This window comes from Micrasema longulum, unplaced genomic scaffold (assembly GCF_059751315.1).
Source record: "Micrasema longulum isolate JH-2025_06_02 unplaced genomic scaffold, ASM5975131v1 h1tg000422l, whole genome shotgun sequence".
Lineage (NCBI taxonomy): Eukaryota > Metazoa > Arthropoda > Insecta > Trichoptera > Brachycentridae > Micrasema > Micrasema longulum.
Genome location: NW_028277622.1, coordinates 1 through 72,089, shown reverse-complemented (window position 1 = coordinate 72,089; position 72,089 = coordinate 1). Strand labels below are relative to the sequence as shown.

Below are 72,089 nucleotides of genomic sequence, written 5' to 3'. Positions count from 1 at the left end.
TTGTCACCGTGCACTCAGCATTATCCATTGAGCTTGCAAAGCACATTAGAAATCCCACAATCAGCCATTTACACACAGCATTTATTTAGTTTAAATAAATAGCGGCATTCTACTAATGTAAGTAGAAATTTGGTTATCACCCATTTCATTGTAAGCAAATTTATAAGTCCTATTTCCTCATACGCTAAAATAGATTAATCCACATTTTTGCTTCATAACTAGCAATTTAGCTATTAATAAATTAATGAAAAAATAACAATTTCAGAACTTAATTAATTCATGTGGGTATAAAAAAAAACTTCATTTAATGTATACTAGAAGAAAACTGATGTTTTTTTTAAAATTTATACTTTTGAAATTATTTCAGGTTTATTTTTATAAACGCTGAGTATTACTGATGTCAAAATTAATCGACAATGTTCATGAAACATGTTCAAAAAGAGTTGTTCCTCTTTTTTTAAATATGAGTATCTCAGTAACTCCTGCATAGGAGATTCGTAATTTTGCATATAATGCTCTTAATTGATTATTGTGAGATCATCTTTGTTAATCTTTTTTTTTTTCTTATTGTTTTGTTGTTTTTTTGCCACACTATTCCTTGTGCTCTAATTTTGCTGCAATTTTTCAAAGGATTTTTCCTTTTATATAATGTATCCGTTATGTACATATTTTTGTTGTTTTTAAAAACGATTTTTTTTTTTTAATATTTTATTTTGAAATTGATCCTTTACCATTTTTACTGAAATAAATGTATTATTATTATTCTTTTCTTTACAGCTTAACATGTTATGGTTATAATATTCACGACAATTCATTAAACAGTTTTTTAAAATTTCCTCAAAAACCATAGTGATAATTTTCGTATATATTTTTCTAGCGTACAGGTTATTAAGATTTAAAACTGATATTTCTGATCAAGAATATTCTTAAAAATGGCTTTTTGACAGGAAGACTACGCCTCTTGAAATTTAAACGAAACTTAGATACATTGGTACTAATATAAAAACAAAGTATTCTAGTTTTTAAAAATCTGATGATTAAATGATAATGAATTTAACGGGAAACCTATTGATAAAAACTTTATTTTTTAATGGCACGATTTAGATAGAACGGCGCGGCGTTTGAAAACGGCAAAATCGTATTTTTTCCCTACTTTTTATCAGACTTTTATCAGCCCTAATATATTTTTATGTACCATATAATTACACGGAGATTTCTTCTAACGCTGGAAAACCGTAATAAAAAACAGTATGTTATATTAACCTCGCCATAATATCCACACATACAATTTAATTAGCCCGGTTTACATGTCCACACATATAGAACAAAAAATGAAATACGCGCCATTACTAAAAAGGTTTAATTTAATACATGAGATACGCTATGTTAGGGGATGTTTTTTCCATGAAGTTTCCCTTTTCTCTTTGGGAACTTTACTTTTGGATACAGGCCTCACACTCCGCAAGGATAATACAACAGCAGTACGGAGTAATAAGCCGCGCCATGTTACCATTAAATTTTATGGCTCGTAATTTCCAATTTGTCGTCCATTTTCGATTATTATAATCATATTTAATGAGTGCGGATAGTCCCCGAACATGTGGACTTTGTGCACAGTATTGATGTATTATGGGCTCATGCGTAATGCGTTACTAAAGCTAGGGTTTCCTAGGACAGCGGTGCCCGCATCTTAACGGCCGTAGTGAACGGTGATGCGGTGGACAGCCGTCGTAACAGTGACTAGAGTGCGGTTTTCTGGGAAAACGGTGTTACCAATACCATTTAACTCCGTTTCCCTAGGAAACCGCTCTCAAGTCACTGTTACGACGGCTGTCCACCGCATCACCGTTCACTACGGCCGTTAAGATGCGGGCACCGCTGTCCTAGGAAACCCTAGCTTAACCGTTTACAGTTCACTTTTCGTATGTAGTATTATAGGAATCGGCATCACTGAAGAACTTCGGTAAAATGATACAAGCAAATCATTCCTTTTAGTAAAATAAGGACAAAGAAATATACTATTCAACGTTTGTTACCATTTTTCTCAAGTATCTACCATTTATTATCTTCAGAATTAAAAAAAATCTATTTAAATATATGTTATACTTATCCACATACTCGTACAATACACTCATATATTTTTCTAGTAAAGTGATATTATAAGCTGTTGGTATATAATTTATAATTAAATGTAATGATGATATTATCATCATGTTTCCACCAGCACCTAATGGTGTATGGACTCTAAAAGGGTCTTTTCACGTTTTTTTTTTATTATTTTTAAATTCGCAAAAAAAAACGATAGTAACGGTATTATTATTTTTACCCTGCGACGCTGGATAAATTTTACTACAATGGTTTAAAATAATCAGAAAACGAGACGTTTTGTGCCCTACGGGACAAACGGAACGTATTACGTTACAGCGCCAAACGTACGCAAGGTGATCAATCGTGCACATCTGGTGACAGTCCAGAAAAAAAAATATTTCGGTGAAAAACTATATTCGAAACCAATATTTTACGTCCACCCTGCCAGAATCGAACCTAGCACCTCGAGCATGGTAATCAAATGCGCCAACTAATACTCTACGAGGCAGACTTATCTTCATTTGATTACGTTTTACAGGATTTTTACCTGAGAGAAGCCATCGATTCAAAAACACTCTGCCAGTGTATTTATTTTCTTTCACACACAGAACTGTATTCTTTATCCGCCCGGAGACATAAATTAATAAATGATGCACAAAATCATATAAAACAAAAATAACTTATAAAACAAAAATAAGTATAATTTGGATAAGAGCTAGATCCCACCAAGGCTCTTTGGCATAAAATAATAAGGTAGGTACTAAACATTGATATCTTTTTTTTTACTTCCTAAGTTTTTTTTTTTAGTTAGGTACAACACTTTAGAGTTACGCAAATAATAAATTGTGATTTTCACAAATTTCATAGACAAAATTCAAATTCAAAGTTTCCATAAACTAGCGTTTAAAAAAACATGTCGTGTCACCTGATAAAATATTGTTCAGTGATGAAAGTGAGATAAAAGCAACAAGTTGGTGATAATACTCTTCATCAATCTAAGCTGGAAAGAGAGCAAATTATGCTTGAGGTAATATATTACACACCATTTGACCATGAACATATTGTCCTTATACGTTTTCGAGTAATTAGCATTTGATAAATTGATCGTATCCATGTAATTGAAGCAAACAAGTAGAAGTGTTCATGGGTTATTAATGATTTAGAATTACGTGTATACCTAAATAAAATTGTATGCTGTCTTTTTTATGTGAGCCTGTTTTTCAGTATCTAAACTACAAAACGCGATAGTAACAATATTAAAAAGGTAGCCATATAATTTTAATTGTTGAAATCATAAATTTACCAAACCGCACATTTTTTTCTCTCATATTTTAAGTAAGGTTCAGTTTTAGGCGATTACAATTAAAATATGATGGGAAAGTTATAAATTCTCCCGGGTGATTTCGAAGATACTGTATCTACCCTGTATCTTCGAGTTTTGAGGTATACATCGATAGTTGTTAACGTGGGCACCCGTACCAACGCTACACTTATCTTAGCACTAGAAAAGGCAAAAATCATGTTTAAACCAGCACTATTTGCTTCAAATTGTTTTGGGGTTTGCTACTTTTTATCATTAAAGCCTATTTTAAATACGAAATGGAAAACTGATAATTTTAATTTGACATAGACAGGGCAGAGTAAAATTTTACATTTAAGACGGCACCATCTAGAATCTAGAGGTTAAGATTTAAAAATTCGAGGTAGTTACAGCGCATGCATTAGATTGTTTGACATTTGAGATGACATATTGGCATGCGCAGTAAGCTGTAATGACAACACTTCAGAAGAAATGTTGCCACTATTCAAAATAAATATTACCATTTTTTTTTTCATCCACAAAAATTGATAATAATGTTTTTTTTCCTGAGAACATCGTCCTGGCAGAGTAAAGTTATAGTTTTGTGTGCTAAATATAACCAGAATCCTGGACGAGCGTTATCGACTTTCAAGTAAAAATCTTGAAAAAGAAAATCGAGTAGAAACCTCTACGCTAACCACACCGCTTTGTAGTCTACTGATTAGTGCTTAGCATTCCCGAGATCCCAAGTCGGATTCCCGGCAAGGTCGACGTGAATTATTTATTTGATAGATGATTACTTCAATATTACATAGTACCTACTGATTGCTGATAGGCTGGAGTTCGAGTCCTAAATTCCACTAGGTACGGATAATGGAATGACAATGATGATTATTTTACCTGTATCTGTAGGTATGAGAGAAAGATTTTATTTGTTTTACATTAAACGCCCATAGGGCTTTTATAATACAAATTTGCTTATGTAATACATAATAAAGTTTACAAAAGGTAATAAAAATATATTTGAAATGATACAGTAGAAGTTACGAGTATATAAAAGTACGCAATTTACTTTTTACAAAGTGAAATTTAATATCAGAAAAAAAAATACTGAGAGACGACAAATATAGAAAGGTTCTTTCATCAATACAATAACTTATTTAAGTACACTTTTATTAAATCACACATTGATACAAAAGTTGCTTTGACTGTCTAACCAGAATTATTTACCCCGTTCTAAGACAGACCAAAAAAGTATATAAAAAATATTTTTAGACAATAACTGAAAAGAATCGTATTATTCATTGCCTAGGCGCAGAAAAAATATTGTACTACTATTGTGATGTTTATTTATAAACAAAAACAATAATTAAGACTTTTGTATGTTCTTATCCTTCTCTCTTTATTTTTTTTTTTTAATGTACTTCCCTAGTCCGCGTCCGGTGCGTGTAGTTTTGTTGTTCAAATCCGTTTTTAATATTTATTTTTTTAATTGAAAAATGAGATTTTGTAAAAATTAAGGATGTTTTTAAAAGTAGACCATAAAAAATGTTCCTCTGAAGTTTCGCGGTATGGCCCTGAAATGCTGTATACATATAACCATTTTCATTCACATATATGATTGTGTCAATCGTTTATTTATTCCGATTTTAGGCACTCGTGCCAATTGACACTCGTCCACAGGAAACCATTTACTTGTATATTCATCAGATTTATCACTTCTCGATCTAAAACTCCTTATAAATATATCGCGCGTACCGATTCCTTTTACCACGTCCGCGTTCTATCAAAATCAAAATCCCAGCCGCATCAATAAAGGTTGTAGCTTGTTTAGTTTTCAAAAAAGAAGAGTTAGAAGGAATGAATATGAATATTCATACTTAGGGCAAAATAGTGAATTTCACCCCGCTTAAAATGGTCACTCAAATGAGACAGATCACATTCACGTAAATGTCTTGACTTCTTAATTTACATTTATTTGTCTACCAGTTTCGAGGTGACTACCTCATCATCGGGACTTAAACTTAATCCTAACATAAGACCGGTTGACATATTATAACTATAAATTATTGCGGTTTTTACAAATTGTAGTATCAAAATGAGTAATATTTTTGGTATAAGCCAACATATATAGGGGACTCACAGATCAGAGATCCGAGGTTCGAACCTCACTCTACCCCAACTTCATTACATTTTTTAATAGTGAGTTTTTTATAACTCGTTAAAAATGACCCTCAAAACTAAAACACTTGGGTAAAAAAAAACAAAATATTTATTTGTTCAAAAATATTTTTCTCACATTTACTGAGGTATAATTACATCAATGCTTACATTGCGTTTTTGATAGATTAATATATTATTTATTTATACATCAACGGTTCGAAGAACCTTTTACAAAAATTATAATTTACCGAAATAATCACAACAGTGCACAAACTTAATCAAAATATAAAATACTTGCGATGTGATGTTTGAATTATTTATTATAAGTTTAGTTAAGAATCCTAAACTAACATCTTAACTGGCAGATAAATATGAATATGTATTGATTCACGTTTAACGCACAAATTATTTATTACGTGTCTATAAAGAGACACTGAGTCTGTTAGGGGTGTATTCTGTTGCCATCGCCATTAAACCTATACGTGGAGAAGAGAACTAGAAGGCTGGAAAAAAGGATTCCAAATTCGTGGTTGCCAAATCAACAACCTAAATTTGGAGACGATGCCACGCTACTTGCTGAAGACGAGCAGAAAACGGCGGAATATACATATCGGCTCTGATATAGGAAAGTTGCAAATTTGGATTGGAAAAAAACAGAATCAAAACAAAGCTCGTGATTGTTGACAGAGACATTAAATAGATTTCAAGACATTCAAAGAGTGTAATTTTTTTTAGCTTATCGATCTCTGTGGGGCTATAAATTTATTTATTTATTCATATAAAAATACATATTACCGAAAAAAAACTCACGTATCCCTTACTCTATAAAGCCAAGAGTCCTGTGTTGAGTTAGGATACAACATAAAATTATTAAAAAATAGGCATGAATAAGCATGAATATTATTAAAGAATAATAAAAATTATACATATTACACAAACAAAATTTTAAGAAACATCTGGACAACACGCTTAATAATACTATATATAAATTTCTCGCAGCAGTCTCCTGGAATGGTCCAAACTTGTACACTTCTCCTTAAAATTGCTTTCGTTTCGGAGAACTAAATATGTTCATCCAGGCATTGAGCACTCTTGGGGCTACAAAAGAGAAATTTCTCTGAGCGAAAGTCCTTCGTGTATTTGGTATTAAATAATTAAGACTACAGGTAAACCTGGTACGAGCATTCTGCTGGGACCTCCTGCGCAACATAAATCGAAAGGCACATCCAAATTGCAATAAAAGCCATAACTTGACAGATCAAAATTTGGTAAGTCCGTCTCTCAAAGGAAACAAATATACATATAGTTCGTACGCTTGTGTTTATAATATTCTCATATGGCGCAGAAACGTGGACAATTGGAGCACGTGGGCAGAAGAAAATAGATGCCGTCGAGATGTGGTATTATCGAATGTTTAAGATCCCATGATCGGCCAGTAGAATCTATATTGGAGGAACAAAACGTGAATGTTCGCCTGTCGGCTAATGAAGCCAATGTGTTCTGCAATTCTTCGGACACATAGTCAGACTTAACAAAATAAGCATCTTAGGCAGTGTGCCGAACGAAGAAGCTGAGGCAGAGCAACAGCTCGCTGGAACGATCAGGTGAAGGCAATGTCACAGGCGACCCTGCATGTACCTTTGGAAAGGGCGCAGAGCCGTGAAAGGTAGAGGCGTATTTTAAATAAAATAAAATAAGAGGAAAAACAGTACCAATGATCGCGACTATTAGAACTTAGGAACGACAAAGAAGAAAAAGTCTATAAATAAATTAAGAACAAATTGTGTCGTCAAATAAGGGTTAACTTCATTTTTTTCAGCATTGTTTTTTAACGTGGTTTAATTTTGTTTTTATACTAGCCATATGTATGTAAATGCATAAAACATGTTATTTCTAGAAGCTTTAGAAGCTGTGTATTCAATACATAATTTTCAGATTACTTAAAGCGCAAATAACGAAAATATGAATGTATTCATGCATCAAGCTGCATTTCAACTCATGTTTCTTCATCCACGAGGAATATTTTAACCTTTTTTAGCATTTTTCAAGCGTAGGCACAAGGTACAACGATTTAAATAAAATCAGAATAGTAAAATATTCTAAATGGTAGAACAGGTATCTTGAATGCATTTTAGTGTAGGTAATATATTATTATCATTGTGATACAGGTATTTTGTCATTTTCCTGACAATGTCCCATCATCCAAATTGTGAAGATAAATAAAAACAAATTTTGAAACAAAATTAAATGAAAACATCACGAATTCTATGCAATAGGAATTTTGTTGATTTTTTCGATCAAAATTTCTCATTTTGATTACAAATCTCCCAATTTTACTATTTATATTAATATTTTTTGTTAAAAGCCTGAAAAATATTATAGACTGTACGTTATAAGCTCAGTTGGCAGAAGCACCTCTTATTTACACAATATTTTGAAAATGTCCAAATGTTAGTAGACAATGTTCGATTTGGTTGGAATCTCGAAGATTTCAATATCAGTAACTCTTTAGAAAGTGAAAACCAACATTTTCTAGAAATATTTGGGCAGATTAATCGTCGATTCAATTACTTGGTTTAAAAAGAAGTATAAAAATCAAAAAGCGTTTTCGGACGTTGCCTGGTAGGTGGAATAATTCAGCCAGATAAATCTCATTCACATCAAGAAAGGTTTCAGCTCTTTTACTGCACAAAAGTAAAGAGATATAAAAGTTAAGAAAATGTGGATGTTTAAACATAGTCAGGATAATGAATGTCACACAGTGTGTGAATTGGCCACTTAAGCCAGCCAATCACAAGTCATATACCCTGAAAATACTGTTACTTCCATATTCCACTACCAGAAATCTTTTCCCTTTTGCTGCAATAGATTTCTTCCTTGAAACGATAATGATTGTTGACGTTATACAGTTTTTATTCAATAGAAAACGTTTTTATTCAATAGAAAACGTTTTTATTCAATAGAAAACGTTTTTATTTATATTTTTAAGCGTAGGCTCATTGAATTTTTAAAATTTTTAAATAAAATGCTGTTTTTAAAAATGCTGATGAGGTGGATAATTTAGTTAGTACTTAATAATAATGGCACAATCGTCAGAAAGAAGAACTTCCTTAGTAATAACATCATAAGATTATATAATAATTGTGTGATCTATAAACAGTTTCACATTCATTCTTATTTATTGTTGATGGAAGCAGAGACTACCAAACGATAATATTATTGTGTTTTTAGGACCAAAAAAATTAAGAAGCTTCGGTCATTACTGTAACCAGTGGCGGCTGCGCAAACAATTTGGTGACAGAAACACACGTACATTTACTAGGTTTCATTTTAATATACTTTTTAAGTATAAAGATTTAAGTGTATTTGACGACACATTTTTATCGATTGTCGCGTGGTATGATCGATAATTCTGAGATTATGATGAGCATTGGTTTGTATGTTCCCGATTACCTAAGACAGCGTCAGCATAGATTGTCTCATATTCCGATATACAGGACCAACTTGCCGATGGTTATGCCTGTTAGAAGGGCTACCGGTATGCTGAACACCATTGCTCTGGATGTTGATCTGTTCCATGTATCCAAAAAGATTTTCTGAAGCAGGATTCTCATACTATTTTGACAAGCTTTTCGTTATGTAATTTTTGTCTTTTCATAATATGTACGTCTGAAATTTTTAGTTTGTAATGTATGTTTTATTTCAAATAAATTTATTGAATTGAAATTGGATATGACGTTTTATTAGTTGAAGTAACAGGTTAAATACTTAAATCTGATAAAAATCTTGCCGTTCGTAGGATCTCAATATAAGTAAAAGTTAAACCTTTTTATTCTTATAAATTATTCTCAATAAATATTTTATTTTATTCAATTGCCAAGCTGCTATATTTAAAACGTTTAAAAAAATATATTAAGGAAAATACCAACGATTCTCAAATTGTTGTATCGGGTTGTGGTCCTGTGGCTAGTGTCTCGGACTCACGGACCAAAGGTCCGTGGTTCGAATCCCACTCTACCCCAACTCGATTCCATTTTCTAATAGTGAGTTATTTACAACTCGTTGAAAATGGCCCTCAAAATTAAATATTTGGGTAAATCATAAGAACGCAAATATTTCTTTTTTAACAAAAAAAAAAAAAAAAAAATATGCATACAGAATATAATAATAATAGAAACTTTAGTAAAAAAACTGCTTTGTACATTTTCTAGTGTGTATGATATCAATTATTTATTATTAACGTAATGAATAATACACCAAGCAATAAAATAAAATTAATAATGATAAATTATGTTAATATACGTATGAATATTTATTTAAACATTCATATTATACATATTATACAAAAACATCATTATCATCATCATTTTCCTTTTCACATCCAGTGATGCATAGAGCACTGCATCATTAAACTAAATGCGGCTTATTTTGATCATCTGTAACATAATGGTAAAGTGATTAGTCTTACGCTTCAGAACAAAGAAATATTGTTGTTTGAATAACCTTTGAAACCAGTATTTTACGTCTACTCTGCCAGAAATCAAACCCAAGACCTCAAAAATGATTTGCGAACGAGACAACAATTTCACAATGAGGCGAAATTATCTGTATTCGATTTATTTTCTTTAATTATTCATAATAACAATTGCAATATTAAAAAGTTAAATTAAATAAACATTTATGAGATTTTCGTTAAGTCAATAAATAGTTAAAAAATCAAATGAAAGAAGAGCAATAATTAACAAATTTAAATCGTTAAGACATATTATAAATTATAAAATTGAAAGTAATAAAAAAATAATCAAAACAGTCAATATTTTAAGTATATTGTTCATTATATTGGTAATATGTCGCTCTCTAGGTGAAGCATATGGTTTTTACAAATTGTCTCCAGATCTTTCTGTCGGCGGCAAACTCCTAGACTTTTTTTGTCTTTTAATCGTCCATAATTAATTCGTAACAAGTTCGAAGGAGACACCATGTGGAAAAGTGTACGATCAACCGCCGCCACTGGCTTGGAATAGCGGCGGAGAAGGGGGGTGCGGGTACAGGTAACCCATTTGGCAGAGTTCACTGTATAATCCATCCGTTTCCCAATGCCGCAGTTGTCAACCTGCCGCGAAAAAAACCTCTCCGAAAACCGCATAAATAAAGCTGATTTATTGTCGGTTGTCAATGAAAAAAGAACGTTCCGCGATATAAATCTTGAGCATGAAAATTATTTTTCGTTTCTGTTTTTCAAACGAGCTTGGTACCGATACATTATGTACAATTGATCTTTTTTTGTCTTTTTCATATGACAAGTTCATCTTAAAGAAATTTTCAATCAATGCTTCAAATGGATATTGGCAGTTTGAAAATAATTTATCGATCAAGAAAGAGTAACATCGTTTTTCTGCATTACTTGAAATAATAATAATATAATTAAACGGGTGACAAAGCCCGAAAAATTCTAAAGCAGCATAAGGGGCTTTGAAGTTCACATGCGATTTGACTCCCTATTTTCATTTTTCATTTACAAGCGTGTTAGATTTTTTTGTTAAATCGCACGCCGTTTCAAACAAAAATATTTTACAAACGATCAAAATCTAAAAAATAACACTGGATCCTTTGAGAATCCATCACTTTAATTCAAAACCTTTGTCAATTAATTTGTCATTATAAGATTGTAAAACACCGTTGATATGTAAATTCAGTTTTACTTAAACTAGTGCAGTTAAAAAAAAGACAAATTTTAAAGTCTTCTTCAGATATAATATAAACTGGCAAAATACAAAATAAGATTTGGTTTTATGTATCGTTTATGTTTGATGTAGCGTGTATGATTCAGTTTAAATGCAATAATATCTATTGATATAATATTAACTTTAATGACGTTTCTCGATCAGAAGGACAATAAAAGGTTAACCACCTTAAATTCCGGGAATCGCGAACCACCTCCCAGATACAGTCACCGGAGCTTTGGGAGGCCAAATCGTTCTCAGGGCTTTTGGGAGAAAATCGAAGCAAAAAGATCGCATCGACAAAACAGTAGACTACGGGTGGGCCTACTGCTCCGGAGAGCTGTCAATCACAATTGGAAACTTTGGTAATTTTATGTCGAGGATGATGTAAAGCCCCGACATTACACGAGACGCAGAGACAAGAAACAAGATTCATTTAGCTACCACACAACATTTTCTCATTTAAAACAGTCGACGTTTCGAGTGGTTTTGATGTAGCGAAGATTTCATCTTACGGTGTTTCACTTCCGGGACGATATAACGAAACACTTCTAACGGAAAATTTCTACCCTCTCTTATTCGTTTTATATTTTAATCCTTTTGTATTAAAACTGTCATAAATAACTGAATAAGTTAAAATGTTAACAAAAACTAATATTAGTTTGAGTTAACGGATCTCAATCCAGGCCTGAATATTTTAGTACACAGGAAAGAAGCCACTTTCATAACACCAGGAATAAAAATATTTTAAAAATTCAACTGATGAAACAATCATTTAAACGAATATGCATGGCGGTCAAAAGCTTTTCAAAAAAATTAAAGAAATAAATTGTATTGAAAAAAAATAATAGCGTTAAAAGTGTTTCTAATAAATAAATATTTCTTTAGCATAAATGAATATTTAGAAGATTCAATTGAATAAATTCAAATGAATTAACTGTAAACAACGTAAGCAATAGACACCATAACTAATATATTTTTTTTACTCTTTGTATTTTCTTAACTTTTTATTTATTTATCCTATTATTTTAGACATTTGTTATGACAGTCGCCGTAGCGCATTTGGTTGGACGGCCAACTGTGAAACTGGCGTCGCGAGTTCGATTCCCGCCAGTTGCAAAACAAAAAATCTAAGAAAGATTTTTTCTCAACTGATCTGGGCGCTGTGGTGTATTTTTTATTACCTCCTTTCATATCCCCTCTATTTCACCTGCTGACAAGCCTAAATAGAGGCTAAGCGGGTTATTCCTTTAAAAAAGTACATATTTAAAAAATATACATGTATTTTTTTTAACACTTTTTACTAGGGTACTTCTTTGATTAGACTAAGAAATTGCTAGTGGCAAAAAGTCCGCTACTTAGCCGTTTATTGTTTTATTTAAGAAAAAACTTTATTATTATTTGTAATATACTCCTAAGTAGGTTCCTATCCTATAGGAAGAGGCAAAAAAGATTGAAAAGAAAAAAGACGAGCTGGCGTTGCACTTTGGCCACAGAGCTGAAATAAATTGACTTTTTAAACCGCTTTTTACGAACGGCGACATAAAGGCATCATCCAAAATCGATCTTATAGTTCTCAGAAAAATAATACGCCAAACCGACAGAGAAATAAATATATTTAATAATGTCGGATGCAGGTAGCAGCTGATGATCGTACAATTCGTAAGGGACACAGAGTTACAAATAAACATATTGTACTCATTTTTTATTCAAACGTTTTACCCAAATATTCTTCAAAATAATGAACATGTTATAGCATGAGAATATCGTCAGAATAACTTGTTTAATTAAAAAACATTACTCTGGCAGGTGTCCTGTGATGATATATTTAGTTATTACATTGGCCTTAAAATAATATTTTTTATCACATCGTTTGGAAAATCTACACATATAAGAGTAGTTTTGATTTTGGGAAACAATACACATTGTAAACAAAAAACGAATACAGCACACCATAAAATTATTATCAGATGTCTAACCTTATATTCCCAAGATAGAAAAGGTTTATTGATATGTACATTTATGATGCAAAAAAATATTGGCCGAAAGATTATAATTTATTAAATTACTTTCTTTTAATACACTCACACACCCTCGTGCAAAAGAAATATTGTTTACTTTTATTATGATACTTGTTCTATCATGATTTTATGGGTGTTAAGAAAATTGTTGGAAAGATTGGCGGCCTCCGTGGTGTAGTGGTCAAGACGCTTGACTCACGCGCGGAAGGTTCCGGGTTCGATTCCCGGTGAGAACACAAAAATTAAAATGTGATTTTTCTCAAGCCTGGTTGTTCTATAATGTAATTGGGCCTCCTGGCCTGTTGTGGTGCAAAAAAAAACAAAAAAATAGAAATCAAGGCTTTGCAGACTAAATAAACATCTTGCTGAATGAACCCTTTAAAACTTCTAGATGTAGGTTCTGCAGTGCAAATGATGACACACCTTTACATGCATTATGTAAATGTGATGTTTTATATCACAAAATAAGCCGCATCGCTCGCGTCTTATCTAATAGCCCGATATTTTAAGGACCTGGGCTTGGAGAAAGATATTTAGCTCTCTAAGATCTATGATTTAAGAGCGTAAATAAATTTACGGGGACCCGTCATAATAGATCAAGATAGGTTGCAGAGACGTCGGGAGCCTATTAAGCACTGACCCCCATTATTCAGAGTACAGAATAACGTTTAGATTAAAACCAAACTACACTACTTTTTTTGCTACGTTTTTTTTACTACATTTTTTACTATGTTTTTACTACATTTTTACTGTTTTTACTACAATTTTACTATGTTTTAACTACAATTTTACTATGTTTTTACTACATTTTTTACCAAGTTTTTACTCCATTTTTTACTTTGTCCTGTATCTTTATAACTGTTTCTATAAATTGATTACTGTTTTTTATATTTTTTTGACTGTTTTAGAACGGGGTAAATAGCCCTAGTTAGACAGTCAAAGCAACTTTACATAAATTATAATTTTGTGTATGTAATATAATGATAATAAATAAATAAAAAAATAAAATAAATAATCTCCGCTCTAGCTCCGGTGCAATAAAGGCATTTTATTTTATTACACGAGTATCTGTGTTGGCCAATTGAGGTAAGTTGGCGTGATGGCAAACAGGTACTTTTTTTAATAAACAGACAACGCTTTACCGGAGCTGAATGATCCATATACACGATAATCGATCAACCAAACAGTAAAAAAGACACGTAAAAAATATACATTGGTCAAATTACCTTAATTTGCGTGTCCCTCGCCCTTGTATAATAGGACAACGGCCCTTCTTACGGCCTCTGCAACAGCCACTATGGACCTGCAACGATACCTCGGTGCAAGGGGGTCGTCTACAAAAGTTTGGGTTCCATATAAATAACTTATATTTTGTTCACGAGCAGTTGGAAAACAAACTTAAATAAATAAATTAATTAACACTCTGTATATATATTATCAAAAATACTTATATGTGAACACAGCATGCCATTGGACTAAAAAAAATTGTTTAAATAATATACCATGCACTTATTTAAGAACATTGTCAAATGAAAAGTGTTGAATGAATAAAAATAAAGAAAAAAATGGCGTTTTGTAAAAATAAAACAACATATCAGAGAAAAAAGATTATTCCTTTAATATACATACCTGCACTTATAATAGGGAAACATCACGTTTTTTTTACATTTTTAAAGTAATAAAGGTCTGTAAATTTTGGCAGTAAAAAAAAAATTTTGGTATTTACTAAAAAAATATTAGTAGCGAAAGAAATATTCTTAAATTTGTAATTTTGGATTCCCGGAAAAACGGTTATTCCATTGGTCATGCCCTTAATACGTCGCGATTCATGTTTATTTGTTAGTGGCCGTTGAAATTTGTTTAGAACAATATCACGAATCTTGACATCACAACAACCGAGGCCAAACACGTTGCGTTTTTCTACGAACGTAATTTTATTGAATTTCTTTTTTATGTATGAAAACATTCCTCCACAATATCCATATTGATTTTGAAAATACAATTAATTTTTCCAAATACATTTTATTTATATTTTTATCGGTAATTGTAATATGTGATATTTCCCAATTATAAACTTTGGTTGTGCAGAAGAATACTTCGAATCTTACGGACTGATCGTGTCTCCAATGAAGCGGTTTTAAGCATTATGCACAAAGAGGGGGAGTTATTTACCACTGTCACAAGTAGAAAAGCCTCATTGGTCACATATTCCGCAGTAAAAAGGATGTCCTTCTCCAACTTATTATGGAAGGAAAGATAGAGAGCAGGCGGGGTATGGGACGGAAAGGAGCATCATGGCTCAGAAATCTCAGACAGTGGTTTTTTAAAAAATATATATATATATTTGTTTATTTTTCCAAACACATAATTTTTACAAAGAGGTATAATTACAAAAATATACTTCAGAAAAATACATCTTAAAATAAAGCTATAACATAAATTGGATAAAATGGCCACAAAGACTTCAGTGTCTGAGCGTGGGCCATTCCTTTTTTAATTATTAAAAGTTAATAGCGTATATATATGGTATGACATGAACATGAAAAAAAGAAAAAGAAAAGAAAAACTAAATTAACATATGCTGATATTACGAACACATGATATATTTGCAGAATGCATTTATTTTTAATTTTCATTATTTTTTAAAGAATGTGTCCATCTGTTCCTTCATGCAGTGTTTGGTTTTGTGCCGGATGCAGCAGCGCTGATTAGACTGGCCCAGGGTCGTGATGAATCCAGAACGATGGTCACCAACCTCCACCTCTGGTAGGAGCGGCAAAAGAAGAAGAATTTTGGAATTGTGAGGCTTTTAAAAAGTTTTGTAATCATTTCGGAGAATCGATCATGTTAAATCAATTTAATCCGTCAGTAAAGAATTGACTTCCCTCTTCTTCTTAATCCAATGAAGTACATATTGTATACTGGATTAACTTCTTTTAACACAAAGATGCTAAGGCTACCAGAGTACGGGGAGCTTCCCAGGGCAAGTTGTCTTGTTAGACAACGAGCATTTATTCTTTGTATGCGGGCTCCGTCAAGAAGACTTCCGTCAGATGCGGTGCACAGTACATGGCGGGCAAGCTTCTATAGTGACATAACCAAGGGAGAGAGTAAGGGAATACGTTTGTATGAAGGAAAGTCAGACCGGGTTTTTTCTCAAAAAGGCTAATATTAAATTTAAATTAAGGTAAATTTTATAGTTGAAAAACGTTTTTTTGTGAATGCATTGTAAACTCCCCCCTTAAACTTTATTAAATAAGCACTTAAATTTTCTAACTGCCTGCAGCTATATGCTCCGCCAGCGGATAACGACTCTTTTAGGGGAACACCAAGCGAAGGGCCGCGACCATAAACCCGGTTCAACTAATTGTTATAAACACGGTACATTATGTGATAGATAGGTAATAAAACCATTCCCTTAGATATCATTAAAATGACGTTATATAACTAACTAACCTTACAACCGTATTAAAGATTATATCATTTTAATGGCAGGGTATATCTAGATACACGTTTTTTTACGTGTTGTAAATATATATTAGACTATGTTAATCATAGAGCTAAATAAAACTTTAAAAAATTAAAAAATATAAAATATTATAATTATGTAGGTTTATAAAAAAGTAAAGCTTTCCATAACTAATGACCAATATTAGTTTTATTTTATAAAGTAGAGAGGGGATTATATATCATTTTCACCACAGCAGGGAAGTAAATACTATAACAAGTGTGAATTACTGTACAAAACACCCATGTTTAAAGAAAATAATTATTATTATTTTCTTTATAAATAATTAAATATAAAATAATAATTTTCTGAATATTTTTTTAAAGGTGATGTTAAATATCTAAGTACCTAGTATTTTGACAATTTATTCAATACCTTATTGTCTATAGCCTTAACGTTTATTTACTGTCTAATCGTATTCTAAATATTAAAAAAAATCTTTCCAGTCAACAAATGGAAATCAAATTACACTAAAAAATAATTTCCTTAAATAATTTCTCGATAACCCTTGACCTATGTAAGTTAATATTAAATTATTTATTATCATTTGTTTTTAAAAAGGTTTCCGAGATTCGTCAATTTTTGTTTTATTATGTTCAACTAAATGTATTTTTATCTGATAATCTTTAATTGTATCTATCCCAGAATGAGTTTGCAAACTCATGGGAATACTATTATGTTTTGTACATTTTTGTATTTCGAAATATTTTTTTATTTTTTAAAACTAATATTGCAATATTTATTTATAAGTGTTTTTTTTCTATCGTCTTTGTGTCCGGGCGGATTAATAAGACAGGTATATGTGTAAAATAGAACCAGAATCCTAGACGAGTGCGTTCGACTTGGTGGTTGTTATCATGTAGAAATCGAGATAAGTCCATCTAGTCATGTCGTTGGCACATTCGCCTACCATGCTTCAGGTCCCGGGTTCGAATCTTGGAAAGGTCGACATGAAATATTGATTAATTGGGTTGTTCTACAGTGCAATATTGCATGTTATTTTTTTACAATGTACTCTGTATTTAGTTCACTAATGGAGTACTCTATGCACTATTGAGTGCCGACAAGAGTATGATAATCTGCTTTTTTTGCTCGAAAGATCTCTATTGGACCAGAAAAAAATAACAAATTCAATAATTTGTAACATTAAAAAAACTAACTAGGTATAATATAATTTAAATAAACGTTTTTGTTTTTAATGTTATTAACTACAATTAAACCTTTTCTTTTAAAACCAATGCTGATTTTAACTATACGCTTTTTCAAATGTCTCGTCGTGACATAAAAAAATATCTTATTTTTGTATTTTCTTAAAAACATTTTTATTGATGCGAACATACGAATTTTTCTTAATATGCTTTTCAATGTTTATATTTTTACATTCCACAATCCACTTGAAAGATGTTTTTACGATTTCATACACCTGAAAGAGTAACTTTAAAGTATTGAAGAAAAAACTTTACATCTACCGTATCAAAAGCTATATTAAGCCTTTAGCATGAACGATGCCTCACATTAAGTTTATATTATTTATATTATAATATATAGGTATTAAATTAATGCAAAATATATTAAGAACTGCGCTTTTGGTGTTCAATTTGAGTATTTGCAACAACGTGCAATTATTGTAGTCTTGTGTACCAAACCGACCCAGATCACAGGGGTGGGGGATTCAATTTCATAATAAAATTAATATTTAAATATGACAAAATTTGACAAATATTCACAAATATAAAATGATTCATTTTAAATACATATGACAGTAATATGAAATATTTACAATATTAGCATTTAATAAACAAAAAAGGGTTTTAATTTTTTTATCGATGAGTTATTTAAGTATATAGAGAATGTGAAAGTTCAGTGATACGGGAAATCAGAAATAAAAATGGTTTTCTTACACGTGGTAGTAATAATACAATTTTATTTTACTACGAAGTTTCTCGAAAAAAATAATAACAATGATATTTATAAAAATGAACTACTTTGAACTACGTCACAAGTTCTTGCTAATCGACCAATCAAATAAAGCGTTGGATGTATTTCCGGTTTCCGGGAAGCCTACTCACCAGTCAAGATTAGTCACTGCCGACAACTAGTGACGGAGTAATTTCAAAATTACAAAACATTAAAAAATCGTAGCGATGGTAGTTTTTTACATTTAAATTAAAATATTAATGGCTTAGTTTGATAGTTATTTTACAAATAAAAAAATAGTAAAAAACAAGTGTACTTCCTCTTTGAGTAGAATTATTATTATTCGCAAATTTTAAACTTGGTTGAGTAATATTATTTTCAATAGGTAGGCATTTCGTTTTCTATGTTCACCATTATTCCTTTTTCCACAACCAGTGGTGCATAGTATTTTAATCATATGTTACATGAAGGTAATGTGATCGGTCTTACGCTTCAGGTGCCTATTCAGAATATTGTAATATTGCAGTTTAAACGTTCGTTTTATTTTTTTGCAAAAAATTGACAATTTGGGGTAGAGTAGGGTTTGAACCTCAGACCTCTGATCCTTGAGTCAGCAACACTAGCCACGAGACCGGAACCCGATTTTAAGCTGCAAAAACAATATTTTATTTAAATTATCTCAAAGTAGGGTCGCAGTGAGTCACATCTTGCCTGAGGGTGTAACTCTATAAAATGCTGTGAGCGCCCAGTTGTATACCACAGGCAACACTACTGACAGGTCCAATTTGTTAGCGTCTGCGTCGCGAACCCTGGGCAGTGGGATCACACTCATTGTGGTGTGATCACAGCAGATAACAAGAAGATAAAAGGCGAGTTTCTGGTGCCTCCAAACCAGAATCAACTATCTAAGGGAAGGTTACCCCGGCAGAAAAATCCACCAGAGAGGACAACAGGAAAACACTCTGGTCATCTTTTCTCAGGAGTCACTATGGCGAGTACATCCAATAAGTAGTTGACCTGGCTTTGGAATATGAGAGTAGCGTAGGACCGAGACGCTTTCGCTGTAGTGATCGCCAACGTCGGGGTGACCTGACGAGGCACCGCAAGAAGAAGAAGAAGTTTAAGAGCAATAATTATTTTTTTAATTAGTTTTACTAAAAACACTTTTGATGTGGACATTAATTAAAATTTATTTGTCATTTCAAAATATCTCTTTTAAAAAAATTGACAATTTAACCAAAAATTTCATTTAAAGAGAGAGATAGCTCAACAGAAACGAAAGAAATGTTGAGGAATATAGAAATTTAGGCATTCTAATTGATTTGTTGAAGTTATCACCTTATGTAGAGTGTAGCATTCACCATTCACCATTCTGCCTAATGTTTGTGATTTTCACATCTTAAGAAGTTTTAGAAATTGTTTGCATGTGTACATCTAATTAAAGCAGGCGAGTTTTCACATAATTTGACAATTCTTCATAGGCGACAGCTGTTGACTTTTTTAAAAAGTTTTTAGCAAAATGTTTTATTTGTGCGATCGACCATCCTTTCGATTTTATTCTATTTTAAGGGAGAGCACGACAAGCAATGATGACGAGTCGCCCATGTTTCTGACGGTGCTAGATGTGTGAAGGGCTCCAAGCATGCAATCAATATGCCAGAGCCCTACGACAGGGGGTAACGCCCAAATTTAAAGCCTCTTTTCTTAAAATAAAGGCCGCGCCAAAGTGCCAAAACGTTGCCATGCAACAATGCCCGATTATGCTTGGATTGTATAACACATCGAAAATATTTTGACTCCAAATCGCAAAAATGTTTTTCACTTGACAATAAGAACTATAGATTATGAGTTTTTCTAAAAAGAACTACATTCCACTGAACTAGCTCAAAGACAGCCACCGCTTAAATCAGCTACATCTACTACGCAACCAGCGCACTATATTCGGTGAACAAGCATTCATAGTTGAACGTCAGTCTTGTTTTTTAATTTTTTTCATTAATCTATACAAATGTATTATTTGCAACTTTTCTTGACTTACAAGGGCGTATAACCCATTCTAAACCAGGAAATTTCGAAACATATAGTTTTTAGTTTCTTATAATGTGTATTTTTAAATCAATGCAAAAGTCATGAAAAATAGATTTAAAAAAATAAAACATTTGTATTTTATTTAATTAACATTATTAAAACACCACTATTTTGTAGTTTTGAAAAGCATCTTTCCATCTGCAGATGTAGTTATAACTACACAATCTGTATTGGTACATATCGAGAAGGTATGAAGTTAAATTGGTATTTATGTCCATTTATGTTCGTCTAAAAATTTCAAATATCTTCGTTGGAACCTTGTCATTGAAGATATTTTAAAAAAACGTATACATATTCTATTTTTCATCTAGGAAATTTTATTTTACTTTGTAAGTAAAATTGAGAGTAATCGTTAAATTCTTATCGTCATTCGGGCCCAGTAGATGGTAAGATATTTGCTTTCCGAAACTATTTAATAGAGTTCCAAAATAAAATTTAGTGGTCTCATAACACAGTATACTTTAAAATAAATTTAATCATGTTAATGCCTATGCATAAATGGCTTATTCAATTAGCCATAAAAAGTGTTTTTTCTAATGCAAAATCACTACCTTTCCCCTAAAGTGATCTGCTGTTCATATTTTTGATTGCTACTGAAAGGATGATAGTTCTTGGATTCATATTATTTTAATGTATAAATTCACATGACGAATGTGTATCTAAGGAATATGGCGAAACGTGTAGTTTTTATCGAAACGTAATATATGGTTTAATTTTATCCGATTTTTAAATACATATGATAATGTGATAATCACAAAAACTTGTATGAAATCATATGTATTTAATTCAATCAGTAATTCATAATAATCGGTTGTACAAAAATAAAATCTTTAAAAAAATATATATAATTAAATAATTTAAACCATATTTGGTTCAATTTAACATTAATTTTATTCCCGGAGTATTACTGTTTTCTTGATTTGAAAATAATGTAGTTATTGTATTCCAACTGAAAAATTTACTTATATGCGTTTCTATTATGAAAATCTATTCAGAAGGAATTAAAAAATACAGATAAAAAAAATCTTTTTTTACTTCCGTTCGTTGAGAAATTGGAAACGCAGTCCTTTTATTTAAAAAAAATTCAACTCATTTCCTTCCATTACCCATCCTCCTTATTGGTCGATGACGTTCCAATTTTAAACATCCCCGCGCGAGATGGCGCGCGGCGGGAACTGCCGAGCGGCCGGAAACAGTCGAACGTCCGTCGGTCGCGCGTCACGATACCCGCCGATAGTTCCGAGGACGAAAACCAACCCAGCTTTCGTCCAAACTAGACCTACCGATGAAAAGCGCGCGCTACTTAAACGCACCCGCGATTCAATGTCACTATCGCAAATTCTAAATTACTATATAAGTCGATCGTAAAATTTTCTAGTGTCATAAACTGGCCGATAGCACAGCCGCGAGGTGTCATGCAAACATTCACCCTCCCAAATTTTTAAATATAACATCGAACTGTATTGGGTAAAACCGTTTAATTTAAATAGAAATATCGCGAATACTCACTTCTAAGTGGCCGGTGCAAATAATTGGAAAATTTGAAATAATTCTCGAGTTAACCCATTTTTTTAGTCAAAAACAGAACTAATCTGTAGTCGCTCGATGTGAAAAATATAATCGAATAACCGCGCAAAATAGATTTAAGTGTGTAATATTTTCTTAATCAATAGTTGTTCTATTGTGATGGGATATAAAAGTGCTATTTAAACATTCTTACAGAATAAACAGGAATTAAAGTTCGAATTGGATTTACTATATTTAGGAAACTATTTAATGTAAGTATTAATTGAAATAAAGATTAAATTATTAACTTAAATCTTAGTATACCAATAACTACTACACGACTTTCCTGTCAACTTTCATTATTTAATTATTATCAAATTATTGCAACGTTATAATTGGTTAAGGAGCTGAGAGATGTTTAGGTTTAAAATTTCCATGTGAAAATATCCGTCTAACGTGATAAAATCAATATTTTTTAATAGTTATACCTTTGTAAAATTGAAAAATAGTACTTTATTACTATAATGGGTAATATAACTAAAAACATTTTTTTTTTACTTGCCGTTCAATGGAACCGAGCTATCGATAAGTTCAATAGTTTACATAAAAAGTTTTAGAAAATGGATGCAAATTTGAAAATTGCAATTGCAATGACATAATACTAAATGTACGAGTTTATGCGAAATCAAAAGTTCAAAAGTTTAAAAACTCTGTATGAATGTTTTTTTCGTTGAATATGTTGTAATTTGTTTTGTGAAACCAATCATAATATTTGTTTTGCTCTCACGGAATTGAACCCGGAACCTTCAGTGCGTTGGTCAAGTATATTAGCTATTACACCATGGAGATTGCCAATAAATTAGAAAAAAAATATTTTTTAGTGGTCAAGACGCTTGACTTACGCACAGGAGGTTCCGGCTTCGATTCCCGATGAAAACACAACAATTTAACTGTGACTTTTCTCAAGCCTGGGTGTGCTGCGATGTAATTCACCAATGTAATTGGCCTCCTGGCCTGTTGTAGTGCAAAAAACAGTTTTTAAAAATGCCTCCACAAAAATTGAGTAAAGATTTAAAATTTCTTTAATCATCTATCCATTTATTACTAAACAAATGCAATAAATTAAATAGAGTCGGAACTTAATCCTAATTCGTTAGTTTGAAATGTACAACGATATTACAAAATCAAATTTGGTTAATATCTACTATCATATTAACATCACCTGTTTGAAAATTAAAAATAACCAAAACGGTAAATTCGCTACACGGTAATAAGCATGCAAATGAACAATAAACTATTATTGTACATTTGCATGCTTATTACCGTGTAGCGAATTTACCGTTTTATTAATTTTAAATTTTCAAACTGGTGATGGTAATTTGATAGGAGGTATTAACCAAATTTGATTTCGTAATATCGTTGTACATTTTAAACTAACGAATTAGGATTAAGTTCCGTCTCTATTTGATTTATTGCAATAATAATCTTTGTGCAATAAATTGAACAAAACATTTTTTCCCTTTCTACTAATCGTCATTTTTTTTATTTCATTGTGTATAACATTTGCCATAATTGATATTTTAAATTGATTTAATTATTTTATGTATTTAAAAAATACATTATTATAAATATTATATCTTCTTCTCCTTAGCAGCCCGTTTCTCTCAACAGCTGGATATATATATTTTTCCACCAATATCCCACGTGTTCTACAATGTTGTTAGTCGTTCTCCTCTGCAGTCTCCCTACTTTCTTTTTAGTCATGTATATTCTGCTGAATATTATATAGCCCAGAGTATTTCTTGGAAAAAAAAACTTGCTTTTTACTAACTATATTGCTAAATATTATTAAATATTTGTATATAACCACTTACCGACTTTTCTATGTCTACCAGTTTCGAGACGAACCCGTCTCTTCGTCAGGACACCAATTAAACCAACATGCAAAACCCACTATACACCTTCACCATGGTTGTTGCACAAAAATATAAAAGCAACACGACATGCATTTTTATAATTTAATAAATTGGTTTGCGTGTTGGTTTAATTGGTGTCCTGGCGAAGAGACGGGTACGTCTCGAAACCGGTATACATAAAAAAGTCGGTAAGTGGCTATATACAAATATTTAATAACATTTAGTAAAATGTTTGACCACAAAGTTAATGCTTTAAATATTAATAATAACTATATTAACTCATTTTTGAAATATTTTTTTTGTCTTTTGTATTGGAATGTATATTTCTAATTTGTTTGTGTATGTTATGAATTCACATAAAAGCTCTACAGGCGTCTCTTAAAAAAATTAAACAATATATATCATACTCCGTAGTATCAGTTAATAACGTAAGAATTTTTTAATAATTTTATTTAGTAGACCTTTATATATCCTGTAAGTTATTTCTATGACTAAAAATTGTGTTGGTTTTAATTGTCTAATATATCCTTGTTCTTTTTATTTACATATTATTTATATTTTGTAATTTATATTGGTTTAAATTTTCTTATTAATATGAGTATTTGTAAAACACGTGTAAAAAAGAAGGTCTTACTAGTAAGGAAGCTTAAACACATGAATTTCCTAGCTAGTTGGGACCTGAAACAATGAACCTCTGTACATTTTAAAATTGCGAAATGAATAAAAATAAATAAATTTTATTCACCTTAATTTTATTTATTTCTAATGTGATTAAAATAAATATCATATTTTTAATGCAATAAAGTTGATAGTCAATATTTTTTTTATACAGTTTCAAGAAACTTTTCATTACAATTTAACGCTCTAATTTTAATCGCGCGCAAGAAAAACATTTTTCGTATCCAATTTCCCGCAGGGCTGAAGTTCTTCATTCTAAATAAAATAGTCCACGCGGGTCAGTTCTCCTACCTACGCTAGTACTCTGACAGTAATATCTAATCCCTCGTAACGAACAAGGGTTTCCCTTGGTATTCGCTTCGCACATACTGAGACTTGTCAGGTTAATTTATTTGAACAAGAACAAATAGGCAACAAAGGGTACGACGAATATCGAATATCCCAGACATACAAGTGTCGCCAAATTAATACTTCGTGTACAGAGTATTATGTTTTCTTCTTAATCTTATATTCATACGGCAAAGCAGTCAACTTTTTCGATATCTAGATTATTGTTTATAGCTTTTGTATACGACGTAATGTCTTTATTACGATATTTCGACACACGCGCAGTTAAAAATAATAATTTACCTTTTCAAAAAAAGAGCTTATTTCGGAAAACGTAAACATGTGTTTTGTAAAAAAATTCTAACAAAAATAACAGTTTATAGCTTCATTGTGACAACTGCTACAAACCGTTTCAGTTTCATTTGAGATTCTGAAACTAACCGGGCCGTGAATTTGGTATATTAAAAAAAACATTTGTAAATCCTATCTGAGTATTGTTCAATAATATAAAGATACATATTCACCTTATATTCATTTAACATTGACCATCCCAAATTTTTAAATAAAACATCGAACTGTATTGGCTAAAACCGTTTGATTTACATAGAAATATCGCGAATTCTCACTTCTAAGAGGCCGGTGCAAACAATTTGAAAATTCGAAATAGTGTATTGGTTGCACAAAAATCCATCATTTAAATAATACTCAGAGTCCCGATACAGACATCTACTGAAGAAATATTCCATAAATCACAACTTATGACACCAAAATAAATTATACGCTAAAACAATACTCACTTATAGATTCCATAACTACTCTTACTCAAATGAAAGACATAACCCCCACAATACATCACATACAAATAATATAATCACTAGATCCTCAACACATAAACAACTTAAACAAATACAAACTAATACCACTTTCGGACAAAGAGATTTTGAGTATTATTCAATTAAAATCTATAACCTACTTCCACTATCTATTAAAGCAATTAGTAATGAGGAAATGTTTAAAAAGGCTATAAAAAATGGATAGTGGAGCTAGGTAGAAGTAAAATGGATTGTCTCATTCGCCCATACCAATGCTGAATCAACTGCTCCACAACTGTATGGCTTATGTTAGGTTTTTGTTGTTTTCATTGTGTGTTTTGTAATATAAATAATATAGATGTACATAAATACCTTGTTTTTAAAACTGTCTGAATATTTGTTGATTATGTTTGTTTTTTAAGTGAGTCTTCTTTGTTTATTCTCAAATGTAATTAAAAAAAACTAAATTGTTAAGTGTCCTCGGCACGGGAAACCCCAGTGAGGTCACATTATTTTTATTATTAATTATAGTTTGTAAGCGAAAAATATGAATAAATAAATAAACAAATAAAATTCTCGAGTTAACCCATTTTATTAGTCAAAAACAGAACAAATCTGTACTCGCTTGATGTGAAAAATTAAAAACTCGAGATTCATTCGCCGTAAAACTAATTTCGAAAAACGTTAAACATGTTTTTCATATAAAAATCTCTAACAAAAATAACACTTTATAGCTTCATTGTGACAACTGTTCAAACCGTGTTGGTGCTTACAAAATCCAAACTTAACACCAAAGTTCAATTTAAATACATGTTACAACACATTTACACACCATTCAATGCTAGTAAAGTACATTTTCTCATAAACAGATGGTTACATGATGATGATGGTTGCTAAAAAGTTCATTTGAGATTCACTCGCCGTGAAACTAACAGGGCCGCGAATTTTATATATTAAAAAAAATATTTGTAAATCCCATCTAGAATATCATATAATAATTTATTAATTTACATATTACTAAAAAATAATAACATCCCTCACTCTATGAGGCCATGAGACCTGCGCCCTTTGTTAAAGTAATTGTTCAAATATATTTCAAACTAGCAGACCCGACAGATGTTGTCCTGCCCAAACTTTGGCTTGCCTGCTATCATCTTGGAAAAATACTTTTCATCTAGGTATTTGTTTGTGATCAAATTCCGAAACTAAAAATTGTTGATATTAAAAAAATATTGAATTTAATTAGGTACTTGTTTGTGATTGAATTCCAAAACATAAAATAAATGTTTTTTTTTAATATGGCATTATTTTTCAAACTCCGGTCGTCTCGCAAACAAAGTGGGGTACTTATGTAGGAATACGATTTTTAAAAATGTATTAAATTTAATATTATTTTAGTGTTACCAAAAATCTAATAAAAAGAAATAAATGGGTAGAAATTATAAGGAATTTAAGGACAGAATCTGATTGAGATACACAAAAAACAAATGTTGTCTGTAAACATTAAAAAAGAATCTTTTTTATACACAAAAAAACAACATCTTTCAATTTTTTTGCAAATGCAATCTCCTCGAAGCAACCCTGGTAGATCGATAAATAAAACATTTATGCTCCTAACTTTTTTTTTACATGTTCGATTGAAGATTTTAATATCTACGAACACGCACAGCGCAAATATCTATATTTCTCTGAAAACCGCACGTAAATCGGTTAAGCCGTTTAGGAGGAGTACGGTGACATCACACGTACAGAGGAATTATATATAAAGATTTCTTTGACAATCGAGATTGCTTCGAGACATTATAACGCAATATGACACATATGTCGTACTCCGATTTTCCACCGTTTTTATGAACATTTTGAAAAACTAAATAAAACGTGTTAGGTAATTTTTAGAAAGATATTAAAAAACCTGGTATTTTTATATTTAAAAAGGGTGAGTTATAAAGAGTTAAAATCTCGGAAACTCTTCAAATCATTTTAAAAACGTTTTTAATTATTTTCCTATGATAATTAAAAAATATATTTTTATAAATATGAAATACAACAATGATAACCGTGACAATACTTAAGATGTGCCTTCGTGTGACTTGCAACCGAAATTGTAACAGATGACTTTATTTAAATGGTGACATTTTTGTAAAAACCACTTTCACTATAAATGCGATGACAGGCGAAAAACGATTTTTCACTTAGACATCAAATAAATTATAATATTATTAATATTTAAAGCATTAAGTTTGTGGTCAAACATTTTAATAAATGTTATTAAATATTTGTATATAACCACTTACCGACTTTCCTATGTCTACCGGTTTCGACACGTACCCGTCTCTTCGTCAGGACACCAATTAAACCAACATGTAAACCAACATGCAACACCCACTATACACCTTCGCCATAGTTGTTGCACAAAAATATAAAACCAACATGTGTGTATATTTATATATATGTGTGTATATATGTGTATGTCTGTATGTATATGAATCAAAATGTGTATCCGAATAAGTTTATATTTTGTTTGTCTGGGCTCTATAATTATTTGTTAACTATTATAATATATTAAAATGTAATTGCCTAGCTTGGAACGGGGTATGTACCTACCCTTGTTAGCTGGGCAAAATGAACATGGAATTGTATTTTGATAAAGAGTGTGAATAAATAAACACGACTTGCATTTTAATAAGCACATGCACTGATTAGGACAAACATCATCATCGTTCCCTTTCTGCACCTAATGGTGCATAGGGCACTGCATTGGTACTGCATTGGTACTCCAATCGCAGCGTATCTTGATCATTTTTGTAACATGAAGGTAAGATGATCAGTCTTTCGCTTCAGGTACCAGTCCAGGGACTATAAAATATTCTTGTATGAAAACACCCATTTAAATAAATACTTTACGTCAACCGTGTCAGGAATCGAGCCCGAGACCTCTTGCATGGCAGGCTAACGCGCTGACCATTACACCAAGAGGCCGACATGCAAATATGCACCGATTAAATTTTGAAAATATTATTTTGTTTGAGAATTAATGAAAAAAATGTGTGCATATGCTTATTAAAATGCATGTCGTGTTGGTTTTATATTTTTGTGCAACAACTATGGTGAAGGTGTATAGTAGGTTTTGCATGTCGGTTTGCATGTTGGTTTAATTGGTGTCCTGACAAAGAGAAGGGTACGTCTCGAAACCGGTAGACATAGAAAAGTCGGTAAGTGGTTATGTACAAATATTTAATAACACTTATTAAATTATAATATAGGATAGTTTTATTTGATCCTTTTCCTGCAAATCAAAATTCTGATGAACGAGTTGAATAATGACATTTCCGAACGGGATATTCAAAAAGAAAAAGGTCGCAAAATTCTTCACTCTGCATAATTACTTATAATTACAAATAACTACTATGGGGAACAGGATATCAAAATGACATAAACAGACTACAAAGACAGCAAAATAAAATATTAAAGTTAGTATATGACCTTCCCTATCTAACAGCAACTAAAGAACTTTTTGAACAAACTAAACAATTAAACGTAACTGAACTCTTTAAACTAGAATCTTTAAAATTTATTCATAAATTATCCACTGATGTAATTGTAGACGAAGAATTAAAACTCGAAAAAAATTGTAGTAAACATGAACACAATACGAGAATATCAGAAAAATATCATGTACAATCTTTTAAAACGAGAAAAGGACAATCGCGACTTATAAACCATGGACTGAAATTATACAATAAACTACCAGACAAAACTAAACAAAAGACTCAGACAACCTTTACAAAAGATGTTAAAAATATTATTATTAACTGTAGAATGTGAATTTTAAAAGTGAAAACATTTTGTTAAATGTATGTAAGGGCTTATCAATAAAATTTAAATAAAAAAAAATATATAAAAAATAAATAAAAATAAAAAAATTACTGATAGTAATTACTGTTTAGATCCTCACACTTAATATGCACAGCACAGATTATGGTAATGTTCACATTCATTTATGCATTGTCCGATACATTGTATGAACAATACTTTCCATCTGATTCTACACAATTATTTCCATTGTCATTAATAAATAAATACAATAAAATTATAATGTTTTATTAGTTCATAATGCATTTTTTCTCTAAATTAACGGTAGTTATTTTAGTAGTTATAAATGGTTTTAATCGAGTTATTTTTTCATTCCAGACTTTACATAATTCAGGTAGTAATAATCACTCCAAAATATATTATGGCTTAGATATAATGGATAAAAAATATTTAGAATCATTTTTGTAAAAATCACACCAAGGGCGCTGAACCATGCATAAAATGGAAGCTTAAAAAGCGTTTCAAAAACCACAATGAAAATAAACTGCAATAAATTTTATGAATCGAGATGTAGTACAATATATCATACTTTGGCACAAAGTGAGTATAGTAGCATTGTCAGGTCGATTGGTTAGTTGACCGATTAGTTCATTGACGTTAGCACAGTGACGTATTGGAATATTGACGAAGAGACGCTAATAGTTAAAAACAGAAATTGAACAAATATTTTACGGTTTTATCAAATCTTAATGCTTTTTATGGTTTTAATATTTAAGGGTCAGATATGCTTCGCATCATTCCAACGGAAGCAATATTATTAATGATTGAAGTATTAACTCTACACGGATAGTTAGGTTGAAATTTGAGTGATTAAAATCTCAAATTAAAATTTTTGAAATCCAGAAAATTCCGGCATACTGAAAATGTTTTTCTTGTTATGCTTCGTGCGCCTGGTACAGACATTTTATTAAAAAAATAATTTCATAATTCCACGCTTAAAATGCGTTAAAACCACTTCAAAGTAAGAACTGTAATTAAAACTTTTTTTATATTGCGAAATGCTTTATCCGCGAAAGTCGAGCTGAGAGCACGTCAGCGTCAGTTTGAATAGGAGAAATATCACGATTTTTTTACTTTTTAATATTAAATTAAAAAGGGTATATTAAACACTGTCGAGTAAACAAAACAAAAAAAAATGCTTTTTAGTTGCAAAAAAATATTTTTTAAATTTATATTTTTTAATTCCCTTGAAAGCGGTTACTGCATTCTAGTATGTGATATTTCCCTACTCTATTTTTTTTATTGGATGATAGATTGTACTACTCTGCCATCTTCACGAAGAGTGCAGTATTTCAGTTATGTAATATGTTTCTGAGAAAAACGCTGTAAAAGAAAATAGTGTTGTTTTTTAACTAATATCAAAATTTAAAAGATAAATTGAACAATTATAAAGAAAATCTAGTTACCGTAGTATTGCTTCCTGGATTTCATGGTTGCTGAAGGAATATTGATACGTGAGTAAAAGTAAAATAAAGCTGTTTTCTTCATGATAGTATTGATATTCATCAAAATGCTGTCAAAAATGTTAGATACTGCACTCTTCGTAAAGGCGGCAGTAACGTGTAATACATAAAATACATAACGTCGGCGGCTCGCTAGTTTGCTTATTTACATTATGTACAAAAAGTTAAATAAATAAACAAAAAAAAAAAATTTAAAAATCGAACTGTGTTAATTGTACCCGTAATTCCAAATGATCAAAATTTTCGTTAAATTTTTTTTCAAATGTAAGCTTTCATAATTACTGTTCTTATTTTAAATATTCTACTAGGTTCTCTAACAAGAAACCAATAAACATATGGTGTTACATGCTACAGTGGACATGCTACAGTAATTGTACATTCAAAATCAAATCAATTTCATGAGTTTATTTTAGGAAAATACACACAAAAAAGTGTATATTTTATGGTGCAGATAAATTCTTACGTTCACATATTTTTTGCTATTAGATTTAGTTTTCCATTAACTATAACCCACCCGAATATCGGCTAGACTCATTTGAATAATTTTAGAAATCTAGTCAATCGTAAAAAAATTGTAAAACTCCATCACGAAACAAAATTTATTTTTTAAAATTATTTTTATGCAAATATGTATTTTATCGACAGTTACAAACACTATCTTCTACAAAATCGAAATACTTAATGTTTTTACTATCTCCGTCTACCTCGGTATTACGAAGACGGCTCTACCGACATGCCGATACGTATTTGTAAATATTCGTATAAAAAAAAAATCTGTGAAAATTTTTTCATCCTAAGACTTGCTATTGCATCATATGACGCATGCGCATATCGTCTTAACTGTCAACTGACACATGCCATGTAACTACGTCGAATTTTCTAAATTTAATCAATAGATAATATTTCCTTAACAACTTTCAATCTTGAAAACACAGTCAATAGCATATCTTCGTAATCACTCAGAAGAATTTATCTTCAATCATACCATGTTTTTATTTATTTATTTAACTTTTTGTACATAATTTTATTTGTACATTAGCGGGCTTATTGCCAAATGGCAATTTCTTCCAACCAACCAATAAAATAAAAGTTTTATTTTTATAATTCAAGTTACAGAACATATTCAATTGAAGAAAAAAAAAGATTAAAAAGCTAAAAATATATAAAAATAGAAATAAACGTATTTGTTTATAAATTACCTTAAATCATGTTGCCCTGCCCTAGTGGAAATTTTTACTTTACTCTAGCAAACAAGAGCTATTTACTTTTTTATACAAATAAAACAATGGATTAATAAAATGTTTTTCATGAGTCGTCTAAATTCAAATTCAATTCAATTATTCAATATATAATTGGGGGTATGTATGGAAGGATTAGTTACTGAGATATTTGCAAAAAACTTTTTTTTCAAGTTGTGAGATTTCTAATTCTGCTTCACTAACTCAATGGAGAATGCTTATTTCGCAGTGTCAAGTAGTATAATTGAAATCGGTTTTTGCAAAATTTAGAGACGGTTTTGAATTACGTTATTATTTAGGTAGGGAGATTTTTATGTATAGTTCATTTTGGCATCAATAACTAATTTTTCTTTCTTCTTTCCTTCTAATACCCTCATTTCTTGATTCGGCCCTGCGTGAGTAGGAGGTAACTTAGTGGATTCGGGTATTTGGTTTTACCTACAACTAGTATACTTATAGGTTAAGAGTGATGAGCATTTTTTTTATGGTTAAATGAGTTTCCTAACCGCGCGCACAGTGGGCTCAGATTCACGAAACACGATAAAAAATAATTTTTGATAATTTATTACTAAAAATATGTTAAATATTATTTTTATCGTTTAAAAAGTTCTGCCATAAAAAAGCGACAAATGTAAGCAAAAATGAAATATTTTTAGTTTTTCTTTTTTAACGTTTTTGACGTTGTTTTAAGTATATATAAATATTTGTATATAATTGTTCACTACCTCTTGAATCAGATTTAACATCTTCTGTCGCCATTTCATAATTTACGTTTTTAATCGTGTATTGTTGCCTCCATTTTTTGCGTCTTCTCCGGAACTTCGTTGTATTTCTAAATTTTTTTTTATTATTTAATTAATTATATTTATTATAAGTACAAGCAACTTTGGCGCTTCCGATTAAAACTTTTTATTTTTTTCTTTTATAAATCTTGGACTGAAAATGCATAAAAATCCGATGAAATAAGAAGCATATTTAATAATATATCCTCGTTGGTATTGATTTTTGAGAATTTCCTCGCAAAACATCTGCAAAAGTTTCACGTCTTTATTTCTTGCCACTTTCTTGCCACTTTCTCGCTTCTTCCGAAAGTTTTCCGATTGGTAACAAAGCTATTTCAATAACTTCTATGAAAATATAGCGCTGGAAAGGCTGCAAAAATGTTTTATTTTTATTTTTATAATAATCAAGGATATAAATTGAAAATACTTTAGCTGTTTCTTATGCATTTATTTTAAACATGTGTACCTTAATTTTACGTTATCTTAATATTTGTGTGCCTCACTTGGACATAGATGTTACATATTTCAGTTTTTTTTTAATTGATCGCTGAGATCCCAAAAATCTGATGGAGGTCGCCTTGCAGTATTCTGATTTGTATCTGTTGTTTGAGGTAAACAATACTCAAGTTCCATTCGATGTTTTAACCATTTCTCCTCTTTTTCATTGACTATGCTTAAACTGTAATGAGTTGTTATCCAGTTTTTCAAATAATCATAATATGAAAATAACGACCTTGTAGAGAATAAGTGCGTATCTCTAATATAGATGATGTTTTGTATAAAAAAAAATTTTTTTTGAATGTTTACAAACAGCATTTGTTTTTTGTGGATCTCAATCAGATTCTTTCCTTAAATTACTTATAATTTCTAACCATTTGTTTCTTTTTATTGGATTTTGCTAACTCTTAAATAATATTAAATTCGATACATTTCAAAAAATCGTATTCCTACATAAGTACACCCCTTTATTGGTGAGACGACCGGAGTTTGACGTTTGCAAAAAGAATGCCATATCTGAAAAAACATATATTTTATGTTTTGGAATTCAACCATAAACAAGTACCTAGGTACCTACTTAAATGAAATATTTTAATATTATCAATTTTAAGTTTTGGAATTTAATGACAAACAAGTAGTTAGGTACCTACTTATCAATGAAAAGTATTTTTCGAGGCTAATAGCAGGGAAGCCAACGTTCGGGCAGGACAACGTCTGACGGGTCCGCTAGTTTCTTTATAAATATGTTTATTATATTTATTTTAAAAATTTCATTTCCTTCACAATTCAATAAAAAACAATAAAAATATATAATCGACATAAAATAAAACACATGGATTCGTCGCACGCCAATATATACATATATATATATATGATACACGCTTCCGCGCACGATTATAACACGAGTAAGGCGACGGGTCAGCGCGTGATTTCACAGTGTTCCCTTCACTCCATGACCGCCATTTTTAATTTTTAAAATGCACAGTTTATCTGCGAATAAGTTAAAAATAATAAAAAAATATGCTAAAAATACTTTACGCTTTTTACTTTTTATCGTGAAATCTGAATTTGGTTCCACAGTGCCGCGTGTAAAATTTATTAAACCTCTCAAAATAGATAGCTAAAAAGTGACTTCGTTTAAGCAAAAAGAATTACGGATTTGGGAATACCAACCTATTTTGAGAAGTTTTTCGAAGAAAAGCAATACAATGCTTTATATAGGCCGCCAATGAGAAGTATATATTTATTATTCTTATTCTTAGAGGTGGGGGTCAGTGTTATTCAAGCTCCTGACGTCACTGAAACCTGTGAAGATCCATCGTGACCGGTCCCCGTGAATTGGTCTCGCCCTCCGAACCCAAGTCTTAAAGAGCCTGGCAGTAGCCAGTAGTTTGGTCAGCCAGTAGTAGCCAAACAGTAGTTTGGAAGGCGTATATAATATGTAATATGTTGTATATATTATAACAACAAGTAAGCAGGTACTAATGATAGAAACCATTTACTTGATCAACGTAGTCGTTAATTATTTGGTCGACACTTTAATATATGTTCATTAAATTTTCACATTCAATTTAAACTTTATCTGATGCCCAATGCACCATTCGGTGCATATAAGGTAAAGATTATGATAATTAAATTTTCAAATGCATACATAACTAAGGAGTAGGTTAGAACAATAAGCAATATTAATATACAGCATCGGCACACCAAATAGAGAGTATATTAATTATCTATGACATATTACAACAGAGATGAAGAACATTTAAGAGAAGGTAATATAGAAATCTAGGCATCTACAGGGCTTATGACCTGTCAATGGCTGGTTTAAGTGGCCACTTTCCACATTTTGTAACTGGATTCAACTTCCCAGGGAGTTGAATCCAGTCCTTGTCTACAAAAATTTGGACAAACTCAAAATCTTGTTGATAAATCCACCTGGTCTATGAAGAAGTATAGAAATTAAAAAAAAAAAATTTTCAGGCGTTGCCTAGTATGTAGGTGAAATAATTCAATTAGATGAATCTCACCCGCATAAATAAAGGTTTCAGTTCTTTTACTTCACAAACATTAACAGATGAAAGAATTGAAGGAATATAGATGTTCAAATATGGGCAGAATGTTGAATGTTACTCAGTGTGTAAAGTGGCCACTTAAACCAGCCATTGACAGGTCATAAGCCCTGTAGATGCCTAGACTTCTATATTACCTTATCTTAAATGTTCTTCATCTCTGTTGTAATATGTTAATATTACATATATGTAAGGTGATCAGTTTTACGCCTCAGAACATTGTTCAGGAACAGTTCAATATTTATGTGTTTAACCACATTTCTTTTTTTTAATTTAAAATGCAACACTTTGTAATTTTTATCACATAAGATATATTAAAATACAACTAGTTTCAGGTTTCAATTAATGTCAGGTATAAATATAAGAGTTTAATATGGGTAATTGGGTATTTCAGAATACTTCAAACTAATTGTATTATAATATATTAAACTTTTATGTGGTAAAATTACTAAGTGTATCATTATAAATAAATTCAAAATGTTTTTCCTCAAAGTAAATGCTGAAACAATAAATAATACCTTTTAATGTTTCCATGATTAAAATAAAATTCAACAGAAATAAAAAAGTTTATGAACAAAATAATTTTATCCATAAAAATCATCTGTAGGAACAAGTCCGTGTCTACGTGGAAAAAAAATATAGTCATGTGTGTGAAATAGAGCAGAGTGTTTTAGAACCAATAGCTACTCTCAGGCAAAATGTTGCGGGTTATGGTGCCGTGGCTAGTGTCTCGGACTCGCGGCTCAAAGGTCCGTGGTTCGAACCTCACTCAACAACTCACAACTACTACAACTACTGCAACTCGTTGAAAATGGTCATCAAAATTAAATATTTAAATAAATCATAAAAACGCAAATATTACTTTTTCTAAAAAAAAAAATACATAAAAAAAGTAACTAAGGGTTTAGCAATTGGCGCGTTTACCTACCATGATTTGATTGAGGTCCCAGATTCAATTCTCGGTAAGGTCGACATGTAATATTGATTAAAAGGGTGTTTATACAATAAACGACTGTATTTAACAACTCTTACACTGCTTAATCTTGCAATTTTATTATGTTTACAAATACTTATGCACTCTTATAATACTCGTATGTGTTAATTTTTTTGAGAAAAATGCTTATAAATAATATTTTATAAAAAACTTATGTTATCAAATCATATTTATTTCATTTCATATATTTATTCAGATATTTAGAACATTACAGAAAAAAAACTCTATTCATTCTTAATACAATAATAGATCACAAATTACAGTAGATAGTTATGTTATTAAAATAATATAACAAAATGTAAAAAGAAAAATTAAAAGTTAGAAAGTGCTTTCCTTAGGGAAGGCCCACTGTCGTGAAATATGTCGACATCCGAGGCGATGCGATTAAGTAGCAAGATTGCTCTACCAACCGGAATAACCATTGGCAGGTTGGTTCTGCATCGTGGTAGGTAAAACAATCGATGCTGTCGTTGTCGAAGATAGTTATCAGGTACGAACAGACCTACATCCATCAGAATTTCTGAGTTATGTATACGACCGGTTGATAATAATTAAGCATAATAAAATATTTTACAGTTTAAATGGTATGATTCCCTACTTAACGGGAATAAGAAAAGTTCACTTGACTGTTGTTTTATATAAACTGGCCAAGTGATAAGATTCTCGGGCTTCCGGGTAACAGGGGGTACTGGCCCCTCTCCCCTATTTTCACTATTTTTTTAGTTAAAAAAAAAAAATTACGCATTAATACGCGATAGTAGCGCTAATGTAGTAAAAAACGAATGCTTATTAAATTCTGATTTAAACAAACTAAAAAACTTTGTTTAATAAACAAGCTATTTATAAAATTATGCCTTTATTGGGGAAATGTAAAAAAAAAAACAATACATGGTACACTAACAAACACCAATATGCGCTTTAAAAGAATTAATGAACTGTAAGTCATAATTTTGGGCGCTAAACAATTGTCAAATTGACATAGGAGTGTTGCTATACATTGAAAATTACTATTATTCCATTAATTCGCACAATACTGTATATACGTATACGCGTATATAGAAAACACACAATTCAAATATTTTAGTAAAAAAAAAAAACAAAAAGTAGCAATTTACCTTTTTTTTTTTTTTTGCACCACAACAGGCCAGGAGGCCTAATTACAGTGGTGAATTACATCACGGAGCACCCAGGCTTGAGAAAAATCACATTTTAATTTTTGTGTTCTCACCGGGAATCGAACCCGGAACCTTCCGTGCGTGAGTCAAGCATCTTGACCACTACACCACGGAGGCCGTAAGTAATCAAGAACATATCTTTCCATGACTTCATTTTAGCATGTATTTCAATGGTGTGATTGGTTGAGCTTTTCATGTCTTTCACTAGTAAATACATTGTATAGTCAAGGAGCAAAGAGGAGTGCATGTCTTTTATTTATTTTTATTTTTCATATTTTTTATTTTCTTTTATTCAGAAAACATACAGTACAGTTGCAAAGTTTAATATTTTACACAATTAGACTTAATTCTAATGGACCAGTGAAGTTTCCATATTATAAAGCAATTATATGTAAGGTTCATTATGAAAGTATAAAAAAGAGAAGGAAAAAGAAAAACATAAATGAAAGTTGTTTAAAAATTAAAATTTAAGTGAAAAAAAGATATTTTAAAGTTTGTAGTTTGTAGTGAGTATTTACAAATGGAAATAATATTAAAAACGAAGAAAATTTGTAAGAGTGTGTACTAGTCTAGTTTCACATTGGGGTGTTTTACTTTATAAATAGGTTTTTTCGGGTGTTTAAAAATTTTAAGCCTGTATGCAATACTCTTCTAATAACCATGATTTCAGTTTCATTAAATTTATAGATTTATGATGATGATATGTAGGTGGTAACAGGCCAATTTAATAAGATACAAACTAAAAAAACACATTTTTATTAGATTAAAAGAAAAATCATCACAATGCAATATGTTGTGATGATTGTAGGTTCGTAGGCGCAAAGTGTGCACCATATTTTTGAAGAAGAAGTTCAGTGCTACGTGAAATTGAATATGATAAATATTTTCTTTCGCGCGGTAAAAATTAACGCATTTAATTGTACAGTGAAGTTTCTCGAAAATGTATGAAATTATTAATCAAAAGTAACTACTTTGAACGACGTCCTTAGTTCTTCCGAATCAAACAATTATACAGTATTGTGATATAGTTTCGGCTCACATCAGCTTATATCAGCGCTATGATTATTTTAAGTTTTGTGTTTCTGAAACTCCTCTGTGTCTGACGAAAATATAGTCTTATTTGTTAATAGGACAGAACCTAGCGACATTATGTTTACATTTAGAAGTTCGTTTTATTAAAGGGAAAGTTATGTCAGAGTTTAATTCGACTTCAAAACTAACTTACTTCTCTTACTTACTCTCATATTTTTAATCGGCTTTTAAGAAAAAAAGTGCCAACCTCAAAACGATCAAAATTTTTAATAAATCATAATTAAAGGAAAAATTGCTCGGTGGAACAAAGTTTTTGACACTTTTGATGCGTAGATAAACGTATCGAGGGATTCTAGACCCGTCGGTATAAACCGGTGTACTTACATCAAAACTTGATGGTGGGGGTATCGGTAGTGTTCCTTTATAGTCGGTCGGGAGACTTTTATCTTCAACTATTACGTCATACTGAAGCTATGTCATTTTAGAACGTAGATATGTATGTGTACCGTGACGTACGCTTCCCCTTGTTTCATATCGATGTACCTACCCAAAACTTGAAGGTGGGGGATCGGTAGTATATCTTTATAATCGCTAGAGGGAATTTATCTTCAACTATAACGTCAGGTATGAGGTCTTTATGAGTTCGTTGAAATATTGCCAGACTTTGACTTAAAGTTTTCTTTTATGAAAATTTTGCATTTCATAATAAATGATATTTTCATAATAAAAAGGTTCAGCGGTTTCTATTTATCAATAGTCTATCAAATTACGCCAAAATTTGAAAAACATATTGATGCGTCAGAAAGTTACCACTCCAAAAAAATAATTAAGATATTAATTTTTTCCATCTGTTTTACTATCTTTCCGAGTGTATGTCTCGAGACGTTGAAGAAACTGGCTTTGTAGTCGATCGGTAGATACATACGGACGATCGTTAAGCGTACCGTCTAGGTGATTTCCAAAAGTCATACAAATTCATGTTCAAGTTTATAATCGCTTTGAAGTGAGCACTTTTTATCACAGAAGTCTATTTAAACTATAAATGAGAACTATTTTTAATATTAATGACGTAAGGAACGTGGACTAATTGTTTGCGGTCACTCCATTGGCTTGTTTCGATCATAATGATGTCGATATGACAAGTAGGTAGAACATAACGAGGTAAGATACAGATAGTACAGAAGTTAAGTATACCGTCTCGATATATACAGATAAAGATAGCGTTCATAATCGAGGCACTGTTCACGGCTGTGCATACGAGAACCTAACAGCTTTATTTATGTATGTTGAGTTGACTTAACTTGATTGCTTTTCATTAGCGTGTCAAGTCACCAAGAAATGCTGTTGGCGTTTTCGTTTTCACCTCTTGTTGGAGACTATTAAGAGAAATATATTAGTCAGAACAATTCTCGCATTAGTCATCTACTCGAGACTCAACACCAAGGACCTGCCTCAACATTCTCAGTAGCCCGGTAATATTTATATTTACAAACAAATCCTCGTCTGAGGCGTCAGCGTGACGTCACTAACCATATTAACAAAGCGATGTAAGCTTATTGCTTAAAGCAGTGCGTTTAAAAAAAGGCACTCAAAAATGGAGCATTGAAAATTCATTTTCGTTAATAATGTTTTGAGTATGTCCAAATGATTGTAGACAGGCTAGATTCCCTCCTCAGAAATGTGTTGTCTCCCTGTTGCGACCAATTTAGATCTTTACAACTCTGAATAAACTAACTAGTATAAAAAACATAAAAATTGAAAAATTGTTTTCAAACGTTGCCTAGCAGATGAAATGGTTCAGCCGGTTGAATCTTGCCCACGTGATAAAGATTTCGGCTCTTTTACTTCACAAAAGTCAACAGATGGAAGAGTTGAGGAAACGTGGATGTTTAAACGTAGGCGGAATAGTGAATGTTACACAACGTGTAAAGTGGACACTTAAACCAGCCAACGACAGGTCACAAGCCCTGTAAATGCCTAGACTTCCATATTCCCTTCTCTGTTGCGACCAATTTATATTTTCGTTTTTTTTTTAAATAGGAATGATCCACCTAGTCTCTATTTAAAAAGCAGACGTCAGCAGACGGGAGAGAGGATACAAGAAAACTACTTAACACCCAGGCCAATGAAGAAGATTAGTGTTACGGGAAATAAGATTTTAAAATGTTTACCTACACGCGCTAAAAATTAGGGCGTTTATTGTACAGTTTTAATAAAAATTAACTACTTTAAATGACGTCAGAAGTTATTCCAAATCAACTATGAAATAGTGTTTTGAAAATTTCCGGTATGCGGAAAGCCAACCCACCAATCAGGACACCTTACCGAAGAGAACTAGTGATGTAACGCGAAATAGTAAGAAAATTACAAAACTTCAAATAATACATAAAAGGTAAAAAAAAATTGTTGGCTTAGTTCGATAGTCTATTAATAAACAATTATTTTTTTAATCCAGTGATCTTTCATGATTATTTCTTACAACTAGCGAGTGGAATCAAACCCGCAACTTCAGTTACAGAGTTTGCCGTCTGACTAACTGCGCCGCGCTACGGTACGTGTCCATACCCTTATCCGCACCTAATGGTGCATAAGGCAATACATGTATGTACCAATGGCAACATATTTCAAATATTATTTTTATTACATAACGTCAAGGTATTTAGGCTTTAGGCGCCAGTCCAGAGATTATCAAATATAGCAGTGAATAATATTTCACGTCGACCTTGCCGAAATTCCGAAATCGAACTCGGAATCTTAGACGTGGTCGGCACACGCACTAACCAGAACACCATAAGGTAGATTAATTTCTATTATTTGATAAAATATGGCTTTACGCTGCGATTTCGCCACCTAAAGCGTAAGACTAATCATTTTATATTCTACAAACGGTCGCGATACGATGCATTTGACATTTGGCGTACTTAAAAAAACCTGACATTTATCCATAAATTATATTTATGCCTATTCTTTTTATTATTTCATGAGTATTCATTCCGTACCAAATATCACATCGGGCTTTGCGTTGGTACACCAATCGCAGCGTATCTTGATCATTTTTGTTAAATGAAGATAAAATGATCTGTCTTACGATTCGGGTGCCAGTCTAGGGACTATGAAATATTCTAGTGTAAAAACACCTTTTTAAATCAATATTTCATGTCAACCATGCCGGGAATCGAACCAGAGACCTCTTACATGATTGTCAAACGCGCTGACCACTACGCCACAAGGCTGACTTTATTATTATTTACTGAAATATTTCAATTCCCTGGCTATTCTTTAAAAGAACTTCGAAATTTTTGTACCCTGGGCCCGCAAATCACGGGACCACAAATAGCATTACATTATCTTTATTTTCTATGATTTCAAGTATACATTTAAAATAGTAATTTCCTTTCACAAACTGGAGCTATTTGAAAACATTAACTGTCTTCCTTAATTCACAATAATATCTTCAGCAAACATTAACGTCTCTATTATAGTATACTGGTGGATATTTTAAAGCTGGCGCGTTTGTAATACTTACACAAACTCATTGCGTAGTATCTATGAATAAGCCCATGGTATGATATCGCCCGGCATACGCATTATGAAAATAATATCTATCTCTCTCGCGCTCAGACGCGCTCATGAGCGTGACATTGACAACTATTGCTTTGTTAGTTGCTAATGATATGGTCACAAAATATACGCAGAATGCTTTTGCGTTCGTTCGAATTTCGCTGCGATTCTTAAGGCGATTCTAAACGAAAACATGAAACTAATTATTCAAAAATGGCGCTTTTATATTTTTTTAATTAAAAATACCATTTTACGTTTATTTTCAATGGAAATGTTACAAAACTTGGTTTGCGGAAACTTTATATTATACTGATTGTAACAAATACCATAGCAACATAATTTAAGTCCTTTTCACAAAATGGTGTACAAAACAAAAAAATACTTATCTTATTTATAATATGTATTCGATGTCTATGCATTAAGCTAAGGATTAAAGACACTGTTTTATAAATATATATTTTCATTTAATCACAATCACGTCACACAAAATGTCATATATATTTAAATATATATATGTATTTTTTTAAACAAGCATGTTTTTATTTAATATTTCGTGTTCATTATTTTTTTATTTTTTTAAATTTGTTTATTTTTCCAAACTCATATTATTTACATAGAAATAAAATTACGAAAATGCATTTAAGAAAGATATATCTTAAAATAAGGCTTTAACATGAATTGAAAAAAATGCCCACAAAGACTACAGCATCTGATAATTAATACCTGTGATTAAAATGCACAGTACAAATTATATTGGAAAAAATAGTCTTCACACTTATTGATGAACAATGAAGAAAGCACATTTGGTTAAAATTTAATTAGTTTTTTTAGATCAACATCCTGTAGATTTTAAATGCGTTTGTGTTAGTTTTACGAACGCGCCACCTTTAGTTAAACAACCAGTACTTAGTGTAAGACGAAGACAGTCTGTGAATATTTAACATAAGGGAAATGTGCAAACGTTGGCATACAAATATTTACACAAAACATCTTATGCGGTAAACCTATTCTCACTTTTATGTTGTTCCGCTAATTAAAAATAATCGACCTTGACTACAAATGTATTACATATAATCAAAAAAGATAAAATATTACAATTTCCCATGTCAAAAAAAACCACTATCAACTTTTTGCTTAGGTACCTATGCACTCACACTACCTTCGATATAGTTAGTGAGAAAAATCAGTGATATAAAAAAAAGTCTTTACGTTGACAAAGAATTAGCAGTGTATTGTATTAGTATGGAAGAGTTTTGATTTTTTCAATATTTTCGGTAGCAGATGTTTATAGACTAACTTGTTCAATATACAATTGGGTATTTCCACAAGTCAGGAATAACGTTAAAGTATAATAAGTATGTGGAGCAGATTTTTACGATTCTAAAATATATAACTATCAATGTATTCAATAATTTATGGGTTTAAAAATGAGCACATTCAAAACGGCTCTCAGTTGGCATCACGTCATCTTGACGTCACGCGTTACGACCGCTGACTAAGCTTCTAATAATCCACAATAAGTTTTTCTGGGTTATTATGCCGTGTGTCGTTCGTACTCTCTACCGACGTTTCGGATCGCGTTACAGCGTCCATCATCAGGGTTGATGCAACATCAACCCTGATGATGGACGCTGTAACGCGATCCGAAACGTCGGTAGAGAGTACGAACGACACACGGCATAATAACCCAGAAAAACTTATTGTGCATCTTAACGGCCGTGAAAATCTAAGAAGTTTAATCTTCTAATAATCATTGCGTGTAAGTTTGGCGTCAAAACGTCATACTTACCGTTTGTCTCACGGGCAAAACGTCTCGTTTTCGGGTAATTCAAAATACGCATATTTTGAACCCTTGTAGAAAATTTATCCGACGTCGCACGAAAAAAAAATTAATGCGGTTTTCGTCGTATATTCTTACATATTTAAAAATAATAAAAAATAAATAAAAATGTGTAAATACTTAATATCAATTAAGTTTTAAAAAAACATTGAGAAATAAGTGGGTTTTATTTTTTTTTTTCAATAAAAGAAGCACTTAAACTTGGTAAAAAAATTGCAAAAAATTTACTTTGAATTAGCCTACTTTTCGCTATGTGCTCACGATTCTACGCTTGGTAAGTTAAAGAGCGATGAAAGAAATTTCAAAAACGAATCATCTCTTAAATTATATTATGTACGTTAATTTTATTTTATTTTAATTTTTGTACCGTGGTATTTCGAAACCGTGTAAAAATAAGTAAAAGTGTCCTTTGCCTAGAAATTTAGTAAAGCAATCTACCATTTAAAACAAGTTACCTCTTAATGTTTGAGGTATACTGTACTCCCATGGTGATAACAATGTAGTTGGCATTAAAACAACAAAGTGAGAACTTCACGCATAGTTTAAAATTGAATCGAATTTCTATTTTCGAGAGAGGACACAAAGAAACACGGTATACTGATGTCAAATGCAATGTATTGTTTCAAATAACTGACGCGTGCAAACTGCGTTAGCAGCAGAGGTTAGCAAATTAAAGTTGAAATTTATTGCAACAAATAAGGAAAACATTTTTGAGGAGGGAATGTGGAAATCTAGCCATTGACAGGGCTTATAACCTGTCATTGGCTAATTTAAGCAGCGACTGTACACATTGTGATATTCAAAATTTCAAATTTTCGTCGTCGGAAAAACTTTAAAATTCAATGATAACGGAGTGCTTGGCCATAGTGGCGAGCGTTTGGTGACGCGTTGCGGGCGCAGTACGCCTTGAAACATTTCGAGATATCTTGTTGTAAATGGTAGATTGAAGTGATTGCACCAATGAATTTCTTGCCGCACCCGCGCGGTCACTATGGATACTACAATGGTTACCTTATGTTTGAATTCACCGTGCCGTATTTATTTAATTATATATTTATTTATTTACGGACTTATTCAGTCCATTCAACTTAACACACGATTTTGCAGAATAATCTGAAAACAAGACCTACATTTCAAATTAAATTTGCAACGGTTAATTTCTAAGAAAACCCAATTGACTTAAAATAATTAAATAATTGCTTGCGTTTGGAAATGTTTGTACCTGCATTATTATGGTTAGTCAAAATAAAGAGATGGGAATTCGATGAATACGCTTTATTCAATTCTACAATTCAAAAAGATTCATATGCCACTTTTTATTTTAATTTCTTCGCAAAAAGTTTTATTAAAATAAAATTAAAAACCTTCAAGTGCTATTTTTGTCAGACAAAAATTAGTAAAATTGATACTTAAATTGTCTCTAGAATGAAAGCGTTAAGAGGGAACCCAGTCTTACTTTTTTTACAATAACGTAGTCCCTTATTTTCTTCCTGGATTATAACACTAGAGCAATTATTAACCTTTGGCGAGTCTTTATCGTTTTACTTTCTTAATCAATTATTTCTTATGAGAACCGTAAAAAAAAACTAAAAAAATCGGTCAAGTTTATCTGACGTCTTTGGACGTATGATATACACATATGATAAATAATTTTGAAAAACAGAGAAATTTCTGAATCAAATATACATCTAAATCGGTTCAGTGTTGAGGAGGGGCTGTATAAAACAAAATACGCAGCAGCGTTGGGAGGATCATTACCGCGCTTCTTCTACAGGTAAAATCACTAAAATGTTTTTCCCAACGCTAGCTGATGCAGCAAACTTCCGTCATCATCACCAAAGTACTTTCGAAACGACCCAAATTTTTACCGGACACGGAGCTATGAGAAGTTATCTATATAGGTTTAAATTAAGGAATGATGACTATTGTCCATGCGATGATATTTCTTCACAGAGTATTGAACATCTGTTATTTCAGTGCCCATTTTTCAGTTTGTAACGTCATAATCTTGAAGCAGAATGCAGGAAAAATGGAATATCCTTAACAGATATCCACACTGCAGTTAAAAGTAGTTATCAAGCGCCATTGTTCTTGAACTTTGCAACAATGGTGATTGGACTCATAAAGGTAATAAACCAAAATCAGTGATCGAACATCCCATTTCCAAGATCAACAAAAAGGATTTTTTCCGAGTAGTTAAGCCTTGTACATGACACGTAAGGCTACTAAATACAGGGGTCCAAATATATATTTTAAAAAAATTAAAAAATGCATAAAAATAAAATTTATATGTATACTAACTATATAAAGTAATGTGTTATATTTTTTTTTTTAATCTCGCTACACTATTTATTTGTGTAGTTATTTTTATTTTAAAATTTGTTTTACATAACTGTTTTTTTACGAGTATAAGGGAAGGATATTTTAACAATGACGGGAAATCTTTTAAAGTAATATATAAAAGCATTTACACGACGTATGACCTGACTTATGAGATCAGTTTCCGCATACAGCCCTCATTGAACATTCATGTTTATTAAATTCTTCCATCTGTTGGTTTTTTTAAGTAAATAAACTTAAACCTATGTAAGCGAAATTCTTCTAAAATATTTCAACTTCTAGAAAATCCCCGAAAATAGTTTTCATATTTCACTCTTATCGCCTAATGGAGAATATTTTTGTGAAAAATATTGTCGCTGTTGCGATAGCTGTAGCTTATAAGTATGCTGTAGCCATAAAATCAATTTATCGGAGTTCGACATTCATACATCTTCCTGTTTTTCTCGCTTCCAGAATGATCCTGCGGTGGCCGGTGGTACTGTGCATACTTGCCCTCGTTCACTCGTCCGCCGCCTCCGCCTACTCTCACAAATCCCCGCCCAACGTGGAGATGACCTTCCTCCAAACTGGACTGCTGCCCAAGGAACATCAGGTCTCCGTCTACCTCGAGAAAGGTGAAACCAAAAGGTATTTACACTATTTTGTGAAAAACATTATTTTACAAAATTATTGGTTCGCCGCGTTGTGTAGTGGTTAGCGCGTTCGCCCACTCTGGGGGTTCTGGGTTCGATTCTTGTCAGGGTGGCACAAAATATTTGTTTTAAAATTGTTTTTTTTTTGTCGACCTCGTGGCATAATGATCAGCGCGTCGCCTTCCATGCAAGAGGTCTCGGGTTCGATTCCCGGCATGGTTAAAATGAAATAATTATTAAAAAAAGTATTTTTACACTAGAATATTTCATAGTCCTTGGACTGGTACCAGAAGCGTAAGACTAATCATGTTACCTTCATACAACTTATTTTTTAGTACCAATACAGTGCACTATGCACCATTGGGTGCGAAAAACGAATGATGATGAAAAGTGGTTTATAATGTTGAAAAAAAACAGTGATATTTACAATGTTAAAAAAAAGGTATGTGTACCTACATACCGGTTTTTCAGGAAAAGACCGCGAAACTTCAGATTCCTCATGGTAAGCTTGAAAAAAAATCCGAATAAATTTTTCCAAATAGTTATTTTTTTTTTAAAATGCGATCGCAAAATGTAGTAAATCCTTAATTTCTCAGACAAGCAGTCCCTCCACAAACCCCTACTACTCTCCTACCCAGCCACTCACTAGTCCGCATCTTGTGCGTATCGCTTCGTTAGTCAAATACAATTTTATATCAATTATTTTTGTCGAGGAGGGGTAGGGGTTTGTGCAAGGGATGCTAGTCAGAGAAATCAAAGATTTACTCCATGTTAAGATTAAAAAATAAAAAAATAAAACTTTGAGGAAAAAAAATATTAGGATTTTTTGAAAGCTTACCGTGAGGAATGTTCCACTGAAGTTTCGCGGTTTGGACCTGAAAAACCGTTTATACGCTGCAAATGGAGTGCAAATTCAGAGCCATATCCAACACTATGTGCCGACAGGGAAATTATGGTGATACTAAGGTATTGTTGGCGGCCTCCGTGGTGTAGTGGTCAAGACGCTTGACTCACGCACGGAAGGTTCCGGGTTCGATTCCCGGTGAGAACACAAAAATTAAAAATGTGATTTTTCTCAAGCCTGGTTGTTCTGTAATGTAATTCACCACTGTAATTGGGCCTCCTGGCCTGTTGTGGTGCAAAAAAAAATGAAAAAAAAAATGAAAAAAAAATAAATAAATAATTAAATTAATTGTTAAGCCCAAATAATGTATTTTCTGTAAAAACTATTTTTTTAAGCGACAACTAAAAAAATGGTTTTCTATCCTCTTCGTTTCATGGACGTTTGTAACATAATATAACAACTGATATAATTATAGTAAGATAACATTTTTTTCAACAAAAAGGGAAAACACTTTTGAGAAGTGAATATGGAAGTCTAGGCATTTACAGGGCTTATGACCTGTCATTGACTGGTTTACTGGCCACTTTACACATTGTGTAACATTCACCATTCTATCTGCGTTTGAACATCCACATTTCCTTAACTCTTCCATCTGTTGAATGTAGGAAGTAAAAAACTGAAACCTTTATCATGTGGGAGAAATTCATTAGGCTGAACCGTTACTAGGCTGAACTGTTACTAGGCAACGCCTGAAAATATTTTTTTACACTTTTTATACCAGTTAGTTTAATCAACATTGCCTCGAGTGTGGACAATTTGGGTGAACCCTTTGAATACCCATTCACTGCTCTATATTTTTTGCCTCCCATTTACAGTGGTTGCTACTTGAATGTCGAATAATCTACTCCCTAATGTCAGAGACGCCCCTTCTTTATTTACATTTAAACCACGATTAAAATGTCACTAGCTCAATATTTGAGTTTTCCCTTTGGCCTCTCTCCTTCTTTCCCGCCTTCCGCCTTCTTTCTTTATGGTGTAATGTAGATATTAGATTAATTTCGATTTCTTTAAAAAAAAAAACATATTTTGACAACAAAATTATTCTAACTAACAACACAACAATCTTTGAGTATGTCCAAATGCTTAAAGAAGTATAAAAATTGGAAACTTGTTTTCGAGCGTTGCCTAGTAGGTGATTTGGTTCAGCCGGATGAATCTCACCCACATGATGAAGGTTTTAGCTCTTATACTTCACAAATGTCAACAAATTGAAGAGTTGAGGAAATGTGGATGTTCAAACATGGGCAGACTGGTGAATGTTACACAGTGTGTAAAGTGGCCACTTAAACTAGCCAATGACATGTCATAAGCCCTGTAAATGCCTAGACTTCCATATTCCCTTCTCAAAAATATTTTCCCTCTCTGTTGAAATAAATTTAAATACTTACAATATATACTACTTGTTTTCTCAAATTAAACGGTTTGAGGAAGTGGGAAGAAATTATCTTAACGTAATATGCCCGCTCTTATATATATATATATAAACTGTACATATAAATAAATACGACCTGTCATTACAATTAAAATTCATCTTCCCTTCTCAAAAATGTTTTTCATGTCTGTTGCAAGAAATTTAGCACAATATTTCGTTTGCCAAGAATTGGAAACATTTGTCTGAACACTTTTCAATTATTTGATGGGCGACCCATCGCCTAGGGAAATGTGTATGTAGTTACATATTATTATATTAAATGGGTGCTTGAAAAAATGTTGAAACCGGTATCATATTAATCTTCATGTTAGTTCAAAATTATTTTGGCGAAGCGAATCGATAATACGAGGAACGGAGCTTAATTCTGTTGTAAATGTACACCTACATACTCGTACATGCAATAGATAAAGTAAGCCTCTTCCCGGCATAATTTACTATTATTTATAGTTCCCGCTTCCGGTGATTAACTGGAGGTTTCTCAGTCCTTCTTTTCGTAATGCTGCCATAAAAGTTTGTGGGAAAGTCTATTATTTTAGCATAAACGCTTAGCCGTATATTCTTGTTGGTTTTAAAAATGGCTCTCATTTTTAAAAATTGAGCAAAGTTTGATTTATTTATTTATTATAATTTTTGGATTTTTTTACAACAAACATAAGAGGTGAAACAGAGTATTAAAAAAAAGAATAATAAAATAGCAATGAAATACATATTAACAGTTAGAATAGTCAACATAAAATCCTACAACGGCATGGCCTGTTCGTGGGTATACAAGAAATGTTTATGAATTGTTTGCTCCTATAATAAATAGACAGGTTAAATATTTTTGTTTAATATACGAAAGAGAATAAAACATATTCTGTAAAACAAAACAAGGTACTTTTTTATTTTAAAGTAATTTAAAAAAAAAATACATAAAAATATTATTTTTTTTAATATACAGCGTCAAAATATATCATAGAAAAAAAAATGTTATCTATAGGATCCGGAATAGTGCGTGTTTTTTTAAAAGGATATTTTGAAAGCTTGAGATTAACGAAATATTAAATAATAAGTAAAAAAATAATTAAAAACTGTGCTAGCTTCGTTTTACATTGTGGTATTTCTTGCACAAGATTCCTTCTTAGACTTAATCTATTTCAATTACTTGAAAATAAATTTCGATTCTTAAATATACATTTTAAACATTGAAAACAAAATATTTGTCTTATTTCCAAAAGTTTAGCTTTTTGGAACAATTGGAAAGAGGGAAAAGTGCGATTTTTGTGAAGCTTTATTTTTAAGATAAATTTTTGAACAGTTTCTAATGGTAATATGGTTGTTAAAAGCTCTCCCATCAAATTATTCCATAAGAAAGCGATGACTGTACAGGTGCATAATATACCATTTTAATAGTATTTAGCTTGGCGTAAATACTTAACCGTTTGAACACATAGGTTAAATATCTCAGTTTATTAATAATTATTTCTAGATGATTAGTCCATTTAGTGTAAAATAAATTTTAAAAAATTTGTGACGTGCTTATTGAAATGCATGTCGTGTTGGTTTTATATTTTTTGTGCAACAACTATGGTGAAGGTGTATAGTGGGTTTTGCATGCTGGTTTAATTGATGTCCTGACGAAGAAACGGGTACGTCTTGAAACCGGTAGACATAGAAAAGTCGGTAAGTGGTTATATACAAATATTTAATAACATTTATTATGTTACGTATAAGTTATATGTACAACATAATAACGAACCAAAAAGCGATAAAAATAAACAAATCTACTCATTTATTGTGTATTTTATTTTACACTTATTTTAATGAAATCGTAAGACTAAACAATAAAAACGCATAAATTTAGGCATTTTAAAGTGCGTTTTTACTTATTTAAATAAGATTCGGTTTAGGCCGAAACTAAAACAGTTTCGGCCTAAACCTAACAGTTAGTTTTGACTTACCAATATTTCACACGGGTAACGCATCTACAGTTTAGAATATCACAAAATTTGCTTAGTATTTGACAACTATACAATACTATAAACTATACAACCTGATACCATGTTTTTGGAAATCTGATAAACCATTAGTACTGAAAAAAAAAAAACAATTTGGTTGACAGACATTGGAAGTAAGGAATCTGAGAATTTATTGAGGATAGCAATCTAAATATTATGCTATCCCATTAAATCATTTATAAAATTATTGTATTTTTGCATGTGCGTATATATTATGTATGTTTGTGTGTATATATATGTATTTGTATGTATATATGTGTATATATGTATGTATGTGTATATGTATGTATGAAGTATGTATGCTATATATTTGTATATTTAGTTTTATTTTTACATTTAAAGTAAACTGTACTTTTTTTTCTCTATTCTTCTCTTTTGGGCTGTAACTGTTTTTCTATTTCTTCAATGTTATTTTTATTTATAGGAAACATATTCGAAAACCATATTGGCCGCAACAAATCGGTTTCTTAGAACAGGCATTTGCCCATATAGGAACCGATTGCAACATTCGGCATACTAATATTTCTGGCTTGCCGACCTTTCATACAATGAGCCTACGCCTAGTACAAGCAGAATTTGCCAGAGTGTTTTTTGTGCCATTTTTGTAACAATGTATGTATAAACAAATAAATAAATGAACAATTAATACATTTTTCATGCATGTGCAAAAGGGCGGGCATATTGCCTTGAAGCAATTTCTTCCTACCTACCCCAACCCTTCCCAAATCAAGTATGATATTGAGTAAATCACCAGAAAAGAGTTTTAAATTTGCCAGAGCGTTTTTTGTGCCATTTTTGTAACAATGTATGTATAAACTAATAAATAAATAAACGCATCGTGCTAAATACGAGTACATGCATATTATTTGAAGCATGTTTCGTTAATCCGCGGTATTTTTAACAAGTACGTGTATCTTCAGTAACACAGTCTGCAGTCGTCTGGATCATCTGAAAGATCTGAACAGAAATGTAGTTAGCTCGTCCTGGATTTGGGAATGTTTAGACATTCATCATTGGCCCGACATGGGACCTCCCATCAGAACATAAATTAACCCCCTGACACGACAAATTCAGGGAAACCAAAAGAAGAAAATTACTAACTTAAAAAGAACGTCATTTTTGTATTCATTGATTCATCAAAAGGCGTATTCATTATTTATCTTCGTTATTAATTTTTGTGATATTTGATATTCTATACAAGTTCAATAACCGCAAAAAAATTAAAATTAATAGCCCATTATAAATATAAATAAATACTTTTCCGTTTATGAATCTTCCTTTTCTTATTTCTTGAACATAAATGATGCACGGGGCACTACAATTGAAGAATATTGACTTAACTTGGAATCTTTTATTTTTTTTAATTTCAAAATTTCGTATTAAATTAAATTTAAATAAATGTCTATTTTTAAATACCCCTTCATTAAAAGTGCTCAACCGAAATCATTTTATTCATAAAATATGATTTTAAATTATTATCAAATACACACTACGACGATTTAATTTGTCGAGTAATTCCTTATTTTGATGTAAATGTATTGCAACAGAGGTGAATAACATTTTTGCGAAGGGAATATGTTTGTCTAGGTATTTCCAGGTCATTGACTGGTTTAAGTGACCACTTTACACACTGTGAACCATTCACCGTTCTGGCTATGTTTACTCATACACGATTCCTCTCTACTCTTCCATCCGTTGACTTTTGTGAAGCAAAAGAACTGTAACATTTATAAATGTGAGATTCATCTGGCTGAATTGTTTCACCTACTAGACAACGCCTGAAAACATTTTTTTAATTTTGTACTTCTTCTTAATACCGGTTAGTTAAATAAAACCTTAATTATAAGTTAAGGAATGCTATCTTTATTTACTTTTTTATCGTTTACTTTTTGTGCTGTTACATGTTTGCTTAATTGCCTTACTTACTAGTTCTTTGCTCGATGTATTATTGTGTTTTTTTTTTTTTTTTTTATTGTTAACTTTTTAAAATCATTCTTATGTTGATGGAAATCCACTTGTCATTGCGTTTTGAAGCTACAAGACTTTTTGTAATGTTAGCTATCATTTTATATTTACCATATTTTGTAAATGTTATCAACTATCAAATATCTAAATTTAGTAAATGGGGTCTAGAATTTCAACCATCCATGCGCTCAGTAGCTGCAAGACTTGTTGTTATCTTACTTCTATTATTATAAATTAGCTTTTTATTTCGTTTTTAAAATATCACTTAAACTTTAAACTTCACTGTTAAATAAAAAAATATGTAAATAGGGGCCAGATTTCTTACTGTCCATGCGCTCTGTAGCTGCAAGACGTGCTGTTATCTAGCTCCTATATATCATAATTATCATATATCGTAATTGAAGACGAGGAACTAGAATCCCAACCGTCCATGCGCTCTGTAGCTGCAAGACGTGCTGGGATATTTATTTATTGTACTGCGCTTTTGAGGTGATTTTCACAAAAAAAGCGCTATATAAATTATCCAAACATATATATATTAGTTCAAACCAGCCAATAGCGGGCCATAAATAAAAAAAATAGATCTCAATAATTCCCTAGGGAGGAAATCCAGCCTTCCCATGAACATTTGGACATACTGAATGCATTGTTGAATTCATTAATTATCTTGGTGTTTGCAGCTGCGTAATTAGCCTCAAAAATGCCTCAGATCAAAAACGTGGACTATGATCTTACTTTCGAATTTGATAGAATTTTCACTAACCCTGAGATTGATTCTCCCGAACATGGCATCTCAAATTCTCAACGAAATTATTTATTTTAATGCCAGTAGTAAAAAGCGTGCAAAAATATATGTTGTTGGTACCTTGTACGTACTCTTCTCTACATAGAATTGAACTGCACACGAGTGTCCGTCACTTCCAATATTGCTCAAGCCATAAATAATTGCCTTTGTTCGAAAATGGTGAACCGCGGTAATTTTACCGTTTCGTGTTTGCAGCACAAAAAACCGTACAAATTTAGAAGCAATATGATGCACGATGTGTAAAGTTGCCATTTGGACATATGTACTTCTTTCTCGCTATTTTTCGTACTGCGTATTTCTGGCGAGCTTAATTTATGAGATAAAACGTTTCTATGAAGCAGTCATTTTTTACTTGATTCACGTTTAGTGCACTTCGTCAAAGTCAAGTGAATTTACCCTCTCGAAATTGTGCAATTATTTATTTTAAAACTGAACATCTGTCGCGTAATTTATGGGACTTCATTTAGTTGCCGTATTACAGTTCAGGGAAATATAATAACGCTTACTTACTTCAATTTACACCAGATATTTGGATGGAATAAGCAAAAAAGATTCGAGACATAAAATCGAAAAAAAAATTAGTAAGTGTAAGAATTATGATCCAAATGTGATATTCTTACTTTTGAAAAAATAGTTTAATGGGTTAAAACATATCAATTATCTTTAATACCTCTATGTGTAAACGAAAACCATGCTACTGGACTAAAAACAATGTAACACTGCTTTAATCTGTAAGCATACGTTAAGACTTATTTGTGCAAATTAGAATCAATGTGTGGCCAACATATTGCAAAAATTTGTTAACCCCGCCAAGGACGATTTCTTTGACAGAATTGCCAACAAGTTTGGTTTATTATAAATTTATTATGAAAATTTCATGTTGAAAGTTAATCATAAGGTATTTTTAACGTCTGCTTTAGAACATAAGGCTTTTATTTAAATTTTTTTACTCAAAATTTTCCAGTGGTAATTTTGCAGTATTAATAATTTTACATAAAATAAAAAAAATATTTACTTAATCACATATTTTATTTTTTTAGAGAAGAAACATTGTTTGAAAAAAAAACGTTATTTTTATTACAAAGGTTTTTAAAGTGTTCTGTTTTTTTAGTTTTTTTTTATATTAAAAAATGATGAATATTAAAATTTTATCACCTTTTTTGTTCTAGTAAGTCTTTTTTATATATTCAACTTAACAACCGAGCTAAATAATCAATCATATTTTTAAAAAATGCGCCTGACATTTCCATATTGTTTTTGATGTTCGATTTAAGGTTATATATAAACAAATACGTTTATTTCTATTTTTATATATCTTTACCTTTTTAATATTTTTTTCTATGGAATATGTTCTGCAACTTGAATTATGAAAATAAAACTTTTATTTTATTGGTTGGTTAGAAGAAATTGCCATTTGGCAATAAGTCCGCCAATGTACAAATAAATTTATGTACAAAAAGTTAAATAAATAAAATATTTAACATTTATTACTACAGTATGAGGTTGGTGTGGCTTAACACATTTTTGCATAATACTATCCAGTTTTAATGATAATGAAATTGATTTAAACTAGTAAGCAACATTTAAAGGGCACTGTACACGGCAAAAACTGGCGAGTTGCATTTTTTCGATTTTCAAGATATAAACGCTATTTTTTTCGCCTGAATGATTTTTATAAAATGTAATAATGAATGTATTTTATAGAATAATATATTTTATAGAATGTAAATTATTATATAACTTTTCTACATTCCATTTTTCGACATGCATAAATTTTTGTTATTTACATTTTTCTATTATTATTTTGTATATTGTTTTGATTATTTTGCATATGTTTTAATATGTAAATAAATATTTTTGATTTATATATCGAAGAGTCCCGACTTAACACGGAATTTTCTATCAAGTTGGGACATAAAAAACGAATAATTGTGTCTATGTAAAATTGTCTATTTTGTGCATTAAATAAAATAAATAAATAAATATTTAAAACTTTTAAAATTAGGCTTACTGTCTTACGAATTGCAAGAAAAACATGAGTCATTGCTCTCAAAAACCCATTCATAAATGCAAATGCCTTAATAAGTTTGTTTTTGTAAGTATGTTATAAGGGGTTATTATTTTATTTAATGTAGACGTTTTGTTCTGTTTTCTTGTGATTCTATGTAAAAGTGAATTTAACATTAATTGAAAACCTATTTAATTTAATACACATGAATTCAGCAGCTCAGAAAAAAGTCATCTATAGAATTATCTCTATAAAAAGTGTCTTTATTTTTATCTGCTTTATCTCTAGAAAAAAAACTCTTTTATAAATCCATATTATCTTCTCTAACGTACTTACGTTCTTCATCTCTGTTGTTATATGTTCTTTGAAATTAATTGCAGCGTGTCTTTCATCTGATATTGGTTCTAATACTGATTTTGCATCTGTTATTTTCAATTTTCTCTCCTTGAAAGTCCCATATACTTTTTCTATTCAACGGTTGTAATAAAAATTTAAGATTCATCCAACTAATTCAATTTTGACTCGTTATTTAGATTTAACGACAGCCATAAATCTTATTGGCGGTGAGGTGATGTAGTTCTGCCATCAAATCACTTACTTAAATCCATCTGCGCTACTATTTTCTAGTGTGGAAATCCATTTATTTTTTAATACTAGATTACACAGAGCTTTATTAACAATTGTTTCCTTAAAAGAGGATTTAGAAGAAACGTATATGAGTTTACTGAGTGATAGAAGTGTAATATTTGCATAGTGATTAGTTATATCGCATTGGTACACTAAAGTTCAAAGACTATTCTTAGATTTAGCAAAAACGTGATAAACGCAGGTAGACAAAGTTTCTACTTCGCGAGTGGGGACATTTACCGAATGAAAGAGACCGTACATAGTTAGTAGATTATAATAATAATATCTTGGGGATGCACAGTATTAATTATACTTATATCGAGTTTGCGTTACGTTTATTATTTTATTTGATTACAAGCCTTCAAAAGGGAACGTCAAGTTGACGAAAGTGAGCATTATCGACACCTTTTGTTCGCGTTCAATCGAGAAAAATTTCTTTCGAATGACGTATAACCCTTACCATTTTCTTTTACTATTGATGCTCATTTTTTTATTTGAAAAAACAGGCATACCATGTGTTAACACCCAATATTACAACTTTCGTAAAAATACAACAATGTTTTCATACAGATAATTAAATATTATAAAAATAAATTACAGTTTGTCAGCACAATTTGGAATTTTTAGGAAAAAAAGCCCTCAAAGACTTTAAGGTCTATGTGTGTGGCATTATTTTTTTATTATTTCAAGTGAAATTATCACACACTCATACATATACGATATTAACACAAATTTAAATAGAAACGAATACCTACATATATATACAGGTGTATGACACGTTGAGATTTGTGTGAACCCCGAACTGTCTACCTTGTTTATTAGGTGCCACATCATCATCCCCTTATCTGCACCCGATAATGCATAGGGCACTACATCGCAACACCAAATGCAGCGTAACTTAATTATCCCTCTAATAACGGTAATGTGATATGTCTTACTTACGTACCTGTACAAGGATAATGAAATATTGCAGGGTTATACCACCTTCAAAACAAACGTTTCCCCTTGACCCTGCCAGGAATTGAAACCCGGGACCTTAAGCATACGAGGCCGACTTATCCGCACTCGATTTTCCTTTTTGGGATTATCTGAGAGTAGCCATCGAGTCAAAAACACTTATCCGGAGTTTACATTCAATTTCACATTTAGAACTGAATACTTAACCCGTCTGGACGCAGAGAAAATTTTGTGATAGTACATTTTAATAAGCAATTTATAATAACCACGCCATAAAGGCGAACTTAGTTTAATATCTGAACATATTCTATTTGAATAATAATAAAATATTTTGAAAAGAATCTTACTAGCTTTCTCGATAGGAATAAATTTTCCATTGCGGAATAACATGGTGATTTATTCCGTCTATTTATAGTATAAAATATCTGTTTTGGTAATATTGCCTCACAGATCTATCGTGTGTCCTGAAAGGGAAATTTAATACAGGTGATATTTGCTCTCTGGAAAACTTTTCCCTTTCAGAACAAAATCTAAATTTAGTAACACAAATATAGACTGGAAGATCTGAGAAAGCACATAATAAATAATCTCATTCCGTAAATACACTTGATTTAAACTAATGGACATATTAACATATTACAACAGAGATGAAGAACATTTAAGAGAAGGTAATATGGAAGTCTAGGCATCAACAGGGCTTATGACCTGTCAATGGCTGGTTTAAGTGGCCACTTTACACACTGTGTAACATTCACCATTCTGCCTATATTTGAACATCCATATTCCTTCAATTCTTTCATCTGTTGATGTTTTGGACAAATTTGGACAAACTCAAAATATTGTTGATAAATTACTCTGGTCCACGAAGAAGCATAGAAATTGAAAAAATAATATTTTCAGGCGTTGCCTAGTATGTAGGTGAAATAATTCAATTGGATGAATCTCACCCGCATAAATAAAGGTTTCAGCTCTTTAACTTCACAAACATCAACAGATGAAAGAATTGAAGGAATATGGATGTTCAAATAGAGGCAGAATGGTGAATGTTACACAGTGTGTAAAGTGGCCACTTAAACCAGCCATTGACAGGTCATAAGCCCTGTAGATGACTAGACTTCCATATTATCTTCTCTTAAATGTTCTTCATCTCTGTTGTAATATGTTAATATAAACAGCTCCCCAGGGAACTGAATCCAGTCCTTGTCTACAAAAATTTGGACAAACTCAAAATATTGTTAATGGACATATGAAAAAATATTTATGTATTTATATTTTATTCATTTATAATGTTTATGCATAGCAGTATTTTTTTATTCTTATTTTTATACAAAAAACACAAGTATTTCAAATTTTTGAGCCATTTTAAGCCGTCGCAAATAATTCCTATGGAAAATAGGAATCCAGTTTTTGTAGTGGAACGGGGAGCAAACCTCAGATTTCTGTTTCAAAGTCGTCCACATTACAACTGGACTACAACATGGCTTCATCATTTTAAACTTATTTTAACACATTTGCATCATACAATTTATCTTGTTATTTATTATTATTTATTCAATACCTTTACACAATATACATAATTATATTTTTTTTAATAATCGTTTACATCTTACAGAGCATTTAATTAACTTTAATTGATAGCATATTTTATATCAGTCAAATCCACTTACATTGCTTAATGCAAACTTACTCATTAATATTTAGTAAATATTTGTATACCACCAATTACCGACTTTTCTTTGTCTACCAGTTTTGAGACGAACCAGTCTCTTCATCAAAACTTACGTTACATTAAAACATAATTAAGTAGTTTCGTAAAAATATTAAAATATAGCAACAGGGTGGTTTTATATTTTTTCAAAAAAATGCGGAAGGTGTATAGTTGAATTTGCGTGTTAGTGTCCTGATGATAAGACGCTTACGTCTCGAAACTGGTAGACATAAAAAAGTCGTGAGTGATTACACACAAATATTTAATAAAATTTATTGAAAAGTTTGACCACAAAGTTAATGCTTAGTTTATGAATAATACAAACTTACTCAACATTATATATACTAATATATTTTCATATATTTTTTCAGTTTCATATACTTCGACAGTTTTGTTTTTATTTAGTTCCACATTTTTTCAAGAATATCATATTTTTAAATAATGTTCAATTTTGTATTAATTTTCTTTTAAAAAAATGTATTTTACATTTATAAAAAAAGAAAATGCTGTCTATCTCAGAACATGTATTAACTATACCTAGTGAGAATGGACAGTGTCTAATATGATTGGTTATATTTTAATTTAGATTATTTGTATATTATTTACCTTCTTCACTGTTTTGCAAACAGATCATAATAATACTATGCTTTACTAATAATAAACGCCATTTTTTTGGCACTGAACTGAATTTAAAACGATAAAATGTAGTATATTTACACAAATTTTATTTTACAGGGTTGTTTTGATATCAGAACGAGAAAACATCCCTCTCTCCATCACACTCACCCCCTGTTCCTCTTCAGTATCTTGGTCTGTCTACTATACACCTTTAAATCACTCCACTTCATCAGGTGAGACCGAAAATAATCAGTATTTATTATTGTAATTTATTCAGCAACAAAATTAGTGTAAAACGGTGACGAGTTAGGATGAACTCTGAATAAAATTGCCCCATATTATTTATGCTGTTGAACCCGCTATTAATATTTATGAAGATGATTTTAATTCTATAAGATTAATTTAGATTTTATATTATTAATTGGAAGACGTGTTAGACTTCACAGAATTGTTGAATTATTCAAAAATGCTCTAGATACTCCAGATATATTCAGTCATTTTATTTTATCAAAATCAGGTTCCTAAAACTACATGGATCGTTAACCTAATAAAACTTACTATTTCCAGAAAAGAAAGGCATGCGTGAAGCAAAACAAATAAGTAATAGGATAAATAAAGTGACTCAAGCAACAAAAAGTACGTGTTGACAGTTCAAGTCAATAGTTATTAGTATCGCGGGCGTGGAATCATGATTTAGTTCGTATAGGATAAGTTTTAATTTTTCTGAATTGAACCGCGGATTTCACCCAATTTCTGTATTACACGGTGCAATATTAATTGGGTCAAATCTTGTATAAATTTCTGACTCATGTGATATGAGGTTTACAAGATCTAGTCAGACTTTGGAAACTTACCTTAAAAAACTGTCAAAAAGTATTTTTAATCAATTTTCTTTTAAATAAATAAAATGGATTCCATTCAAATCTTTAAAAAACCTTTGTCTGTAAGTACGTAACCGAACGGTTTCATATAAATATTACAGTATGCCTACTAACACAAACAAATTTGTATGTTTACTTGGTTCACCGACAAGCACTAACTCGTGAATATGGGCTTAGTAACATTTGAACGCGCTGTACAAAATTTTTTTTTTTTTCACTAGTGCTGTACGAGATTCTATCAATGTATAATGATCCCAATCGATCAAAATTATTGGTCCAGTACTAAATCGAAATCCAGAGAAAAGTTAGTATGTTATATTATTCAGTGACCGCTACTCTATTATTCATGGAACCCTTTTGGGTCAAACAACCACTCTGACCGCTATAATTACGATGTGTATCCTTGGAATATAAACATCAACATTAAATCCTTAAACGACGCGAGCCTTCGGCAGCTTATTTATTTAGTTTTTGTTATTTGCTATAAATTTTAAAAGTTGTTTTATTTCCATGCCAGGACTTCTTTAAAAACCCATGATTAGTCGATACTAGCGATTAATAATTATGCCATAATTTTTCGTTCACAAAACCATTAGTGAACATTGTATTTCAATCATGTAGATGCTCATTTTTAGCTTTATCCCCTGCCAGAATCCAAAATTACAACCGATTAAAAAAGTTAATATATTTTTAAACAATATATAAGTTAGTTGGTCTGTTTTTATAAATACTTTCCCTTTTTTTCTTTTTTATTAACTCTTTGGAAAGTTAAAAATATTTAAATTGTGATTAATGACTGCTTCAATAAATAGTTTTGTAAAATATCTTGAAGTTGTAAACTCAAATGTCGGAAAAGGGATTACGTAAAACAGAAAATAGTATTGAGTAATAAAATTAAAGTGTTTAAAGAATTATCCAAGGGAATTCCAGCTAGTAATTTTATAAGACAGTATGATAGTCTGAGCCCTTCTCTATTTGATCTTATGTATAATGGATGAAATTATAGAAGAGGTATCGACTGACTGGGTTTCAAAAGGGACAAAAAAACCGTTAATATAATTTAATTATTTATTAACGGACATTGTCCATGTATACAATTTATAGGGTTTAAATATTGCTATAAAAGAATAGTTTAAAATATAAAAATAAAAAAAAAGCATTGACAAACATAAGGGACATCGGGACAAGATCTGGACTATTTATTTAGTGATCGTTTAAATCGTTGTAAACTTTAACCAAAAAAGTCCAGATCTTGTCTTGAGTAAACAATACGACAAAGACGGGGTCATTGGAGAATTAAGGCCATCGTTTGTTCTATGCTGATCGATGACCAGAACTTCATTGTTTCTCAATCTACGAGTCGGAATATTGAATTTTACTTGTCCCAGTAATGATGGAACATCGATTATACCATTTAGTATGCCGAACATATACTCGTATATGGAGTCAATATTAGTTCTACGTTTTTGTAGATTAGAAATATTTAACATTGACTCTATTTCAGCATAATAATAATTACTTCTCTCTAGTCCAAGCATCCACGCTTTTCGAAGAAAGCGGTGTTGGACTGATTCAATGTGATTTATGCGATTGACATAGAATGGAGACCAGACCACGGAGGCATATTCTAGAAGAAGGCGAACAGTTGAGCAATAAAGAGTTTTGATTGTACGGACATTAGTAAATTCAGAGGATATTCTGTTAATAAAGCCAATTAATTTCAGTGATTTATTTACTGTATTATCTATATGCTCGTTGTATGTCAGTTTATAGTCTAAAACAACTCCTAAATCTCTGATGGACTTAACTACATCAATTTTGGAGTTTTCTAATAGGTAATCGAATGGAATCGGTTGTTTTGTTCTATGAAATGATATAATTTTGCATTTTTTAATATTTAATTCTAATTTATTGACTTTACACCATTGGTTAAAAGAGATAATGTCTGATATAATATGCTTTGTTTATGACGTAGCTAAAAATGCTGAATCTGAGCTGAAAAAAACTGTATATGTTCCACCTTGTATCACAAAGGCTCAACATATCAATATCAGTCAGCAGAACAAAAAGTTTTACAATATCCAGACTACCTATAAGGTGTAAACTGATTATTGACAACAAGCCAGTGGAACAAGTCATGAGTTTCAGATACCTGGGGTGGTATTCCAAACGCTCTCGCGGCAAGAGCGGTTTCAGAATAGCACCCCTGGTAGTAAAAATATTCCGTCATAGCGATTTGTACACTGAAGTTTGAGAACAGGTCAACAAAGCATAAACTGTGTCTGAGCATGGTGATTTGGAAAAGTAAGCACATGCGTATGCGTATCACTAGCAAGATCAGAACATACAAGACATGTGTAAGACCCATCATGACGTATTCTGTGGAAGCGCTGGCTGACACTGTTAGATAAGATACTAATGGTACCAGGGGGGTTGAGCAGTGACAGACTGGTGTATGCTGCAGCCAATGAAATCCCTTCTGGACAACATCCGCCTAGATGACCGCCCAAAACCAGCCGGACAGTTGGACATTATAATTTCAGGAGATGTGTTATTCGTTTTCTGTAACACAGATATTAGGATTTATTTAAAAATGACGAAGATAAGAAAATAAGCTGTGACTGACCCAAACAGGATTTTCAGCCGAAACCGAAACTTAATTAAATAAGTTGAAAGTCACTTTCAAAAAGCCGAAAATTTGGCGTGGTTTTTTAGTAAAATAAGTGTCAATTAAAATAAACAACGAAATAAAAGGCATAAATTCAATGGGTAAATTGGTTTGTTTTAAGCGCTTTTTGGTTCGTTGTGTTATTTATATAACTCATATGGAACAGTTCTTCAATGTGCGCAATGGGAACTTTGACTTATTAAATATAATAGAATTACAAAAATATCAGTGTGAAAGATATTAAAACCAGTCAGTTTAGTCAACAAATTACAATATCAGTCTAGTTTTTAGTTTTTATGTTAGACAATGGCTATACGATAACTAATTAATTTAATGGACTACAATCTAATTTCTCTAATTGTGCATTTTTTTCATATATAGGTAGGAATAGTGAAGTAATGTAAATTTTTTTATACTTCCATAAAAATTAGAAAATAAAACATCACAAAAGTCTGTTAGTAAAAAAATATTAAAAATCGGCAGTGGGGAAAATTGAAAACTCCTGTCCGCGTGCGGATGCTAATATCATCATGCTACATCTCGATCGCAAGTTTCAGCTGAGCCGAAGTATCGGTCAATTTTCGTCCGAAACTGAAACTGCAGCTGAAACTCGTTTTATCGTCTAAAACCGGCTGAATTCGAAACCGAAACTTTGGCCCGTCACTAAAAACAAGTCTATATTTTACTATAGCTGTAATAATTTATTATTAAAAATACTTTTTATTTAATACAGATAATATATAATAGAACGGCACCTTTCTTCTCAGAATTTCCCCTTGGTTTTGCTAAACGCTGTATAAAACAAAATACGCAGCAGCGTTGGGAGGATCATTACCGCGCTTCTTCTACAGGTAAAATCACTAAAATGTTTTTTCCAACGCTGGCTGATGCAGCAAACTTCCGTCATCATCACCAAAGTACTTTCGACACGACCCAAATTTTTAACGGACACGGAGCTATGAGAAGTTATCTATATAGGTTTAAATTAAGGAATGATGACTATTGTCCATGCGATGATATTTCTTCACAGAGTATCGAACATCTGTTATTTCAGTGCCCATTTTTCAGTTTGTAACGCCATAATCTTGAAGCAGAATGTAGGAAAGATGGAATATCCTTAACAGATATCCACACTGTAGTTAAAACTAGTTATCAAGCGCCATTGTTCTTGAACTTTGCAACAATGGTGATTGCACTCATAAAGGTAATAAACCAAAATCAGTGATCGAACATCCCATTTCCAAGATCAACAAAAAGGATTTTTTCCGAGTACCTAAGCCTTGTACATGACACGTAAGGCTACTAAATACAGGGGTCCAAATATATAATAGAAATCCAGAGGGTTATTTTTTAAGTCATTTTATCATTTGAGGCTGTTTTCTGAATACCTATTTGATTTGTAAGTTCTTCGCCATTGCGGGCGTGTCTTAGAAACATTCCTTCCGTTGTTTACTAAGTAATACTAATTTCTATGTTATGCGTATTCGTATTCGTAACGATACGATCTGACTCGTGCCGGTAACCTCTAGCTCTATAACAACGTATAATCATTTGTCTCCGCTAACACTCCACACAAGACGTTACCAACAACAGCGTATAATTTCATTTCCTTGCATAATGCATATCAGAACATATCAGAACCAATACGGTTACTCACCGACTACAGTGTGAAGCGAGTCCGTAAACATATACCCGCATATAAATCATGTACGCGCCCATCGTTAAAAGAATTGTTCCTCGCATGCTTTGCAATCGAAGGGTTGACCACTTTACTCCGAGTTTATTACTTTGTTTCGGTCTGCAAGTTTGTTGCGCAGAAATTAAGGAAGCACGATCCATGCTACGATAATGGAACCGCAAATATTTCATTTCCTTTTATAAGTTTTTTCGGAGAGTAAATTAGTTACCAAAGCATTACCTGCATATCCGCTTAACTCCTTGTAGGCGGTGTCCGAAGTTTCCTGGATTTCTCCAAATAGGGTTTTTTCAATTTTTTTTTAAATACTGCATATTTGTAAATAAGCGAAAAATCACGATGATACCTGTACTACTATTTTTTCCGTGCAATGATCAGTGTCTCGTTTCTATCTAGCTAGACACCACATATTGAAATTTGAATTCTTAAACGATGACGTCATTGAAGTATTTCAACATAATTGTCGTGAGTCATGCTTAATTTGGATATCTAATAGAAGCGTTGATTAATGGATGCATGTTATGCATGCTATCCCATTGAATCATATATAAATTTATTGTATTTTCGCATGTGCATATATATTGTGTATGTATGTGTATATATATATGTATATGTATGTATATGTGTGTATATAAGTATGTATGTGTATATGTATGTATGTAGTACGTATGCTATATATTTATATATTTAATTGTATTTTTACATTTAATATAAACTGTAATATTTTTTTTTCTTTTCTTCTCTTTTGGGCGATAACTGTTTTTCTATTTCTTCAATATTATTTTTATTTATAGGAAACATATTCGAAAACCATATTTGCCGCAACAAATCGGTTTCTTAAAACAGGCATTTGCCCATATAGAAACCGATTGCAACATTAGGCAAACTAATATTTCTGGCTTGCCGACCCTTCATATACTGAGCCTACTCCTAGTACAAACAGAATTTGCCAGAGTGTTTTTGTGCCATTTTTGTAACAATGTATGTATAAACTAATAAATAAAAAAATAAAAAAATAAAATGGAAAAGTTTATTTTTTGTGATTATAATTTGTTTTTATTCTCTAACTGTCGCGATTATTTTTGTTCCGAAAGAATGTAGGTTTCTTAAGAAAGAATTAACTACAAACTTTTTCACAATTAATTCAAATTGTGTTTCTTGCTCCTATAAAAATGAAATATAAATTGTGTAATTTTATAATCAGTAAAAAAAATTAAAAAACTTCTCTCGAGTTTTTTCAAAAACATCAACGTTATATGTTTTTATAAAAAAATATTTTACATAAAACAACTAACGCTTAATTTAATTCATTTAACATTTGATCTCATTTTATTGGATCATATTATTATTTGTAATTTTTCGGCACTATGTACACGACTTCCTTCACATGGAAGAGTTTATCGAAGCAATATAAGTTTGTAGGGGTGCATGATACTGTATAATAGTGTTATGAATAGATTTCAATTTCTTGTCAATTTAATATATTAATTTTGGTAAACTAACGTTTGATTTTAAAAAAGAACACACTTAACACAATCATCATGGCAGGATGAATTACATCGCACGAGTTGGTATCGGGACCTTTTAGAATTTTTAGAATCTAGCTCGTTTGAAACGAAACACTGTGCGACGTCGGAAAAAATCTGCAATGGTTTGAAATGCGCATATTTTCAATTACATAAAAACGAAGCGTTTCGCCCTGTAGGACAAACAGCACGTATAACGTTACCGCAGCTTTTTGTGACAAGCGCACTCGGCGGGCATGCCGTGTGACGTCAAAATGACGTGAAACCAACTGCGGGCCGTTTTGTATGTGCTCGTTTTTAACCGTTAAATTATAACTGAAAACATGTTTTTCATATTATGCATGGATAGTTTGGATAGATTTAATAGGTTTTCAACGTTCTTCCCAATTTCTAAAAATACACTATGGGATTTATGTTTTGTGGCTTGAACCTGTTTTAGAGTAAATTTAGTCTAAAAAAATTCCACCTAATACTAAAATGGTTTAACCATTTAGTTAGCATCCATGAAGTCTCGAAATCAATTTATAATAAAAATCAAATCTCGAAATCAGTTTGTTGTGGAAAAAATGAATTTTTACCGATATTTTTTTGATTTGCACCCAAAGCATCTTGCTCAAAAAAAATTTTGTGACGCCAAAATTAAAGAGAACCAAATACATTATCTTCAGTCCAAATGTAAAAGGCCAACCAAGAACAGAATTAATAGTAAAAACTAATGACACAAATTTTAACACACTCACCAGCTGTTAATGCTACTATCTGGAATGTGTACAAGAAATAAAATATTTGGGCATTTTTATTGATGCACACCTTAACTGGAAAAACCATATTAATAGTTTACTCGGTAGAGTTAGGAAATTTATCGATATTTTTAAAACATTGCGTAATATACTGTCCATTGTACCTAATGATATACTATGGTTTGTGCAACTCTGTTTTGGCCTACCGTTGTATTTGTTTAGGAAGAGCTGCAAAGACTATCCTTGATCCCTTGGTTATTGCGAGACTGTACAATCATACTTGACTTGAGACAAATCTACATAAAAAAGCCAAACTCGACATACACAAAAATAGGAGTACTCGTGTGATTGTAAGCCGTGCGCACTCAACCAGAAATACAGCAAGGAACGATTTGATGATTCCAATAACGCGTACAGGAGGGGCGGACCGTGTATAGAAGCGATTATGCGCAGCTTACCATTTTATTTGACTAACCATAATAATGTTTTATTGTAACTTTATTTACAGAAAGACAAATAAATAATTACCATTTGTTTTAAATCATTTCCACCGTTTGTATTTTTATTGTAATATAAATATAAATTTTAATAAAGCGCGCCCAGCACCTGCGGTGAGCCAAGAAACTAGCCGATTATTACAGCTTATTTTTTCATACAAATGAGTATACTATATTTTGAATGTATTAACCCCAGTGCGGGTTTTTTCTCCTAGATTACACTTGCAGATTACACCAACTATTTAAAGATTCTAGATTTGGAAAACAGTATTTCAAACATTGTTTCGTAAGGACTATTTTTCTTTGAGATGGTACTTTTGACATAAGACCATAATTATTTTCATGCGTCATATTGCAGGACATATAGCACTCCACGTGGCCGTTTTTAGCACTAGTAATTACTAGAACAATTCGGCCAGTCGACATTTCAATTGAATACCTAATAATATTGACTGAATTCATAGTGGTATTTTTTATTTATATTTTAATGAATTATATATTAAAGATCTGTTGTTATAGACCCTTTTTCTGAAAATTATCAGAAAGAATTGTTTGTAAAAATCGGTATACTCAAATTATTATTTCAGTAATGAATATGGTCAAATGCGCAGGTGGCTAGAATAATAACAATAGCCAATATCTAAAAAATCACTCGCAAACGAGTGGAGGCGTATAAAAAAATAAAAAATAAAAAAATTATAAAAATAATAAAAATAAAAAACTATAGAAGGAGGTGGTATCGATGTAGGTATGCAGTAAGGACGTCACCTAAATAGTTACAATATTTATTGACAAATGACTGCAAAGTGTACTCTAATATTAGTCCATTACATAAATACATACATTTGTCAAGTTACGACATTTCAATATTGACGCAGGGTGTTCTCACCTCTACTTTGCATCTAATAAAAAACGGCTTCGTCGAGAATCTAGTTTATAAAAATCAAAACATAAAAAAACGAACAAATAGATTTTGTTTTTGTTTATTTCAGTTGTAATAAATTTGAATGACTGTGTTAAGTCCACTTATTATTATGCAAATTTAATTTATATGGTATTCTTTTTTTGGGGTAACTGTACTAATGCCTAGGATAGTTAGTAAAGGTTGTTTACCTCCCAACACGTAGGAATTTTTTTTATTAGAATTTAATAACATCGATAGACTTTTATGCTATGAAAATTTATCTTATCGTAAAATTAAGCTCTAAAAAAATTGTAAACAGGATGAAAGTCACTTTCACAACACCAGAAACAAAAGTAAACTCAAAATTGCATCATTACATCCGCAAAAAAAAATATTCAGGGGGCCATAAAAATAATATATAATATCTTACCAAAAACAATTTTACAAAAACAACTGTATCAAAGTATTTACAAGACTGTGAAAATGTTTTTAATAATTAAATTTAACTTTACTGATTATACGGACGTAACTGAGTAAAGGTAAATGTATTTAATAAAAGTAATGTAATTCTGTTTATTACAATTAATTTATTTTTTTTAGGTTCATATTATTTCAATGTATTGTATTTTTATTTTTTTGGTTACACGGTAAGAGATTGCCAGTGGAAATTTTAAATCATGTACCAGTATACCTTTGTGTTTATATATCGTATCTATCACAATGTATATTATGATTGATAAAGATGTGTTGTTATTTAAATCTGGAAACGAGTACGTAGTCTTGAAATATTTTCCCCATGTTGATGACGCGTTTAAAATATTAACTTGAGGAAATAAATTCAATAATACCGGAAAAGATGGTGTTGTTAACGGATTGTGGCTATATTTGTTGACTTTTTGTTTTTAGGACTAAATAATGCCACATTACTGGAAGAATTCAAAAGCAGCGAGATGGAGACATTTAAAACTTCCGCTAAAATTGGGCAATACATGTTACAGGTAAGAGCGTAGAAAATTGTTTAAATGCAGACATTTTATTTTTCTGTTTTAACATTATGACAAAAATTGAAACGGGTAATTTATTATTTGAAGAAGAAAGCGGTATTTTTTCACTAATAACCACTTTGACTTAACAAAAGTAAAGATTTGAAATTTTATGCATGTGTCAGGGAATTTAAAAACCTTTAGTGAGACAAAAAAATCATTAAAAGTAGATAAGTAAAAATCGTTGAGTCATACCCGTATGCAGAGACAAACCTTAAGGTAAGGAAAGTACATTTTATTGTCTTTACCTTCGGGTTATTCTCTGCATTTGAGATTAGAATGTACTTTCCTCACCTTAAGTTTTGTCTCTGCATTCGGGTATAAGAATAAAAAGATTGGGGTTTTCTTAATTCATTTTTTAGTTGCACGTGTATAGATTCCACTAACCATATTTATAGTTATCAGTAACATATAAAAATCTACGTATATTAGTCTATAATTTCATTTATTTTTTCCAAACGTTGTATTTTTGTTGTAATTGCTGTTCTTTACTTGAAATAAAAAAACTAAAATAAAAAACCAGTGGGTTTCTGTAGTTGTTACTACAATCATTGTAATTAATCCATTGTTATTATTGTAAAAATAGTATACAATATCTATAGTATTCTAGTATATTATGTTAAAATACAATATATTTATAAACCCTAAAACGAAAAGTCAACATTCAAACGCTTGACAACAAACAAACAAACCGTCACCCCATTTCCCCGTGAGGATAGGTCAAAGAGGATAGAACGTCACATGTCTCTCGTGCACGCACGACTATTATTCCGACTTTCGACATGTAGATCTTCGAGTATTTGTTGAATTTGGTCATGACATATCTTTCTCGGTCTTCATCGTTTTCTGCATCCATTAACATTCGCGTCGTAAATCTTTTTAGTCTTTCTTTCGCTATCTATTTGCTCTGCATGTCCAAACAAACGCGACACTCCTTTCTTAATTTTGTCTATGATGCTTATTTACGCCTAACAGTGTACGGATCTTGACATTGCACCCATCGTGTATGGTTTTACCACACATTCGAGAGGTTTTTGGCGGAGCAGTCAACCTACTTTCTTGTACCTACCCTTGTTTTTCCAATTCCATACCTCGCTCCCAAACAAAAGCCCCACTCATTTCCTATTTCATTGGTCTTTAATATTTGTTTCATTTTAAAACATTGTCAGGTTCTTTGAACGCTATGAATTTCTTTTTTATGTTTGTGATTATAGATGCAGGCGCTGGAATTTGATACGTTCCTGCAACTATTCGGCAGCTCAGAGCCGGAGCCCCCTCACGCTGCCCGGATGGCCCAAAGGCCTCGGATGCGCTTACAGCGACGGCAGCGCCGCAAGAGGCTCACGGTCAAGTGGGACCAGAGGTAAAACATCACATTTATACACCACCATCGATATTCTCAAATGAGGATGTTCAGCGGTTTTTTGAAATTTTTTTTTATCAGTTAAAAGACTATGTATCGTATTATCATCAAGTTTTAAAATTTTAATATCCCAACCGAATCCTGGAAATGAGACCACCCGCAAGGTCATGAGTTCTGGTCGGTGAGCAATCAAAACTGACAAAGAA

General features: G+C 31.5%; 1 protein-coding gene across 1 annotated transcript; it reads left to right on the top strand.

The window, feature by feature from the left end:
• Positions 1 to 22,075: 22,075 nt before the first annotated feature.
• Positions 22,076 to 71,883, top strand: LOC148281669 (protein NDNF-like; the record flags this gene model as incomplete). The annotated part of the gene is made up of 5 exons (XM_088226334.1): positions 22,076 to 22,586; positions 47,366 to 47,539; positions 60,683 to 60,798; positions 70,384 to 70,475; positions 71,735 to 71,883. Coding segments are annotated over exons 2-5 (530 nt in total), but the record flags the coding sequence as incomplete, so codon positions are not given.
• Positions 71,884 to 72,089: the final 206 nt, after the last annotated feature.